This window comes from Pteropus medius, unplaced genomic scaffold (assembly GCF_902729225.1).
Source record: "Pteropus medius unplaced genomic scaffold, Ma_sr-lr_union100, whole genome shotgun sequence".
Classification (NCBI taxonomy): Eukaryota; Metazoa; Chordata; class Mammalia; order Chiroptera; family Pteropodidae; genus Pteropus; species Pteropus medius.
Window position 1 is genome coordinate 19,476,786 of NW_024342467.1, and position 72,089 is coordinate 19,548,874.

At 40.7% G+C, this 72,089-nt stretch overlaps 1 protein-coding gene and 2 pseudogenes across 1 annotated transcript; 2 read left to right on the plus strand and 1 right to left on the minus strand.

Annotated features, from left to right (window-relative positions):
- Window positions 1-4,957: 4,957 nt before the first annotated feature.
- LOC120602602 (uncharacterized) lies at window positions 4,958-5,077 on the plus strand (annotated as a pseudogene).
- A 3,469-nt stretch (window positions 5,078-8,546) lies between these two features.
- On the minus strand, window positions 8,547-53,282 carry TBX20 (T-box transcription factor 20). Its single transcript, XM_039862737.1, has 8 exons — window positions 52,593-53,282; window positions 48,942-49,197; window positions 48,040-48,204; window positions 44,562-44,670; window positions 40,539-40,697; window positions 33,976-34,052; window positions 11,421-11,530; window positions 8,547-10,194 (listed from the first exon to the last, which is right to left on the minus strand). Exons 1-8 carry the CDS (start codon window positions 52,717-52,719, stop codon window positions 9,854-9,856), a joined length of 1,344 nt encoding a protein of 447 aa, XP_039718671.1. The 5' UTR covers window positions 52,720-53,282; the 3' UTR covers window positions 8,547-9,853.
- LOC120602644 (uncharacterized) lies at window positions 24,905-25,023 on the plus strand (annotated as a pseudogene).
- Window positions 53,283-72,089: the final 18,807 nt, after the last annotated feature.

Genomic DNA, 72,089 nt, shown 5'->3' on the forward strand with positions numbered 1-72,089 from the left:
TCTTTTTTACCATTTAAAAATAACTTTCATAAGAATGTTTATTGTACTATTAGTTATGTCAGTTAAAATTAGAAATAACATATATTCTCATAGTATCACCCTCCTTAATGCTTTGTGACTTAGTCGATTATTTCTCTTACAGAGAGATTTTGAATGCTGTCATCTATATCTAAAACTCACCTGTTTTCCTTTTTGTCTTTTAGTAAAGCGATTGGTAATTTCTGCAAAAAATGTAATGAAACTATATAACCAGCAGATGGCAATAATGACTTGTAAATCAGAATTTAAAATTTTAGGTAGTTTTTAAATTCACTTTTCAAAAGAAAAATCACTGTTGTATTAAGTCAATTACTAAAAATGAAATTTAGGGAAATTCCAAGTGTAACTCTGCATAAAAGTAATTACATTGCATGTTTCATATATCAAAATGATTAAAATATTTATTACGGCTGATGTTTGGTTTTTCATTTACTACTGTTATGACTTTGTTTAGCTGATTCAGATTACATTTTATCAAATTTAAATGTTTTAACTTTGTGCAAATACATAGATATAAATTTAAATGGATTGCTCTGTTACATCTGCATTTAGTTTGAGTATATATACCAGGAAAGATAGAAGTAGTTCAATGAACATCATTTTGAATATTTCAAATTTCCCACCTATCATGTGATAACTTAAAATACTCATTTCACTTTAATCGATACTCTTCTACATGAAAATGAGTTTTTATTTGTGCCGTTTCACAATTTCTTATACATTAAAGTACTTCTTTCTCTGGTAAGGTGCAAGGAAGGGGTGTAACTGACATCAAAGTGTTTATCTCTGGTCTATCATCACGAATTAGTCCCAAAGAGGGTAACGAAATTCTTAGGGTCTCATAATTATGTCGGCTATTACCGAACCACATATCCAAGATTCCTTAAGACCAATTCGATTTCGTAATTTTATTCATTTCAATTAAGAAGTTTTAAAAAGGTAAACCAAGTGGGATTCATTTCTTAGATTTTTGCAAGACTTTCTATAAATTCGCAAAGATCAAAAAAAGTCTTGTCAAATCACGTATCTCTACAAACTCCAACATATTGAGATTATTTTTATTTACCATTCAAGTGGCTAATACAAGAATGGCTATATTCATTCCTAATAAGCAGAAGTCTTAGAATATATTAAAGAAGGAATTATTAAATATATATAGGCAGATTAAGTACAAAACATAGTAAAAACAGCGATGATACATAAGGCACCTGTGTGCTATGGTTTAAATCGCAGCCCCGACCTGGCTTCCACTGTACCCCTTGGCACCCATCATCTGGGTCCTCCCTGGCTCCTCCTGCTGTGCAGTCTCTAAGTAGAGCGGGCTTCATTGTTCCTATTTTCAAATCACTTCTATCCTCTAGAAGCCCAAATGGCAACTAGAGTACAAGGGAAGAAGGAGAAAATCTTCCTAAATAAGTCATAAGTGTTGACATTGAGGCCACCGACTTCTGCTTGGGCAGCTGAGTCTTGCTTCCACAAGGATATTGACCCATCCCCAAAAGATAATTGTGGAACTTTAAAATTCCATTCTTGTCTACAAATCTGTTGAAACTCATCTTGAGACACTTAACCAGTGACAATGTATAATCCTTTAGGAGAAAAATTGTTGAGTTATGCAGTTATTAGTAAGTTTCTCAATTAACCCAGGCCATGTACCTGGATTCAGAAAAAGACACAATAGACTTTTTTTTTTTAATTCTAAGAATTTAGAAATATTTGTTTAAGGAGTTAATGCAGCATCTTAGTTATGACTAGAGACAGGATTTGAATCCTGATTTTCTCACTTAGTGTAAGTCACTCTCAGGCTGTTTTCTCATACTTCAGGTGGGAATAATAAGAGTTCCTACTTCACAGAGTTGTAGCAAAGATTAAGTAACACACTATATTTAAAGTGTACATATATAGTAAATGTTTTATGAAAGGTAGCAATTATTACCACATCAAGGCTCGGGATAGAGGAAGATTATTTATATTATCTTTTTCTATCGCAAGAAGTCTAAAGAACCAGCTACAATTCTTCTGAGGTAGGGCAATGGAAGGGATAAAAAAATAAACTAATGTAAATTGAGACCGTAGGGCCACACAATGCTATCAATTAGGCAGTATTATCTTCTTTATTTTTATTTTATTTTATTTTATTCAAGTATACAGTACATTGGTTAGACATTTACATAGTTTATATAACGATCCCCCTGATTGCTCCTTCTCTTCTTTTTACAGCGTGAAAAAAATGAAGTGGGGAGAAGATTGTAGACGGCTCACTTTTAACTCACAAGGACAAAGATTTGCCCTCAAATCTTTTGGGAGTCCTCAAAGTTGACAAGTTGGGCTCTAAAGAATAGAAATAAAATATTTTCTAGATAGCTTTTTTCTTTTGCTGTAAAATAACAGCTTTAGTGAGATATAATTCACATATCATAACATACATTCTTCTGCATGTAGGATTCAGTGACTTTAATATATTCATGAGGTTGTGCGACCGTCACCACTGTCTACTTCTTCTAAAAGATGTGCCGCGGTCTCTCGTTGCTTTTTAAATTTTATTTCCCAAATGACATATGATGTTAAGCATCTTTTCATGTTTATCTGCCATCTGTTTAGCTGTTTAGATAGAGCTTTTGCTCCTTTGTCAGCGATCGGTTGACTGTATTCATGTGGTTTTATTTTCTGGGCTCTCCGTTGATCTACTTATCTCTTCTTTCATCAATATACTGCCTTTTTTCCTGTAGCTTTATAGTAAGTTTGGAAGTTTGTTCTTCAGTATTGTGTTGGCTATTCTCGGTCTTTTGCCTTTCCATAGAAACTTTAGAATCAGTTTGTTAATAGCCACAAAACTTGCTGGGCTTTCAGTGAGGTTGCGTTGAATTTCTAGGGCAAGTAGAGAAGAACTGACATCTTGACAATGTTGAGTCTACCTATCCACAAAAATTGAACCTCTCTCCATTTATTTAGATCTTCTTTGATTTCTTTCATCAGAGTTTTTCAATTTTCATCTTATAGATTCTCGTGCATATTTTATTATATTTATACCTAAGTATTTCTTTCCCCTTTTTTTGGTGCTGATGTAAATAAATGGTGTTATATTTTTAATTTCAGATTCCAATTGTTCATTGCTTATATATAGAAAAGCAACTGACTTATTTATTTTAACTTTGTACCCTACACTTAGTTATAGTTGCTTATGAGTTCTGAGTTTTTTTGTTGGAAGCATATAATGTTCTGGGTTTTGTTTTTTTTTTAATCAGTAAGAATGAGAAGGGGGAAAAAAGCACTTTAAAACTAAGCAATCTGAACAAATGAACCCAGTTGTATTGCCATGAATAACTGCACCACATAGAAGAACGAAAAACGAGCCAACCCAAGTCACTGCAAAATGCATCCTTTAACAACGTACCCTTGGTGGAGAAGAGGGTAAGACAACTGCGGACAGGTCTTGAACTCTTTGTAAAAGGTGTGTTTTTGTAGTTGTATAAGTGAAGCAATGTGAAATTAGTTGAAGTGTATGGTAGAAATGAGTAAATTTGTTGATGCTCTTGGGAACCAGGATTCTCAATGCGGAAGAAGGTGGATACAGATGTGGAATGGGGCAAAGCGAGGAAAAAAAGGACTCTATGGGGGGGGAGGGGGAGTGTGTTAGAATTGGAGATATCAGCATAAACTTATGATTTCTAACACAGTTTATACACACGCACATATATTTGAATGTGTGTGTTTATATACATATGTGTATTCCTGTCGGCTGAAATGACCTAGGTGCAAACATACCCCATGAGCACATCTGGCACCCAGATCTTAGTTTCTAATACAGTTTTCCAACTAAAAGGAATCTGAGCTCCTTGTAGAAATGGCTGGCTCCAGGACTGGGAGCAGGAAAGATACAAGATGAGCCTGGAATGACGTGTTATGCCCAAAATCGAAGAAATGCTGGAAAATAAAAAAGACAGAGAAGCCAGCTTAAGGAGCTCTCCCATTAACCGAATCTGGGATGACTTGTGCATTAAGATAACTAAGGATAGAAATTATACACTACTGAAACATAGGAATTCTTTTGCCATAAAAGACGAAGAAAGGCTGAGGGACTGCATCAGATTAAAAGAGACTAAAGAAACATTACAACTAAATGCAATATGTACTCTGAACTGGATCTATACTGAAGGAAAAATTATGCTGCAGAGGACATCATTGAGTCATTTGACAAAAGTGGAGTACAGAGATTAGATCACAGTATTGTGCTATTGTTCAATTTCCTGAAGTTGCTAACTCTGCTGTGGCTATTTCATAGAATTTTCTTGATTTTAGGAAACATACTGGGATAATAGGGCATGATATATGAAACTGTCAAATGGCTCAGAAAAACAATTTGTATAATGTGTGCGTGTGTTTTTGCATGCTCTACTCAGTGTGAATGAAAATAACTCAAATGGGACAAAACGCTAACAATTGGTGAATCTGGATAAAGGGTATACAGGGTTTCTTTATAATATTTTTACAACTTTTCCGTAAGCTTAGATTCACTCCAAATAAAAGATTTTTTAAAGGTTGGTGTTTGGCATGCACAAAAAATTAAGGATGATGGAGCAGGCTCCTGAAAGCAGAAGGTCTGATAACGTCACATACTCTGAAGAACTGTCACGTGGAAGAAGGATTAAGACTTCGACTTTGGCTGATCTTATTTTGTGGCAGTCCGCTCTGTGTGATATCGGTACCGCACATTCAAGAGCTCATGACTAGAGTGAGAAGCAGGAGATCGTTAAGCTTTATGGAGTCTTCAGTATCACTCAGTACAGGGAGGTGCAAAGTCCTACCATCCCAAGGGTTCATCGGGGAGAGTGAGTGAGGGAAGGGAAAATGGGAACTAGTGGGGCCTAGAGACGTGTCTTCTCCACGGGCTCTCAAATGCAATTAAAGACAAAGCTAAGTCTATGAGCATTCCACCCTGAACAAGCCCAATCTCATCTGATCTTGCAAGCTAAGCAGGGTCGGGCCTGGTTAGTACTTGGATGGGAGACCACCTAGGAAGACCAGGTAGGTGTTAAAAAGTTAAAAAAAAAAAAAAGCCAAGCCCTATGCAGTAATCCATGGGCTGTGTCTGGTCCAGGAGTGGCCATTTGTGGCCCCTGATCTCACCTAATTCCCCCCATCATTTTTTTTCAGGTGAGGAAACAGGTAGCAAAAGTCACGAAGCAAAGTGTGTCAGATAATGAAAGGTGTAAATGTGTGTATATATATATATATCAAAAACACACCATTTTTAATGAAAGAAGTTAATATCCACACATTCGTACTTCTGTACAATTTTGGGTAATATATAATTTTAAGCTGTTTACAAATAACATGTAATGCTTCAAATATTACATAATGTTGATAATACATTTCTAGCAGAAATAAATATATTGCACTTAAAAAGAACTTCGTTAGATGTTACTTCATAATATTAGGCTTCTAACTTCTTCTCCCATAAAGCATTTCCCACGCCCTTCCCCCAGCCCCCAGCACACCGCACTTCATAACAACGACTGTTCCCACGCGATTCATTAAGCAGATGAACACAGCAAACAATAGAACCGTGATAGAGTCTACTAAAAAGGCTAATTTGATTTTTTCCTTTAGGGAATTCAAAGACCTTCTTTCAGGTTTCTGAAACTAAGGAAAACACAACCACTAAATACAGTATATTAATGTACCAGAAGTAAAACACGATAAATTGTAGTTTTTGTTCAGATGTATTATTTCGCCAAAATGTTTTTACTTCCTTATTATCAGGGGAGAGGATCGGAATTATTTAAGGGATGGACAGAGACAAAGGGGCCAGAAAATACTTACGGATTAAATCATCTGTCAAACGTATATAAATGAACCTGTGCATATTTAAGCATGCTAAAGAAAGATAAATATTGGAATATTTGATACCTGGCATGGAATGAATAGTAGTGAAGAAAGGATGTTTAGTTTCATAAAGTTTTAACCTCCTCTTTGCTTGTTTACATAAAATCCTTGCACTCTGAAATAATATGCATATAAAATCCATCCTCCACCCATCTCTAAAGGGGCCAGCTGAAAATCTTTTCCGTCTAGCGCTTTATTTCTGTCTACACAGTCTAGATTTAGGGTATAATATTGCTTTACTTGTAATAATTATCAAGTCCATGCATGTTTAATAATGAAAAGTTTTCCTTATGTAGTTAATGGAAGATTGTGTAATAAGACTGTTTTTCTTACAATCTATGACCCTGTTCATTACGTAATTGAATCTTTGAATTTTAGTACCTGAGTCATCGCTAAGCTTGACTATGTATTTAATGGGGTGGTAAAGTCACTTTATCCACTTTATTTGAGGCTTATTTTTCTCAATATAATTCAGCTTAAACATAAGCAGAGCATCCTGAAAAGCTAATGTGAAATTCAGCATTGGAATAACTATCCTAACACCTCGCCAAAAAATTCGTAGGCAACATGGGATGAGGATACTTTATAAGAATACTTATTTGGGGGGCTTTTAGAGGGTTTCCTTTTTCTTTTTTGTGGGGGGATGGATGTCATGGCTGGAGAATTGCAACGATAGAGATGTGGTTAACGGTGGGGGAGGGGAGAACTTGGAATACCCCTGAAATCAGTATGACTCCTACGTCATAGCCCTTACACAGGGGTTTTGCTAGATGATGATGAATCATCAGGGAGCTTCTCAATTCCTCCTTTGTCCACCTACTGGGAAGGTGGTAGACCTTCCAGACAACATACCACTGTTATAAATTCAAAGGACCAGCAATGAAAGCTGGATGTGTTTATCTTTATACTGCTAAGGGGCAGGTGGAGAAGGATGGAGGAGTTACTAAGTGAAAGAAATAATTGAACTGACTCAGAATTATCAATAAATATTTTAAAAACAAATCATATATTAATTATGTGATTAATATTAGTTAATTGTGTGAGTTAATTTCTTTGGGTTAGATAAAGAGCTGCTGACAGGGCCTCTTTTTAGCAGCCGTGCTTTTTGATAGTGTAATATACCTGGAGGAGAAACCCCGAATTTATTCTAAATGTACTATACCTCATGCTCTTTATTATTCAGTTGGCTTTCCCGCTAATTATCTAGTTCTTGCGATTCCTTTTGGCAAAATAGACTTTAGAGTTTTAAATCTTACTTGCCCGAGGGGTGAAGCAAGAATCAACAACCAGAATAGCTCGTAAAGACCCCAGTGGAGCAAATTTCTACCCCTGGCTCTCACGGCTAGACTGACTCGCATCAGGCTGAGCTCCATGTCACTTGTGCTTTTTATTTCTGGTTCAAATAAGACCAAATACTTACACACTATATCCAGTTTAGAATTCCAGGTGTGGCTTTTCAATAGCATGCTTTGCGATATTAGTCTTTTCTCTAAGCACTCTTATCTTATTCTTATATTGCTTAATCACAAAGTTATGAAGTCAGGAAATACTGGTGTAAAACCATATTTAACAAAAACATACAACTGTCCTTTGAGACACACCAGTTGGGAAAAATATCGAAATAGTATTAAAATCATCCTTTCATTCTCATTGAAAAGAAGATTCAGATATGATTTACTTTAGCAGACCAGTAATTTACCAGAATATTGACTAGCATCATGGAAAATAGCATCTACCTTTGCTGTTCCTGCTTTAAGCAGCAGTACTCTATATTAAAAGGAGCACTGGTGAGAGGCCAAGTATTAAATATTAAACCCCTACCCTAATCTCTATGGATATTTAAACATTGCTCATAACTGTATTTTTAAGGAAATGCACATCTGTGCTGTGTTTGAAAACAAACTACCTGTGTATACTATAGCATAACATGCCAGAAGCTATAAATTAGCCAACAGTGCCTTCCGCGGGACTCTGAGATGCTTGGTTAACACAGTCCACGCTTCTCCATACAGAAACTTAGGGATACAGTGGAGAAGGACAATTGCAAAGTCCAGCAATGGCCTCACATGGACAGGCTATGCCATTTTGCCATGTTTCATGAGCTGGAAATGCCCCAGAAAGGCATTTGATGTGGAAAAGCCTAACACTAAAATGACCAAATAAAATCCCAACGGAGTCTGATCTGATAAGTATATTGCATTTACTCCCAAATACACCTCTGCTCACAGCAGCAATATTTCCCATCTCTTTTCCCATCAACCATGTAGTAAACAAATTTAATACTTTTGTAGTCAGACAGAGTAAAAGGAATATTGCATACAAAATTATTCAGTTAAAATCGAGTTTCGGGGAGCTTTGTGAAGAAGACAGATTACATCCTGTAGCTAGAATGCATTATACCTAAAGTTGAAGGAGTATAAACTTCATTAAATTTTGTTATAAGTAAACGAACTGTTGCAAAATACCAAATATACTACCCAAATATACTACCCTGACCATAATTGTTTAGTTATATGTTGCCCAAAATAATATAGAGATTATATATAACTAAAATATAATTAATTACTGTACAACACTTAAAGAAGGCTTCAAAACACAGCAAGAGCGGAAAATGAAGTGGATAAATGTTTTAGATTTACTCGTAAGCACTGCCAATGTTTCAATCAGGGAGTCCTCGAGTTAACATGTAATTTCACATAATAGGCTAGAAAAATGGTAAAGGAGTCACTGAATGTAACGGTAAGAGAAAAGGACAAATCGGACACATAGGCACATAGCCCCTCGTGAGCACAGGTTAGATGGTGGCTGGTGACACAGGCACTTAGAATGGCCACCCACAAATCCTTGTCAGTTAGCAGTAGCGGCTAATCTATCATCAAAGCAGATTTACCAAAAATGAGGATTTGGCCTGGCGCATTTTAACATCCATAAGGTCTCCCAAAGCTGAAGAAAACTGAAGGGGCCATCGGCACCCGTGGTGGAGAAGCTTCTTTCAGAATAGGAAAATCAGCTTTTTATTGCAGCTTAAGTGAAAGAAAGCTTCGCACGTCATCATGTAGAGGCTTTAGTGTTCCTTGGTGAATAGATCAGTAGTGTATTTAGAACGCAGCCCAGAAAATTCAAACCTCAGCTTTACCATGTAACACAAAGAGCCTCTTGCTTCAAAATTGTATATAGAAGATTTTCCCTACATAGATGGCAAGTGATTGCAAGAAAGAGAATTAGGAAGAAAGAAGACAAGACTGGAAAAGAGCTCGTTTGGTACTGGTCCTCCAGTATTACAAAAAGAACTTTGTAAAGTCATTACCAAGTAAGTATTCATCCACAAAATGGGATGCATCGGCATTCTCAGCTCCTCGCCCAGCAAACTAACGAAGGAAAACTAATCATGCTTAAGCTACAGCACTACGAATCTCTCTCTAAGGGCTCTCATTTTCTACAGGGAGAAATGGACTTAAGTTAGTCATTACACATTATGGTCGGTATGTAATACAGTATTGCCTCTTTGAAGATTCTTTTAACCTGTGGAAAGCAGAAAGAAAACCTATACTCGTTGATTCTATACATTACTGCATCGACACAGCATTTTCAACCACTAGGATGAATGCACTTTAGGATTCATCTGCCTCGTAGTATTAATCTTCCTGGGTCAATCGATGTCCTGTTAGCTGCAGGACTTAGGCTGGCTGAGAACTTGACACTGATTCTTTCTCAAACCCAAGAGCTACCCGACAACTACAGATGAATCCTGGCCCGCGATGCATTCCCGTGGCAGTACGTGTTGTGGTGTCCAGCTCTCCTCTCAGTAGGTCCCATGTCTCCCGGAGAGCCCCGGGTCCAGCACCCCACATCCCGCCCACCCAGCCTGCCCTGTATCTCCATACCCATTTGCACGCCGCAGATCTGGATTCTCCCACTCTTAGAGGAGTCATACGAACGGCGTCATGACCGCGGAGGAATGGCGCAGTCCCTGGAGGGCAGCGTAGGGCCCCTGCTGGAAGTAGTGGTGGTAGCGCGGCATGTGGAAGGACGGGAAGGCGGGGCCGCTGCTCTGCATGGAGCCGGCGATGGCCGAAGGGGCCAGGGGCACCCCGAGCCGGCCGTACGGCGGCAGAGAGCCCTGGATGGCGTGCGGAATGGGGGTCGCTATGGATGCTGTGCTGGTGCCCAGGGCAGTCAGGGGCTGTGGGTGCTGAAATCCAGGAAAGCTGGGGGAAGACGAGACCCAGGAGCTGAGAGACAGGTTATCGGACGTTGTGAAGGCTGACCCTGGAAGGCGAAAGGACTCGTTAGACTGGGAACTCTATTCCGACGTGCGAGTCGAGAATTATATGATCTGTAAGGATCGATTTAAGAAATGTGATAGTAGATCTGCAGTCCAAAAAGACAGACATGTCAACCAGGAGGCAGCTCGACCTTTCCAGATAAGGAGATATCATTTACACCACGTATGGAAGAGAGGATTTACTAAATAGGAAAAGACTTAACCCATTAGATGGCCTACAGACTCCCAGGGAGTAGCCAAAACACGGGTTCACTACCTGAAGGTCTTACCTGATTCCTGATTCCCCTTAAAGGAGCTCCAGGGAGCTGATACTGTCTTAACCTCTGCAGATCCCCAAAGGAGGGCTGGACATACGAGCCCCAAAAGCCACCGTGAGAACACACAAGTGTGTTCCTTTTTTTTTTTTTAGCTTCCATAACTCCTTATAAAAATATTTGACAAGTTACAAAGTTACTTTTTCTTACATCATAGCATCCAGATGTTTCAACAAGAGTTGACATTGATTTTTCCGATTGTATAATTACCAGGAGCTCACTTGGATTTAGCTATAAGAGATGTCCTCTGTTTTGACCGATTATGCTGTTCCATGTTACGGACATAGCAATATGACAGGGGCTTGCTCCCCATATGAACATCCCTGTGCCTGGTCACCCTCTGGTCGTTCTTCTCTGGACTCCAGGTGCAGAGGGCTCCTCCTCGAGCTTTTCTGACAGAGGGACTTCCAGTCCTCCATCTCACCACTGGGGCTGCCGCCTCTAAGTAGTGCCCTTCACTAGGAGAATCTCCTTTTTAAAAGTGTTTTCAGTTTTAGCCATTATCCTGTAAGATATTCCTGACCTAGGTGGAACAGATATAGTCCTTGATTTTTCCAATTATAAATTCGAGGTTCAGAAAGACTGAGGGACCACCCCCGACATCCTACAGCTCCTTGGTAAGTAACTCCTTAGCCCTGAATCAGGGGCTCGTGTCCTTTTACCAGAAAAGGAAACCACAGGAAACCTTCAGGCATCATAAATCACTTACGACTCAGAGGCAGAATTATGAACTATGTGAAAATCGGCCTCAGGGGCTATTACTTCTTGAAGAAGCTCTTGAAATATTTGGGGGCAGCGTGTGCCCTGAGGACAAGAAGCCTCATGCGCTACCTGCCTTCATTCTCCTTTGCGTGCTGGTGCTCCCGGCAGCTGCAGAGCTGGGGAAGCTGTCTTACCTCGGCCCTGTGTCGTCTGAACTTCATCTCCCAGGACATCCTCTTCTCCATAGGTACGGATGGGTGAGCGGGCATAGGAATGCTTTTGAATCAGGCTCTCCACACTTTCCCTAGGTTAGAAAGCAATGCATCCCGAGTAAGCCAAAGAGGACTCCGAGGTGGAGAGGGGGGTCTTAAAGGTAATTTACGAGTCAGTGGAAACATTTTCTCAGCCAAAAGACCACCACTTCTGGGAAAGACCGCATTCAAAACATGTATATTTATTCCACTGTAGACTTCTCAGAAACATGACCTTAGGCATACAAATACAAGCAAGCATAACTGAATAGGGTAGGGACAATCCCCTGAAATCCTACAAAGTGAGGAACAAAGAGGTGAACAGGGAGCTCTGAAACCCGACCACGGGCATACGGAGTTTAATTATGTGAAAGGCGAGTGAGCAAATTTAGTGGAAGGAGCTGCAAAGAATCATCTCACCGACTTCATCAGCTAATGAATACAAAACAAATGCTCAGCTGGTATGAACTGCACTGATCCAACATGCAATGAACTGTTTGCAAAATGTTCAAAATATCATTAATCATAAAAAGACTTAGTGCTCAACTAACAAAACTAGTAAATCCGTAGAGCATATGACAATATGGGTAGTTTCGAATAATGAATCCTGATTTTCTTTTGCTTTAAGATTGAAAATTACAGAGACACTGTGAGGGACACATACACAGCCATTAGTAAATTGAGGTCCCCAAATAAATTGGTCCATTGTCTTTAAAGATCATCTTTCTCATGCAGCAGTCTATAAACTAGAGTACATTAACTTAAAAAAGAAAAAAGAAAGTATGAGGTTAGCCAAATAATTTTTTGCCAAAAGTGCAAATTGGTAACACGTTAGCTTACACAGCATACGACTCTGGAATAGCTGTGGCCTCGAGACCAACACCAAAGGACAAAGAAAGGAGCAAAAGAAAGTCGTGTTGAGTGAAAAAGGACAAACCAAACACCAGATTTCATATTGAAGGGACAAGGAAAGCAAATAAAATGTCATCATAACTTTTCAAAATGTAACGCTTGTCCATAATTCACATACATATATATATATATGTGTGTGTGTGTGTATATATATATATATATATATATACAGACTTTATCTGTGAAAAATACTAATTTATAGTGAATATGGTGTTCTAGAAAGCTTGTATATTCAACATATATGCAAAAGCATTTTGCCATAATAGTGTGCAAAAGAAGACTTAAGGGTATGCCTAAAAGAAAAATTAATTCTAGCAACTATTTGAGTTACATCTCTGTTCCCAAAAGGTTTTTAAAATAAGCATACAGTACAACTTCCGATAGTCTAAATAACTGGGATCAGGCAAAATCCAGACCTGATGGCTTAACAGAGCTGTTTTTTTAAAAACGAGGCCATTCCATGTTTATCGATATGAAATGATCTCCAAGATGGAGGAAGTGAAAAATGCAAAGAAGCATCTTTGTTCCTCTTACGGAATATGTCTTTAATTCCTTGGCTTCTTCCAATATTTTTCTTCATCACAGCTTTTGAGCAACTTGATTGTCATGTTATTTCTTCCTTCTTGAATTTGGGGGTGTCGGGCCTCTAAGCATTATGTGTTTTTAGTTGACATTAAATTTGGCAAATTTCTGGACATTATTTCTTCAAATGTAATTCTTCTCCTATACCCCTTCCACCTTTCAGGTGTTCCAATTACACATACACTAGACTGCTTAAAGTTTTCCCGGAAGTCACGAACACTATTCATTTTTTTAAAAAAAATTTCTCCATGCTCTCTGTATTTCACTTCGGATAGTTTCTATTGCTATATCTTCAAGTTTGCTAATCTTTTCACCTGAAATGTCTCATCTGCCATTAATCCCATCCAGTGTATCTTTCCTTATACATAGCCAGTCCCTGATTTACAGTGGTTCAATTTAGGATTTTTTGACTTTACAATGGTATGACGGTGATATACATTCAATAGAAACTGTACTTCAAACTTTGAATTTTGATCTTTTTCCAGACTAGTGATAAGTGGTACAACACTCTTCTGTTGCTGGCAGTGAGCTACCCGTCCCGGTCAGGCACATGATCACAAGAGTAAAGAACTGAAACTCGACAGTGCCCTGTGTAGCCAGCAGCTTTTGGTTATTGTGTTCTGAGCACGTTTCAGGTAGACTAGGCTAAGCTATAGTGTTTGGTAAGTTGGGTGTATTCGATGCATTTTCAACTTACAATAGGTTTATCGGGACATAACTCCATTGTAGGTTGAGGAGCATCTGTATATTGCAGTTTTCATATTTAGAATTTTGAATTGGATCTTTTGGACATCTTCCATATCTCTATTTAATTTTTTGAATATGTAGAATACAGTTATAATAACTGTTTTAATGTCCTTATCTGCTAATTATAATATTTATGTCAGTTAGGGGTTATTTTCAATTAACTTATTGCCTCATTATAGATCTTAGTTTTCTACTTCTTTGCATTTTTGATCATTTGTAATTGGATACCAGACATTGTGAATTTTACCTTGTTAGGTGCTATGTATCTTTGTATTGCTAAACTTTATTCTAGGATATAGTTGTTACTTGGAAATAATTTGACCTTTTTGGTCTTGCTTTCAAGATGTTAGATAGGACATACTACTGAAGCAAAACCCTTCTGAATATTCCATCAAATGCCCTGAAAGTCACAAAGTTTCCCGGTCCATCTTGCTGGAACAGGCACAATTCCCTTCCATGAATGAACACTAGGCACTGTTTCTTCTAATCCTTTCACGAGCTTTACCCCCAGCCTCTGGCAGTTTCCTGACATGCATGTGCTGATCGGGTCTCAGCTGAATACTCAGACATCCCTGTAAACCTCCAGAGTCCTCCTCTGCTGTAGTCTGTCCTATGGATTCTCACTGATTTGGTCTCATCAAACCCTCAGCTCTGATAGCTCTACTCAGGGAGACCATCAAGCTCTGCCTGAATTCTTTCTCTCTGTGGCATGGCCAGTATATGCTCTCAGACTATAAACTGGGGCCATCACAGGGCTCATGACATTTGTTTTCCATCCCTTGGGGATTATTGTTTTTTCTTACCTGGTATCCAGTGTCACACAAAAAAAAAAAGAAAAGAAAAGAAAAGAAAAAAAAGCACTGTTTCATATTTTTTCTGTGTGTCTTAGTTACTCATGGCAACAGGGTAGACTTGATCCTTGTTGCTTTACCTTCACCTGAAGTAAAGTCTCTCCTGGGGATCTTCTAAAAATACCAAGACCCAGACCACATCCACAGACCCAGTAAAATTGTCACAACCTCTGGGGGTGAGACACAGGCTTCAGTAACTGCTAAAGCTCACCAGGTGCTTCCGGCAGGCAGGCAAGTTAAGGAATGAATGGAGGAGAGGTGTGTGACAGGTACTTTTCACCATACACGCCTCTGTACCATTTGGACTTTGGACATAAGGATTGTTCATTCAAAATTAATTACAGATTGTTAAATATCATGAGAAATGACAACGTACCAATGAATAAAAAGAAAAGAACTTCTGGTCTAACACTGATACTTGGGGAACTTATAACGAATCGATAAAAATAGTCATTATCGTGCCGATTTTTTATGTTAATGTAGTAAACATATTGGAGGCAGTCTGGTATAATGGAAATATCATCGGCTTTAAAATCATTCATTGAATGGATGAATAGATAGAAGAGTAGGTGGACCACCTGGAGCCATTTTTACATTCTAATTTTGTTACTTCCTTAACCTCTCATCTGTAAATTGGAGAGCAAAATACCTGCCTGCCTCTCGGGGCCATTTATTCAAAAAAATATATGGATCGAGAACCTATTATGAACAAGGCACTATTCTAAGAATTGTCGAGATAGCAGTAAATCAAACATAATGATCCCTGCCTAATGAGGGGGAGGGGGCTACAGGGAAAAAAGAGAGAGAAGACAATAGAATCATATGTAGTATATTAGATGACGACGATAATAGTGCTATGAGAAAATAAAGGAAAAGCAGAGAATAGTGATAAAACCTGTACTATGAGGATTAAATGAGATAAGTCATCTGAATTGCCCCAAATAGTGCCTGGAACATAGGAGATACTCAGTAAATATAATGCACTATAAACGTATATCTATACCAAGTAAAAATATTATATCTTATTAGATTATATTTTTCTACAATTTACTCTACCTATCTGAATAATCCTAATTCAGAACAATGTGATCCAAACAGAGAATTCTTCTCAGTGATTGAATGATAAACTCAACAGAGAATTTGACCATGTTAATGGCAGTCCTGATATAAAATTACATCTATCATAAAGATAAAATGTTAAGTGAGTCCATATCACTTGTTTAAAAGTGTAACCTATTTAAAAACAAATAAATTAAACAAACAAACAAACAAACAAATAAATAAATAAAAGTGTAACCTATTTTTAAAATTCCTTGAATGGATTTGTTGAATCCCTACAGTTAGACTTGTTGAAATGAAAATATTTTATCATTTACTAAGAGGCATCAGTAAATATAGTAAATGCAGAAGTTAATGAAAAGGATAATTTGGCATGACATGAATCTTAATTAATCAACTGGCCAACTGTCATATATTTTAAACTTTATGTGCCCACATTCTGATAATGTTGGACTCCCACAGCCTTAACAGCTTACTGTCACTTACTCAAGGACGTAACTCACTGCAATATTAGAGAGTGACTATCTTTGTGGGTAATTAATCTGGGTCATGAAGAAAAAGTCAAGTGAGCTGTTTGTCATTAATAAAATGACAAACCTTAATAATATGACATACATTCAAGCTGATGTCCTTTTAGTCTGAGCCACGTGTTGTACTGTTAATATTTAAGATTAACTTAGAAAAGAATTAGGTGGTTATTTTTACATGAGGAAGGAACTTGCCTCAACTACCCAATACCCTAGAAGATATTTTCTCTTTGTATAGTCATAAAGGAATGTCCATCAGTGGCCCAAATTCTGAATTGCCAAGTGTATTCCTCTTCCCATCTTAGGCACATAAACTGCTCAATCCAAGCATTTAAATTCAAAAGCAGAGTGTAGTATTCACCATAAAAGTGCCCTTATATGAAATCATTTAAACATCTTTCACAGACACACACAAGGAAAACCGTTTCCAAACAATACAGCGCATCATTGCTTTGTGAAATATTTTGTCGTTTTACAAAAAGTATGTTATACTCATTGTGTCCTTGGTAGATCACTGGTATCATTACTTATTCTCGTCTCTAGGAGGGAGAAGAAAAAGGGGATTCTGTTGAAGCGATTTCCTTGTCTCAGGTCTGGGAGTGAAATGAAGCAATGGCAGTTCTGATATAAAGGATAATTGAATTATTGCCTTTTAAGTGATTGAAAACAGTGGTGCATATCAGGGCCATCTCTTCAAAGATGTGACAGAGTAGAGAGCCCGTGCTGTTTACTTTATGTCTAATCCCTGTTTCCAGCAAAATGAAAAGTGCAAAGAATTTGTTTAGCCTGGAAGCCTGTTGGGAGGATTTATAAAATACCATACCCTGAAAAATAAGGGTTGAAACCCCTAATGAGTTAAGTGATTTACGTAATACAAGCTTTGGTAGGGCCTTGTAATGCTCAGTGCTGTTACCTCCCAGAGTTAGAGACGGTAGTCTTAGTCGACTTACTCTGAATTTAATAGATAAATAAAATGGGTACCATTATTGAAGGGCAGCCTTTCTAATATCTAAGGCTAAATTATTTTTCTAGGCAAGAGCACATCATTACCGTAGGTATCTTTAAAAGATTTCTTCTGACTACATCAATTCCAAGAATAACACATTACATGTGAGAGGCACAGTCACAGCCAGAAGGCGGGTAAGATAGAGGGTAGCTGCAGTACGTGGATCCTGCCAAAATGTTCAGAACCATTTGAAGTCGTTTGAACTATTTGTTCAAACTCTGGATAAGCAAAACCAACAGACTCTATCCGTTTTGGAGCTGATTGGCCTTGCTCTGTCTTTGAAACTAGAGGGCAAATTTCTCAATGTTCAGAAAGCAAAACCTTCCTTTTCTCTCCCGTTCTCCTCTACAGGGCCACTGTACCTAACATGCTCCTCTCATTGCACTCACTAGGTTGATGGAAATAGTTTGCGTGATTGTCTGTACTACTACACTGCCGACTTCTGAACGACGGAGAGAACAACGCTTTATCTAGGCATCAATTCTCAAACTTTGTTGTGTGTTATGGATGGAATATTTGTGTCCCCCCCCCCAAATTTACATGTTGAAATATTAACCCCCGGTGTGATATTAGGAGGTGGGGCCTTTTGTAGACAATTAGGTCTTGAGGGTAAAACCCTCATAAATGAGATTTATGTCCTTATAAGGAGAGACAGGGGAGCTTGCTTTGGTGCTCTGCTTTTCAGCAAATTGAGGACACAGTGGAAAGATGGCAGGTGGCCGGTCCTCAACAAATACTGAATCTGCCAGCACCTTGATTTTGGACTTCCTGGATTCTAGAACTGTGAGAAATAAATGTCTGTTGTGTAAGCCACTCAGTCGATGGCATTTTTGTTATGGTGGTCCAAACGGACTAAGACAGTGTGCATCGGAACTACCAGGAAGGCTTGTCAAAACACAAATTGTCAGGCCCTAGAATTTCTGACTCTGTAGGTCTGAGGTGCAGCCTAAGAATGTGATTTCCAGAGTGTTCCAGAGGGTGCTGAAGCTGCTGACCTGGACGGCCATACTGGGAGAACCACTGGCCGAGCTCAGCAGGTAGGACAGTGTTTGCTGGAACCTGCTTAGCACAACCCAACTCTGTCACTTGCCAGTTATGTGCTTGTGGGCAAATTACTTCACTTCTTCATGCCTCGGTATATTCATCTGTAAAATGAGGATATTACTATGACCTAGCTCTTAGGGTTATTATTCAGATTTAACGAATCAATATACAAAGTGCTTATATTGACACCTGGAAAATAATAAGTGCTCAATAAATGTTTATAGGTAACAAAATTAAATTCTTGTTATTATTCAGTATCAAGATCATGTGTTCCTAAAGCTGGTTACATAATCATAATCATTTTAGGTGAAATTGAGACTTCCAGTAGCTATGTATACGCTGTGCTCCATTCAAACCATTCTATAATATACATGTAAGAAAGGAAATTAAGTAAAAGTTACATGTTATTTCAATTTACATTTTTAATTTTCTCTCCTAAATGTAGACCTGGAAAAAAAACTGTTCAGGGAGAAAAATGTCAAATCCATTAAAATCAAATCTAATTTATTAGAAGCAAAATATTTAAAGTTGTTCTTGCTCATCAATTTGCTCGTGTTTATATCATGTTTTACTGGGCCTTTGTAAATAACTCCTTGTCACAATATTTTTCCACAGATTGATGCAGAAAATGTTATAAATTACTGGAAGACAATATATCAATATTTGTAGCTTCCACAAAGTACTTAATAAATGAAAACTTTAGATAATATCATTTGAAATGTATTATAAATCATTAATTTTAATTTGAGAACTGAAATTTATTATGCAGTCCAATTTGGGAAAACAAAATAACTTTAATCTTTTAAAGAGCTTTTAGACTTTAGTTTGCTGTCATTTATTTAACTTAGTCCTACTGATTTTTCTTTTTAGTAGTAATGTCCATTAGGATTTTAGCAACTTAGATAAACAAAATAGCAACTGAATAAAACCAAAGCTAATAGTTTAATTTCCTAGGTTCTTAACGGCTATGACAACTAGGAGAAAGGTCTCAAAGTACAGATTACTCAGCCTCTAAGTAAACTTTAGTAAATCTTGAGGCAGAGAACAAATATCCTTTATACACAGAAAGACAAACACAAGCAAGAAAAAAAAGGGAGGCAATTTACAACTTTAAGTTAAATGAAACTGCTACTCTGTCAGACTCACTGGTTTGTTCGACACTGTTTTGTAACGTAAGTGCTTCCTTTCAGAAGCTGCTGATAAATGACCAGCATTTGATTATTTTAATTTATTATATTAATAGATTTTATGTGAAAGCAGACTTTAATCTGGTTACCAAACAAAGTTGCTTTTATTTTATGCATGTAGGCTCTTAGACTAAGTCTGTCTTCCTTGGAGATGATTTAAAAAAAAAAAAAAATTCTTGCCTAAGAAGCTGTGTGATCAGATTCTTCATCTGTACCTGGGCTTTGATTTCTTCTAAGGAATGAGGCTGTGGTGGAGAACTGGTGGGCTGGATTAGATGACCTCCAAGATTCATTAGAGCTCTAATAATTAATGAATCTACAAGCATATAAAAATTAAAAATAGCTATTTTGGAAAAGGCCAGTACTAGTTGCAAAGAATCCTGGGTGGTAATTCTGAACCATCTATTAAACTAGTTGTGTAACTTGGGTAAATCACTTCCATTCTCTGGGCCCTAGTTGCCTCATTGGTATAACGACAGAAGTAAACTGGATGGCCCCCCAGATCATTTCAGCCTCAAAATAAATACTTCTTAGAAAGCTAAGTTTAAATTTCTTTTGAAAGTTTAAACATAAAATATCAGGGAGCACTTTAGTATGCACAATATAATTTAAAATACTCTTCTTATGTGTTAATCTATATTTAAGATAGAATAAACTATATACCAATAATTTAAAATAAAGTTAATTTATTTATACAAGGTTGGGATATTATATGTTGCTCAATAATCCCAGAAACAAAATTCGGTTTTAAACTCTTTGATTTCTGTCTCTTCTTTCCGAGTAAAGGGGAATTTCTGAGGCTTGTCCCCCCAGGCAGAGGTAATGCAGATATCCCCTGCCTGTGCCTGTCTCAGAAGCTGTGGCCTGCTCTGTGGCTCCTGTTACAACATGTGAGTCCCAGGGGAACGCTGTGGGTCACTGGGAGCAGGGGCCCATCCGAAGGGCAGAGACTATTGTTATTAGTTGTTGCTATTTGTTATCTTTAGTACTTTTACTTTTGAGGAGTTTGCCTCTCCTATAGTAATTGCCCTTAATATCCAGGGTTTTTGCTTTTTTTTTTAATATATATATATATATATAGTAGATTTCATTGAAAGAATATTTCACTTTGCTTTATTACAGACATTACATAACCTACTTTGAAAGAGTCTCCATAAAGCTCAAATATAGCTGTATATTTGAAAGATTAAAGAAATTAGCATACTAAATTACGAGCTATTACCATTTCACTGTTTACTAGGCTAAAGTTTCATCTATTTTCTCAGCCAATACAATTTCCCCAACCCGTTTGCCTAAATCTATTATGCCAGTTTTCTCCTAAAGATGGAAGATAAGAATGATATAAGAACTTATGTTGTTGGCTAATTACTAGTAGTTGGGCAACTACTCTTAGGCTGAACTAATTGGTTCTCAACCAACATGACTTCTTCTGGAGCCTTGAACGTCAGTTTCTATGACGCACTCCCCCCCACCCCCAAAGTTAGCCGGAATGCTTAGAAGAACGTAGCCTGATGCCAGTAGGATCCTAAGTGAGGAAGGTGAGGACATAGAGAAGAGATGAACTAAGTACACAAAAGTGCAGAAAATCTCATTCTGGAACAAACGTTATGAAAAAAAAAACTGACTAACATGTCCAAAATTCAGAGGTAGAGGAGGATTTTTAAAGAAATGCTTCTCCTATAGGACATCTGGAGAAAGTACTGAGCGTGACATCTGTTCTGCTCTCCTGCTGAGTCCACGAAACGGTGCAAGTGCCAGCTGTCTGGATGGGACCCACGATGGAGAAGGGAAATCCACATAATCCTCATTTCGTTTCACCCATGAATTCCCTCCTCTCTGACTCTAAAGTTGCCAGCAGAGCTTTTCACAGTTTAAAAATGATTCCATTGGGAAGCTAACTAGAATTTACTGTAGGGGAAATCTTGAATTGTACCACGTGGGTTGTACCAAGTGGACTGTACTGCTCATTAAAAAGAAGCATGTGGGAGAAGAGGAGCAGACGAATAATGTTTCAGAGAACTGATGCCACCTCCTTTCTGCCTCTTACATCATCTGTGAGTGAAAGAAACAGGGAAGCAACAAGTCCAGATAAACATCCTCTGGGAACTGGGGTTCCCCCTCTACCCTTTGATCAGGGCCAATAAGAACAAAAGAAATAGAAGGAAATCTTTTGGTCCTTCCAGGAAAAAGACTAAGTCACTTACACGAGAAGGAATATTAATTGTCATCAGAGTTTGACAGCCACACTTTATTCCAGAAGACAATGAAGTAACAATATAGTTAAAATATGGCAGGAAAGAAAATATGAGGCAAGAACTGTATACCAAGTCAAACTGACTTTTGCAAATAAAGGCCACAAAAAAATTGTCATGTTCATGCAAAATACAAGAAACATTGGTCCCACAAGGCTTTCTTGAGGAATCTAGTAGGGAATGAGCTTCAGACACCCAAAAGAGACATTCATATAAGGCAATGTTAGTAGGCATTAAATATGCATTTTACTTGTAGAACTACGACTAAACCATGGTTCTAAGAAAGAATAGAGTATAGAATGATTATATACTCCGACGAGGTAGATGAAGTACAAATATGAAAAATTAGGGTAGGAGGGAGAGAGAAGATGGTGAGTAAAACAAGGTTGTTGATTATACTTATTAAATGGGATTAAAGGGAAATGACTTCAAGTCAGATGCTGAACAAGAGGGAAAGGAGGGGAAGGAAAAAGAAGTCCCTCGTTAATTTCAATATTGCTCATAGTGGGGGACCTACAGAAAATCAGAAATGGGGGGAATAGGCGTTTTTAGAAGGTATTAGGGTAAAAAACATTTCGACAAGAGTAAGAACCTTGCTAGCTTACCAAATAGTAGCCAAAAAAAAAAAGGTTGCTAATAAAATAAACCAGATAGTATATCTATGAAAATACAACAAAATACTATGACACAACTGAACCCAAACATATTTATATATGTATTATATACTCACATAGCACATATGTATAATATTAATGTATACTGTTATGTGAATAAAAGGTGAACCGTGTGTAGAGTATGTTAAAATTGACCTAAGAAAATGGCAAAGAAGAATATATAACATGTATCTTCTTATATTAGAAAACCCAATGGAATAATAAACAATACTTTTTTTAAATAGTTATCTATAGAAGAGGGAAGAATTAGGGTGCGAGGGATAGAATCTTTGATAAAGCCATGTTCTGTAGGTTTGTCTTAAAACCAAATAAATCATTTATTAAATAATCATATAAGAAAACCCAATGGAATAATAAACAATACTTTTTTTAAATAGTTATCTATAGAAGAGGGAAGAATTAGGGTGCGAGGGATAGAATCTTTGATAAAGCCATGTTCTGTAGGTTTGTCTTAAAACCAAATAAATCATTTATTAAATAATCATATAAGAAATTTGTATTATTTTGAAATTCCAGAATATAGAAAATACAATGAAACAAATGAACCTAAGTGTGTATCACTGGGTTAGTTCATAACTACACAGAAGAATGATTCCAAGTGACTTTAAAACACTCTAGCAGTAAAATAAGGGGGAAAAAAAACTAAAATACTCTTGTAGAGTGTCTAGTAGAAGCCACATCGAAGACAAGGAGAACCACAAAAAGATTTCAAACTATTTTTAGTTGCCACATTTTTGGAGGTTTTTTGGTAAGCATATTCTGAGATTATTCTGTGCATCTCTATACTGTGAGATATGGCAAATGAATAATGATGGAATATCCTGTCATTTCAAGCGTTATTGAGAATCAGACTCTCAGCATGAGAGGACAGAGATACAGGTTTAAGGTCAAACGAGTTAAGTAAAAATCTTATCATCCTTGATTTAAATGGAAAGTAATAGTATGGAATCTTGTTGGATTTAATCTTGAAGTGCACTGTGCGTGTGCACACACTCTTCAAACAGAGCAGAGACCATCACTAGAGAGGGGGATTCTGGGAGGTGGAGGCTCACACTACTTAAAATTTGAGTAATCACTTCTTACACATTTCATATGTTATTTGCCATTTTAAAACGCAAATCTGGGAAATATTGGAAAAAGTATTTTCTAATTCCTTAGCAATAAACTGGACGCTGTTTTAGGAGTCTTCCTCAAATGTCTTTTATACTGCTCCCTAAAGGCCTTACAAGTTTAGTACTCTGAAAGAAAAAAAATTCACCTATTTTTCAATTATTCGTAATAGTTGAGGCATGAGATTAGAGATGGACAAAAATAACACAGATAATTAAAATCTAAAGGGGATCTTTAACAAGTATGCATCTCCAAGTTGTTACTTTTGTTGTCCTACTCTGTCACCTGTCTCCTGGCTGGAACTACAGGTGTTAAAATGACCCTCAGAGCATGTCCCAACTACCACTGTAAAGACAGGAAGGATAGGTATTGGCAGAGATCAGTTCTCACCAGCTTTTTCAACTAGCATCACCATGTGGGCCTCAAAATGCAACTTTGAGTTTCTTCATCTTAACCCAGAAACAGGAAAAATCATCCTAAAGAGGTAAAATTTCTGGGTAGTTTTCCTTGCTGCCAGCATTTCCACAGCCCCTTAAAGCCCTAAGCCAGGGATCAGCAAAGTTTTTCTGTAAAAACCAGCTAGTAAATGTTTTAAGCTTTGCAGGCCTTACGGTCTCTGTCAGATATACTCAGCTCTGTCATTGTAACATGAAGACCACTTATGATATGTAAATCGAAAAACATGACTGTGCTCTAATAAAACTTTATTTGTAGACAATAAAATTTAATTTCATATTTTTGCATGCCATAAAATATTTTTATAAATTTTTAACCCTTTAAAAATGTAAAGACATGCTTAGCTTGTGGGCTGTATCGAACAGGTGGCAGATAGTAATTTGCCAACCCCTAATCTAAGCCATTTACCTGCTTAGAGATGGGCTGCACTGACCCCACACTGCTCCTAAAACCTTATTGCCTCAGAAACTTGACAAGCCAGCTTAGAGCTGTGTCAGAATCAAACACTACTTTTTTCTTAGCAATATAATCATTACGAAAGACCTAGAAATTATCCATAAACTGTGAACCTCTTTAGAAAATCTGCCAAAACACTTGCTGCTCTGTGGCTTGATATAAATAAAACTTCTATAAATTCCCAGAATGTTAGATTTGCACCTTTCTTTCTTAAAGTTTCCTTCCTCATGTAAACTAATAGAGTATTTTTGAGCTCTGAGCAAAACAGGCTTGATTCACCCTGGGCGTGTATCCAAATTTCATTTGTTTGAAAGTTTTATTCGATGCCAGGCATTTTAAACATATTTTATAGAGACTCGGTATGAATCCTGAACCAGTAAGATGAGATAAGCCTGTGTATTTAATTCTCTGCCTCACTGATACGACTGAGAAAACAAGGAGAACTCAAGAAATTACAGAGTCTGCCAACTACTTCTTGGGAGATTTTAGCCACAAATAGGAAAGGAGTGACGGAAGCATCAGCCAGCATGCCACTCATCAGTGTACCAAGAGGAAAGCTACCGGGGCTACGGCCGTGCCACCCTGAACGAGCCGGATCCCGTCTGATCTTGGAAGCTAAGCAGGGTCGGGCTTGATTAGAACTTGGATGGGAGACCACCTAGGAAGGCTGGGTGCTGCAGGCATACAAAGAAAAAAAAAAGCTACCTAGGGAGGGAACAGATGAAAAGGCCTCTGTCAGAGCTTCACTTAAACCCACCTAGAAGCCACAGAGGTCAATGACAAAGGCAGATCTTGGAGCAGTTGACAGGCAGCAGATGCATACACTGCTAGAGACTAGGAGGAAAGAAGCCCACAGCAGTGCCCTCCACTAGCACAGGGCATTTCTGGTACACTGGAGGGTATGAGGCCATGACCCTGACTGGCTCTGGGGGAAGGCTGTGAAGCTGCTTTGCTGGGTATGGGGAAGAAGCAACTAATTTCCAGCTGCTGAGCAGTCAGAGAAGGTAGCTTAGTGCAAAGTGAAAAACTCCCTTCTCCAGGCCATCTCCATCCACATGTGACAATTCCCTAACCCAAACAGAATAATGATCCTTCCGCATTGGCAAAATCACAATAAATTTAAACGATTACCCCTTCTTTGGTCTGCACCTGAGAGATTTAACAAAAATCCACACACTTTTACTAACAATTGACCTTAGCTCCTAACATTATATAAACAGACATCCCATTCCATAGACGAGCTAGAAAAAAATAATGGGACATTATAAAACATTCAGTAATTCGCAAGAAGAAAACAAATTTTAAAAAGCTGAACAAATGGTCTCTTTTGAAACAGAATTCTTCCAAGAAACAGGAAGAAATATTTTAAGTCTCTAATTTACATTTTCAATTTTTCAGTGAGACTTAAGAAGACCCTGTGTTGTCGACACAGGCACTAGGAAGCATGAAATGGAAATGACCTGGAAATGCAAATGTGTAGTCGGAAATGACAAAATAATAATGACCACATTTTGAAAGAACTCAGTAAAGGCATTAAACAGAATACCAAATGCTTCAGAAAACAAAATAAAAAATTAGAAGACATATTAGAAATTCTCCCCATATCAGTAAAAAGTTAAAGAGATGAAAATTATTAAACAATAAATGAGAGAAATAGGGAATAGATTTAGGAGATATAATATATGCACAACAGGAGTTTTAGAAGGTCTGAATAGAATGGACCACTTAGAAGCAAAATGAAGGAGGAGGAGGAGGAGAATAAGAACAAGAATACTTCCTGAGCCAATAAGGACTTTTCAATTCGAAGGGTTTGATTATATTGTAAATACTAATGAAAAGAATCTACAACTAAATAAATACAGGTATAACTTCTGAATTCCAAAAAACACTTTCTGAAAGCATTTTATCCAGTCGCAGAGAGAGAGAAAACAAAGTAAGTTTCCAACAAAGGAAAGATGTCAGCTTTCATTCCACGATATTTAAAAGCTAGATGACAAAGAAAGGTTGAAAGAGTCTAAGGAAAAAGATTGTGACCTAGTCAGGTTCATACATAACGGCAACAAATTCTCCCAAATATGCGAGAACTCATAAAGATGACCCGCTTACCTTCCTCAACCAATTACTCAACATTGATCAACAATTGGGAATCATATAATTCCCAGAATACAATTCCAAAAGTTGGGGAGTATACAGAAGAAATGAGTGGTAAACAATAAAATGAGTCTCACCAGAATTAAATTTAAATAATTATTGTGCTCGATGTAGTGTGATCCTTATGTTAACATTAAGAAAAAGATAAAGATACATTAATAAAAATCTGGATTTAAACTCCCAAATTATTTAAACCAAAACTATGCGTTGGAGGAGGATTAGTACAAGGAACAAACTAAATATCTCCTATTTTACAAAAGGAAATGTATAGTTTTATTCCTGACAGTAACAGAAATATCAATTTTATAATTATGTCTTTTAAAAGAAGTTAAAGACATAATTATTAAAAAGAAATAATGAACATTACTGAAAGGACTTTGGTGAGAGGTTCAGCTGTTACAATCATGTGAATTTGAATAAAATATTAATTTCTCTAAGCTTCAGCTATGTCATCTACAAAATAGGGTTGATAATGTTTCTTTATTATAGGATTATTTTGAAGAGTAACTGAAATAAAGTATGTAAAGTATATAACACACTGCATGACACATGGTAACTGTGGAATGTTAGCCATAATAAAAGAAGGGGAACATTTTGATAAATATAACAAAATACAGGAAGAGAAAATAAAAGGTAAAACCAATAGCTGAATTAAACAGAAAACAGAAACAGTTAAAAAGAAACAATACCAAACATATCAGTTATCACGACACTTGGAAATCGATAAAATTTTTCTATTAAAACACAAAGACAAATTTTTTAAAAAATATGGATACTTTTTAAAAGACACATCATTATCCACTCTATAAATATTTGAGTGCTTCCTATGTACCAGGCACTAGTTTAGGTTCTGGGCATATAGTAGGAAACAAGACAAAACCTTAGACCATTCCGATATTGGGGGCAGCACATTCCAGGCAGAGGGTAAGTACGTATAAAGGCCCTAAGGCCTAGATAGGCCTGGGCATGTTCAAAGAAAAGTGAGCAAGAGAAAGGTAAATGAGTTCAGAAAGGTAAAGGGGGTTGGGGTCAGATTCTGTAGGACCTTGCAGGCCTTGTCTGGACTTTGGATTTTATTGTAAATAAGAAGGTGACTCATTAGAGAGTTCTGAGCAAAACTGATGTTGTCCAACTTCCTTTCTTTAGCAAGATCATTCTGATTAGTGTACTGAAAATGGACTTAAGAACAGCAAGAGTGGAGGTAGAAGGACCAATTAGAAAATTAATGTCATAATCTAGGAAAGAGACGATAGTATCCTAGATCGGGGGGTAGCAGTGGAGATGGTAAGACGATGGTAAGTCTCCTCTGGATATAGTTTGAAAGATTAGCTAACTGTTTGGATGTGGGCAGCAAGAGAAAAAGAGGGGCCAAGGCTGCCTCCAGTCTTTTGGTCAAAGCAATGGGAAGGATGCCATGGTCAGCAGCTGAGATGGGAACATTCAGGGAAGAGGTGTAGAAGAATGTGATTGGGTTTTAGACGTGTAAAATGTGGACCGCCCTTAGGGAAAAAGTAAAAGAAATAGCCAGTCAGAACTTTGACTCTAAAGGGGCCAGAACCAGAGATGCAAACGTGATAGAAGTCAGCATATAAGGGTATTTAAAGGCATGAAACTGGGTATCAGATCACCCAGGGAGGAGGGGCAGACTGAGAAGTAGTCTAAAGACCAAGGCCTGGGACACGTCACTGTTTATAGATGGAGGACAAGAGGAAGAACTAACAAGGGGGATGGAGAAAGAATGGCCAATGAAATAGAATGAAAACCGGAACAGTGAGGGGTCTTGGAAGCCAAGATGAAAAGGGAGGAAATGAAAAACCATGTTGAACTCAGTGGATAAGTCAAGTAAAATGAAGACTAAAAATTGACCACTGGATTTAGCAATGGATGACCACTGCTGATCTGGACAAGGGCGGACTCGTGGAGTAGCCAGGGTGAAAGTTTAAACAGAAAGGTAAAACCAATAGCTGAATTAAACAGAAAACAGAAACAGTTAAAAAGAAACAATACCAAACATATCAGTTATCACAACACTTGGAAATCGATAAAATTTTTCTATTAGAACACAAACACAGTTGAAGAAACAAAGAGAACGTGCACACTTTTTAAGGAGCTTTACTATAAAAAGGAGCAAAAGCTGGGAGAGATGGTAACTCAAGAGACAAATGAGATCAAGGGAAGATTGTTTTTTTCCTTAATGAAAGAAATATCGGGATATTTGATGATGCAAGAGAGAAGGATGTATATTGCTATAATGACAAAAATTTTAAAAAATTAAAAGACAAATAAAAGAAAGCAAAAAATTAAAAAGTGTAGCAATATAAAATTAGACAAATTAGAATTAAGATGAAGAGCATTAAGTGACATAGAAGTTAATATATATTTGATAAACTCTGGAACAAACTTTAAAAAGTAATTAAAGAAGTATTCCCCAAAAGAATACAGCACCCAAATGAATTTATAGGCAAGACTGTAAAATCTTCAGGTAAAGAATGACTTCTTTACTATTTAAACTGACCCTGACAATAAAAATGAGGAAAATGTTTCATTTCATCTGAACAAACTAACAGAAACCTGATGCCAAAAACTGACAGAGAAGGAAAAAAGAAACAATATCAAATCTTTATTATGAAGATTGATACAATAAGTCTTAAGTAAAATGAGTAAATTAAATCTAGCAATATATTACAAGAAAAATAGATACAATCTGGACAGGATTTATTCCAGGAATACAAGGATGGTTCAACATAGACAATATGACTAACTAATCATATTGTTATTTAAAAGTAGAAAAGTAATTAAAATTGTCTCATTAGATATTAAAAGAGCACTTAATATAAACTCAAGTAGCATTCAGGGTAACAAAAAATGATTAGTTTAGGCATAGAAGGGTATTACCTCAAATTATAAAGAATATCCATCTGAAACCAACAGCTAATGAAAACCAAATATTATGATAAAATATAGAGGCATGACTAAGTCAAGAACAAAAGAAAATGCTATCATCATTACTTTTCAATAGTGTCCTGGAAATTTTAGTCGATGAAATAAAACAAGAAAAAGACATTTTTAAAAGCATAACTATCAGAAAGAAAAAGATAAAATTATCATTTTTGCAAATGATATAGCTATGTAACTGGAAAATTCAAGAGATTAAGAGGAAAAATTATTAAAAGTAATGTTTTAAGTTCAGTAAAAGAGCAGGATGCCAGACATATAGGAATCAATAGCTTTTTACAGACTAAACTAGGTGGAGTTCTAATTTGAAATTCTATTTTCAAAAGCAGGTCCTCTCTCCCCAACGAACCCTGCCCCCCAGTGCTATCCAACAGAAAGGATCGTGTGAGCCACGTATAATTTTAAATAGTCCAGTTGCCACATTTTTTGAAAAAGGTGAAATTAATTTTAACATATTTTATTTAACCTAGTATATATCCAAAATATTATTTCAACATGTAATCAATATTTTTAAACTATTATTGAGATATTTCATTTATTTTCATTCCTTTTTGTACTAGCCTTCAAAATCAATGTGTGTGTGTGTGTGTGTGTGTGTGTGTGTGTGCTGTGTGTACATCTCAATATGGAATAGCCACATTTCAAGTCCTCACTAGCCATTTATGGCCAGTGGTCATTAATTTGGACAGTGCAGCTCTAGTATAGACATGTCACAGTATATTTTTATAAGTGACTCCATAGCTCATGCTACGTGCCTAAGAAAATATGTACAGAACTTACAAGCTTGAAAGTACCAAAACTTCTAGAGAACATAGGAAGAGATTTCAGTAAAAGGACAAATATATGGCATATATCTAGAAGGAAGTCTCACTACTGTAAAGATACCAATTTTCTACACCAAATTATTTTATTAATTCAATACAAGACCAATCAAACTTCTAATGACATTCTTTTTGGAAAGACTTGACAAAATGATTTCAAAGACTAAAAGTGTAAATGTCAAAAGATTTTGAAAATGACAAGTAAAAAGGTTTGGAGTTTGGTATATCAGATCTTTAAATATCATCAAATATTTATATGTTTTATCCATTTACAAAAAGTACAATAGTACCATACTGGCAGATCAATAAAGAAACTGAAAAAATTATTATAGGCAATAATTTAGCATGTGATAATGGGGAATTATAAATACGTAGAAAAGGAATATGTTAGTAAATACACGGTATTGGGGTCACTTATAAAAATACACAGTGACACGTCTATACCGATGATTTAAAATAGTATGTGTGAACAACTTTAAAGGAAGTAAATGTTTGTACATGCACAAAAAGAACCTGGGAGAATATGTAAGTTCTTGCCAGTGGTTATCTCTGAGTGAATGGGACTTTGTTACTTTTTTTATACTCTTTTTATTATTTGTCAGTATTTTTCTGCAATGAGCATGAAAGTCTATTTGTTTAAAAAAAAAAACTGCCTAAGGAAACTTAATTTTGAAAATAACATTAAAAATCCTCCTTGTTGTGTTTCCTTTCTCATGAGTGACACAGTGCCTTCCCTTGCTATACAAAATGCCCTCCTTCTCCCTCCAAAAAAAAAAAAACAGAAAAGGCCAACTGACAAGACTGTAGGTTATTTATCATATGGGACCAGCAGATAATTCTTTCCCTGAACTAAAGAACTATAAATTAGATTATATTAAGAAATCCCTTTGGGTTTTGGTTTGCTGCTTAGCTATCCATTGTAGGTATATGTGCAAAGCGTCTAACGCAAATGCTTCCTATTTTGGCTAATGAGATGGATTTCCTTTTACAAACAAGGGAGATGCTGTCCGAGGCTACCCACGAAGTATGCGAGAAATTCAAATATGCGAACAGAGCCTAGTAAAACCAGAGCGAGAAAACAACAATGCCCCTTGGAGTATCCCAAAAGCTTGTGCAAGTGTACTTCTACTGGGTTAATACTATGAGTTTGGAGGTATAAGGCAAACAGACCCCAATCCTGAAGGCATTTTTGTTTGGGTGTCCCACAGAGTAGTTGTAAATCTGGAACAGGAAACTTGAAATCATTGAGGTCACATATTTATAACATCAAATTCAATTAGGTTAGAAAAGTACAATTTCTGTCATCATGTCATAAAAAGATGTGTTTTTCTCTCAGATCTCTTATAAAGAAAAGTCCCCTATATTATTACAGATAGGGCTGTTTTCAATCAGTTACAAGGAGCAATTCAATTACTAGATGGTTTAGTGCAGTAACTGACTCCAGACTAATTTAATTTCTTTAGGTCTCTAAAGATCAATTGATCTGATTTGTCCCATCCCCAAAGGCTGTTTAGGAAAAATTCAGACTTAAATACCTGGAAATGAAATCCAAAACCTTGGCCAATTTCACACTACTTAGGTCATCTTGCAAACTTTCAGCTAGTCGCATAAGATGCTCTCTTGGCCCTCAGACCATTGAAAGCTACTTAGCTCTGTGTACATGTGAGGGCCCTCCCCGCATCAGGATGCTTATTCGATAAGTGGAAAATGTGCTGCATGCATTATCAAATCTGTCGTTCTAAAGGGCAGTTGGTCTGGGCACTCGTGTCGCATGAGCACATGTGTAACTAAAGGGCTATTTTTACTTTAAGAGTAGTTTATTAAGACTGTTAGGAGAAGGCAAAAAAGATGCTCATCCAATAAGATGAGGAACTTACAATTATTTTAGATTAATAAACCACTTTCATAAATGTCATCTTCCTCGGTTCTCATAACAAGCCTTTAAAGTGAGTAAGGTTATTTTCTTCATTTTCTAGATGAGGAAACAGATTCGGAGGTTAGGTGACTTCTCCAGGATCACTCGGCCAGTGAAAGGCAGAGCTGGGACTCTAACCCATGTCTTTGTCTCTGAATTAAACATGTTCACCTCCTATCTGAGACAGAAGGTATGAGGTACACTATAAAAGCACATCACTGCTGCCACTCTGAGCCACTGTCTCCATTCCTGCTTGACACCTGACTAAAACTGAAAAAGTTCACTGATTATAATCCCACCTGCATCAACCCAGTCCGAATCAGTGCCTCTGGCTCTCTAGAATAGATGAAAAGGGTCATGTCTAAATAAAAGCAGCCTTTGTAAATGGACTCATTTGTTACCCACACTGCTGATACCACGTTCTCACTGATTCGGGTCTCAAGGCCCGCTATGACCCATTTGCCCGTTTCTTCACCTTTTCTGTTTTTACAATGCATCTTCAACCATAAGCTCAAGCTTCTTCCCTTGATCTCAATACTTGTCAAGCTCTCCAACTAATTAATCTTTCTTTTCTACTCAAGTCCCACAGTTTCTGCCCAACTTTCAGCCTCTCCTGCTGGCTTGTCGGTCTCCCCACCAAGCCTCCATATCTGCTCCCCAAAACTAAAACCACCTTATATGCTCTGCCATTTGGGAAGGCTTAGGAAAAGATCAGATGGATGTCGATAACACATGTAATTTGTCCCTTAGTTTGAGTTGCTAGGGCAGGTTGGGGAGAAGCACCTTGTTCAGAAAATGTGACCCATGTGGTAAGTAACAAAGAGTGTGGCACACTGTAGCATTTGGCGGGGACATCACACGGAGATCTGGAGATAAGCTGGAGGGCTGATGCTAGGGTACCCACCTGTCATAAAGACTTCAGGCCGCATAAACGAGTAAGCGCAAGAGATGAAAAGAGTCTGAGCATCTTATGTCTAATAAAATGATAACATTGAATCGTGTAATGGAAATTTGCTAAGAGAGTACAACTTAAATGTTCTTACTCGTAAAAAGAATAAGTACAGAAAGTTACATAGTATGTGTAAGAGACACAAATGATCAGGTTGAAAAGTCTTCTCTTTGAAAACGCATTTTTTTTTTCTTTACTTTCTCACCGGGTAAACTGTGAATCTCAATATAGTCATTACTCATCTCACGTGCAGTCTCACACTGTGTGAACCATTTTAAGTTAAAAGTGGGGTAAGTTGTAGGCACATGATTGTCATCTGTCTTCCTAAAGGTCCTGAGGTCTGATACCTCTCCTATTAAATACAAGCAGTCCAAACTGTAAGTAAAATATGTACCTTGAATTAAATTACATGTCCTTGTTTCAACATTCTCAGCTACCATTCCATTCCTTGCATTAGCAAATGTGTCCACTTCGTAAGGAAAGGCCATCCAGATTCCACTTCTCTGCAGATGGCCACTCGAGATCTGGAGCTTAACATCACCAAGAGGACTGAGTCTTTGATAACAAAGAAAACCTATTTTTTTCCAGTTGAATAGGTGTCCTGACCAAAGAAATCACTTCACTCAGAAACTGAGCATAGACTAGATCCAGCTGTAGCAGCTGCCAAAACTTAAGCACTTACATATCTACAGCGTTTATAACTGGAAGGAAGGGGAGTCGAGAGAACTGGAGACTATGGACAGCAAGGTTATGGTTCTCTGGTGTTGAAAGGAGTGTGTTCTTACACACTCGCTCTTCTCTTTATCTTATCTGAACAAAAAAGTAAACAGAAAATTCTCATTACCTCTCAATGTCAGTGAGCCTGGAGGAATCCCGGAACCCTTTGGCAAAAGGGTTGCTATCTATTTTCAGCTTGGTTATCTGGAAAGGGAAAAATGGGTGATGAAACAATATCATTTCTGAGGTCAAAGAAATAAAATCAGAAAGAGAGAGTTTGTTCATGTTCCCTTTAGGGCATCACCTGAGAATATCTAGTCTCCTAGTATCACAAGAAAGGCTGAAATTGCTAGAGAAGTCCACAGAAGGGATGGATTTGGTGGGATGGTCAGGAAAGGCCTCAGAGAGGAGGGGTTTGAGGACCTAGAGAACAGGCCGGGGGTCAATGAGCAGACGCAATTAGTGCTGGGGGCCTTTCCTGAGCAGTGTGGCTGCAGTGTGAAGTATTCAAGAGAGTAGCGAAAGGCTAGGGCTCCGCTGGGGAGTGGAGGGGTGTCGAGAAGGCCAGCATTGGTGGGTAACGGGGAATACAAACAAGAACGCTGCCTGATGCTGACTCGGCAACATCATTTGTTAATACCATGGGCATGTGTGCATATACATATACATATACATACACATACACATATACATACACATATATATGTGTGTGTGTATGTGTGTGTGTATGTGTATGTGTATGTATGTGTGTATATATATATATATATATATATAGAGAGAGAGAGAGAGAGAGAGAGAGAATGGCTAATAATAGCTTCATGTTCGACATTAGACTGAGACATATGTGTTTGTGTCATGTTCCCCTTTCTACCTGTTCCATCTTTCATCTACATAGAATCAAATTAGTTAGTCTTTTACTATCCCCTCATACAATGTTATTTATAGACGTATATGGAAAAAAATTTTTCCTAAGAAGAATCGTGGTCTGAAGTATTAAGAGTCTATGCTGTGCTAGTCATAATCCCACAGTATTACTATTAATGTAGAAAGAGCCATTAATTCATATGCACTGCGCCTCAAAGAAAAATGCATTAGGTTACGAAACAAAAATAAGGAAGGAAGGAAGGAAGGAAGGAAGGAAGGAAGGAAGGAGGAAGGAAGGAAGGAAGAGGAAGGAAGGAAGGAAGGAAGGAAGGAGGAGAGGAAGAGGAAAGGGAAGGAAGGAAAGAAAGACGACTTGTAAAATTTCTGAGTGTTAGAGCTGAAAGGTACCTAGGGAGACGAAGACATGATTAGTAAGTATCTGAAAGAGAACCACAGACACCTTTCAGATTTCTTTGGAATTTTCTTTCATTATAAGAATTTTCCACTTCCAATATCTTTTAAGTCCCTCTTTCATAAGCCCCAGGGCTGTCGATGGTAACTTTCTTTTCTTTACATTTTTGATACACAATTTCAAACTACAGGAAAGTTTAGAGACTAAGACAAGGTGTTTTCATAGACCTAGACACCAATTAGAAAGGCGCTCAAGACAATAATTAGGTATTTACTTTCCCTGGATCGTTTTATCTAATTCCATGGAAAATAACTGCTTTTGGAAGTTAGAGGGGAAAAGCCAACTGCCTCTCCATTTACTAAAATCGTGTGGAGGCCCTGGATTAACACCACAATCTGAGTCAGTTCAATGGAGTGCTGAGTAACAGCCCAGGGATCTAAGCTCAAATGTCCGAATGAACCTCCTGTGCTCTTTGTGATCCTACCAGACTTTGAGTCCATTGGAATGTCAACAATTAGCACCCAGAAACGTTGGCTGAGCTTGGTTTCAAGAGCAAACAGTCACTTGTATGGTTTCACCTTCTTACCAGTTACAGACGAGGTGAACCTCTTCTTGAGTATACATCAAAAGCATTTTATTTTGTTTTCTATCTTAAGATAAAATAATTTTTAAATAGAAACATTTTAACATTCTTGGTAATCACGCATTTTCAAAAGTAGGCATAGATTTTATTCCATGGATATTTAAACAAAAACCAGTAGTTATAAAGAAAGACATTCATCTCTGCAGATGGAGTTTTACATTTCTTTTTGAACTTTGGGACAGCTGAAGAGGTACGCATTTGGGAGCTGATGAGAGAAGAGACCTGAGTTCCAGACAGTGATTTCGGCTAGACATCATTTCATCTGTTCCCGCATACAAAATTCCTGCAGCTCGTAACACTGTTGGACAGTGTCAAAGGTAATACTAAAAGAAGAATCCAAAAATGGCTAATCACCAAACATAATAGATAGAGAATGTTGTACAAGCCAAACCACAGGTATGGCTCATAGTTCAAAAACAAATTTTAAAAGCAGCAACGTTTTTCATTTTGCGAGGAAAAAGCATTAAGTAAGGATAGCAGTGTGTGCTTAAGAAATCCTTTAGTATGTATCTACGTACATGTAAACTACAGACTAATTCAGGTCTAGATATACTCATTTTTTCATGTGTTATCTTAATAATGTAGAACAGAATGCATGTCCTAACACTGCCAGTCACAACAAAGAGAAGGGGACCTTTCCAGTGGTTATCATTCCATGTAACATCACGAGACTCTGAATATAGCTGGGAGTTCCTAGCCACAAGGTGAAATTGGCCCTCAGAGACCATTTCTCCAATTATCAGGAAAAGATCTGTCCAAAGGCATTTAAAAATGAAACCTGACCTACACTTCAACTCTACAGCAGTGGTCTGCCTGCTCAAAAACAACGTATGACCTTTAAATCTTAAATTATAAAACAGTTTGTTGAAAGTGTAATGTATTTAGCTTTTATCTAATAATGTAGACAAATGCAATCATTTCCTCGCCAAAACCAGAGAAAAAAACAGTAAAAAGGCCCCATTTCCATTACTTATAAATTAAACTACCAGCCACAATTAATGAGAAGCTTTTTCACAAATTCTATTGGAAACTTTGATTTGACTTTTACTAGATATAAAAATAACAGTCCTATCTAAAGTTTAAGAGATGTGACGGTGATCCCGAATGCGAACTTGTAATTTTTTTCCTCTCTTCTCTGTACATAGAAAAATTCTAATATTATATTATACTTGGTACATACTTATTTCCTAAATATTTTATTACATGTTTGCTATAGGAAAGTCAGTGCACAAAGATGATATAATAATGAAAAAGCGGGTTGTGGGGAGACCTAGAAAGAATCAAAGATAACTTTCAAAACTTGTGTAAAGACTAATGAAAATACTAACTCTCAAATTGACTTATTCACCCCATATATGTTACTGAACATGAATTTTGATTAGTCATCTAAGGTTTATAAACCATGTCAAACATGGCGTATTAATATAACAAATCAAATGTTTGACTATTACTTGAATTTAAAATACATATGGCATTGTGCTAGGGAATCTGGTGTTAAGGATGGCTCTATAGAAATAAATTATTTTAATTGGGCAACATTTTTAAATTCAGTTTCCAAAACTTGACACTGAAATCTAGCATGGTGCCACCAGAAAGGAGGAATTAAGACCCAGGAGATGGTTCTGTCACTTAGCAGATTTGTGTTTTCAGGCAAATATATGAACTACTCTGAACCTCAGCTTCTTCATCTATGAAATGGGGCTCATGGGGCCTTCTGAAGGGTGTTAGCATCGGAATTAAGGGAGACATTGAGAAAAACTATAGAGAGATTTTTCTAAATTAAAAGTCATAAATCCAAACCATGAACTTCAGCTGGATCCTAGTTCAGAGGAGAAAAAATGGTTGTAAAAGACATTTGTTGGTCTATCCTGAAATTTTTAATATGAACTGAATGTTAGGTGATATTAAGGAATAATGTTTATTAATTTTCTTAGCTTCGATAAAGATATTATAGTTACAAAAATAATGTTCTTATTGTCAGTATATATTTGTAGACGTATTTACAGGCATGCAACTTAGTTTCAGATGATTACAGGAAGGGGGAAAGTATGGATACATAGAGAGATAGAGAAATAGGGTGGGGAAGGTACAAATATGTCAAAATATTAATTTTTGAATCTGGGTAGAGAGTATGGGTTCATTTTACCATTTGTTTAACTTTTAGATATCTAGATTTTTTTCTGAATAAAAAATCGAGAAAAAAGAAGAATTAAATGAGATAATGCCTTTAAAACAGATGGCTCCTATAAATGCAGCTGTTGCTAGCAGACATTTCGACCTTCGGTTTAGGACGATTGCTATCTCGTTACACTGGCTGTTGTGCACGCAGCAGGTAAGCGGCGAGCACTTGTTGAAAAGATAAAAAGATGAACAGGAAGAGTTGAAACTCTCTAAAAAGGATGCCTCAGAGTCCATCGGGGTCACAAGCTGAGAGGACACCAGGTACCTAAAGCTTAGGAGTTAAGGACACTGACTTTTGAACCTAACCACCTGGATTCAAATCTGTGATGGGAGAGGCAAAGTCATCTTGGATGAGCTATTTAACTCTGTGCCTCAATTTTCCCAGCTGTAAAATGTGACATAGAAATACTGTTGCTCCTATCACATATCATGGTGAAGATTAAATAAGACAATGCACTTTAAATGGTGCCTTGCATATCATAAGTACCCAAATATTAACTGTTATTATAATTACGTAGATAATCACCTCCTATTCCAAGGTACCATGATTTGAGAGGTCCCACCCCCATTTTTTCAGGATTGCTCCTTCACCTATTAAACCAAATCGAAGGTGTCATACTTAGAAATTTCCTTTAATTTTGTTCTGTCTGTAATTTTCACCAAAAAAAAAAATAATAATAATAATCTAATTTATCTATTCTTGCTTTGGATCTCTTTACAGAGGATTCTGATAAAAGCAATGAAGTTTCCCCACGTGACAAGTTTTTATTTCATTCTCTAACATCAACAGGGTTTCTTATATTAGTATATTATAGTATAAAGAGATACTATGTATTTATGTATTATAAAAAATATAGTAATTATAGTATAAATTTAATGTTTTATAATGTAAATGTTACAAATTCATTTCATGTAAAATGAATGTTTCGAAAATCTTTCCTGAATCCATGATATCTGAATTGCATGTGTCTTCAAATAAATTAAAAATGGGATAGTTTTTGTCAGTGTTCCAGATACTCGGAGAAATAGCATTAGTGTTTTACGCCTTTGTGGGCTTCAATCTGGACCCAAATTTTCAGCTTGGGCATTCTCTGAACGTTTCCCCTCTAGTGTTAATCTTAAGATAATTCCAAATGTATGATACTTTGCTTTTCTACTTTCAGATGATAATTATAATAGCATTTTTGCATTTATTTATCTCATTAAAAATATCTCACTAACATTTTACAATCCAAATGGTGACAGATCCTCTCTGGACAATCGAGACACTGTCCAATCATAACCACATGCCGTTTTGATAGCGTTTGGACAGTTTTCTAAAGTCAGTTTACTCACAGCATCTCATTTGATCCGCCCAGAAATTCTCTGACACGGCCTAGGCAATCCTTAGCCCCCATTTACGGGTAAGGAAAATGGCAGCCCCAGTGGTGGAGTGAAATCTACTCAAGTCACACAGAAATTACAGGTGCTGACACCTTGCAGACACACAGCCACTCCGGCCACTTGCCCTCATCCCTTCTCTGGGCTCCCATTTCTTTATTAGTGTGGGGCTACTTGGGCTTTCGGCTTCATCTTCTGGTTTTTCCTGAGAGACTCAACACCTTCTCTGCTCAGGATGACCATGCCACCCTGAGACGGGCAGCTCCTAACAATTATTCACTCAGAACCCAAAATACGACAGCAACACAAGAGGAGAGCAGTGCTCCTGAGTGCCCATAACTGATCAAATAAAAGCAAGAGGCAAAGACCCAGGGAGGGTGCAAACGACTGAATCCGTCAAGGAAACGACCATGTGCGTTCCTTTTACTGACGCAGAAGGAATTCTACTTCTGGTCTTTCCTGACTGTGGAAGAGTGACATATCCCCTCGCAGCTTCAGCGTCCTCACTGTGGAACCCTACTGTCATCCCCAGGGTTCAAGGTTGTGCTGGCCATGAAAAAAAAAAGGGGGGGAGGGTGGGGGGAAGGACCTAACAGCACCTAGTCCTTAGTAAGACTTCGACAGATGTTTGTCAAATTGGACTAAATCTTATGAAGAAATGCATAAATCAAAAACGTTATGTGAATGAAATACACACTGCTTACATACTAGATGTTAAAAATAATTCTACTATAATTATCAGACCCTAAATTACACCTGAATACACTTCACAAACTATCTACAGTATCAGTCCTCGGGGAAGTTGGCTAGATAGAATATGTGTGCTAATTTAGCAGAAAAACTGAACTTCTAAATTTTATGGAGCAGTGAGAGTATGGCTATGCACATTGTCAGGCTCTAACAGGAGGAGGAAAGGAAACGGGTAATTTTCTCGAGAAGAAAATTCGAGAAGCCAGAGAGGGGCAGGTTTGGGTGGGAGAGAGGGCAGTGAACAACCTGACCAGAGAACAGATTCTAGAAAAGACGATGTAATACAGACCCTCACAACCTTCCTAACTCAGCACGCAGAGGTCCCGGGCTGATATTCAATTGCTGTTGCCAAAGGAAACTTCTATTTTAAGTACTGGGGTAGCCCTTCTCGCCAAGAAAATGAAAGAACCTCCTAAATCTTTATCTTATTTAAGAAATACATTGTGAGCGGTGCACTTACCAGTTGATTCTGATAGGCAGTGACAGCCGTAAAAACTGTCTCTGGGAAGATGAACGTTCTGAATTCTTCAGACTTCAGATTAAGCAAAGAGGCCGTGTGGTCTTTCTTCTTAATGATGTGTACCCGTGGCTGGTACTTATGCATTGAGTTCAAAATTATCTACAACGAGGAGACAGGGAGTACTGAGTTTTAAGTATTTGTATGACTAAACAGGCCAAATTACAATGAAGCAAAGAGAGAACCATAAAATCTACAGTTTCAAATCGAGTTTCAAGATCAGGACCTACCCTGCCCATTCTCAAAGCAAATCACTTTCACAAGATAACTGCAGAGTCATCCTCATGAATCACGCTTTACCACAACTGCAAATAACACTGGCTGTTTCAAGTATCCTTTCTAAAATGATGAGGGGAAAGTCATCTGGAGAATACGTTTATTTTTAAATCAAGTCTTTGAATTATTTTTTGTTTGTTAGTTTGGTTAAACCAAAGGATGTATGTCTAAATTTTCTAATGTAGAAATTATATTTGCTAGGAGGATAGATTTTTATGTATGGAAGGGAAAATAAAACAGTTTAGAGAGGCAGTGTGGCATCAGACCTTGGTCGGAATACTGAATCTGGTACTGTCAAGCTCATCAGTCTTGGGGCACGTGATCTCACCTCCCCAATGGCATTCTCTCAAATGCAAAAAGAATATTAAACTCCTAGGGTTTTGGTGAGGATTAGATGATGTAACCTTTGTGAATCACGTAGCAAATAGGACATGCTCAGTAAACATAAAATTATTATTTTCATTTTATTTTATTTTTTCTGACAGCTTCATGGATTCTTCACTTCCAATTATAAACTAAACATGAATGAAAGTGATGGCCACCTTCTATTCCATAGCTAATAACGACAAACAAACCCCAGTTAACAAGGCAGTATTCTTCATGTATATTTTAAATAAAATGTAATAATTTGCCATTATGAAATCTGAGCAACAAATTGACTTTCAGATATAAAATGTTTTCCATATCCTCCCCACACCTCCCATCCAGACAGCTACCTAAATCTGTCATATGGCATTTATCCCAAGGGCCTGGCAGAGAGCTTGGCTCCTGGGGGAGATGTGTTATAAATACTGTGGCGGGACCAGGTTCAGTTGCAGACGGTGTTATCGCAACTAACGGCTTCCTTGTTTTCTTGACTAACATGGGTGCGGTGGAGGAGTGTTCCTGACAGTTGATTGACTTTTGCAGAGTCAAATACTAGTCACTGTGGGACAATCAATATAGAATCGATCTCTCTCTGTGCTGAGAGGTAAGCCATCTTGAAAATACAGGGCATTAACTGGTACTGAATTTTGTACATGCCATTGTCTTTATGATCCCAAACCCGAATAGGGATAACTGAAACAAATGAGAGCTTTCGATGAACTGAAATAAACTTTAAAAAGTCATCTCTTTGTATAGTTAGTATAAGTTCAGGATATCTATGCTTAGTCATAAAGCTGGAATAAACTCAAAAGACAAAAGCAAACATTTGCCTCCTAATACTGATATATATATATAGAAACTTGAGCATTCACTGTATGTTTTACTAAGAAGATAGAAATAAGGTCTCCTCTCCCCACCCCAAGGTCAATTTCCTTTGGGAAAGGGTGCCAGACAGACTCAGAGCCCAGACCAGTCTCAGAGCCCAGGGCTCCTTGACTCTCTCCTGAAGCCCTATGGCAGCCCCAGGGACACCAACAGAAATGTGGACTCTGCTTCATTTTACTTCAAAATTAATTCCTGGAAGTAAGCATTTTTCGCATTTTAAAACTAAAAATGCATCAGTGAGACAAGCTTCCTCAAGACTAATTTAAAGGATTTGGCCAAACAACGTAGGATCTAAAAATCTTTCCTTGTAATTTTCAGAACACACTATTTCTGGTGACAAAGGGTCATATTAAATAATAAAAATGTAAGTCTATGGCCATGCCACTCTGAACACGCCCGATCCCGTCTGATCTTGGAAGCTACACAGGGTCAGGAAGACCGGGGGTAAAAAAAAAAAATAACTAAATAAATAAATAATAAGTAAAAATTTAAAGCTAAAATGGATATTAATAACCATTTAAAACTAAACAATTTATCAAAATCTCATCTTGGCAAAATCAGACTAGAACCCTGAGCTCCCGACATACAGCTCGGTGCGATTCCCACTCATGAAGCCGGTGCTGAAAGAAAAACGTATCACATTCTAGGCAGCTGATCTCAGCATGAACTCTCAAGTCTTCCTGGAAAGACCCAGTTCTTCTAAAAGCTTCACAAATGGAAAATTCCAGAACCATTAAAAAATTTTATTTCTCCCTGCAAAGGTTTCAGTGGAGCCCAAGAAATTTTTCTTTCTAGATAATAGAGACTTTAATACGTATTGTAGCAGACATTGTTCTTTGTCTACCCAAGATCTGTCTCCTCCTTTTTTTTGATTATTTTCCCCAGCTTTCCTAAAGTATAATAGACAATTAGTTGCTCATTTTACATTGTACAATTCGATGAGTTTTTTTCAATTATAGATGGCACGCAATAATATATTAGTTTCAGTTGTACAGCCCAGTGATTAGAGTCCAAGGAATTTCAATATGAATGACATTAAGAATGATCATCGGCCTACAGAAAATGTCTCTCGGATACTTCATAGATTTTAACCCAAAAAACAATGTTGTCAATAGAAACATCTTTAGGAAAAAAAAGGGCAATTATGCCAACATCCTTAAAGATAAAGGTCAATTATCTTTTCTAACACACAAAATAACAGAAACCGGTTAATCTACTTCCAACATCTTGACAGTGCCACCAGTAGAGTCGTGAGTTAACCCGGTGACTTTGACTTGGTCATGATAAACAAGGTCTCCTGTGGGCAGATGGATGGCAGCAACAAATGAGAGCTTCAAACAGGAGCCTGAAGTGATTTATTTGTTTTCAGTTTCAATCCATCCATTTGAAACGATGTCTAGAACTCTCTAATTTATTATCTACTTATAATCATCTTTTTTGAAAAAAGTTTTGAAACTCTTCTTCTAAAGTGCATAGATCCCACAAAAACTAAAATCTTAAGTAAGGACAGCTTTTAAAAGGAGTATAAGTGAGAGAATAATTATATTAGAATATCTAAGCTAAGGAAAGCCACTATGAAAATACTAATGTGCTTTCTGGCAAAAAAGAAACAGTATTCTCCACATCGAAAAGAAGTATGCAAGTCTGCCTGAAGTGTTCTTAGTTTAAAATCTAAAATGGAATGTTTCTGTAAATCTTAAGAGCATAAAATAACATCACAAATAGTTCCTAAAAAAGCAGTTTTATCGTATATGCAAAAGCCTGTGTCAGCGGCTGTTTGTTCTATTAACTATTGAGAAGAGCTCAGAATTTCAGTTTCTCTCTTTTCCGCATTTGGATGAACTCCTTATGGACACAAAATCAAACTGTTCCGTTTTAATTGCAAGACTTCTCTGTACTTTAATATTCCTAAGACTCTCTACAAAGGGGATATATAATGAGTAAACAGCACTGTCCCAAATTTATCTGGATATAAAACCCCTGTGTGTTATTGCATCTCCCATGAATGTTTTCTATAGAAGACACTTAGGAAAATCATGCACAGGAGGTCTCTGCCCTAGTGCCTTATGTTCTGTCATCTGGTATACCAATGACGGAATTTAGATGTTTAACCCCAAAATGGACGGTAGTAGCCTCCGAAGTGCACATTCCCTTGGTTTAGTTGGTGCAGGTAGAAAAGCAGTTGCTGAAGTCTTAGGAACTCCATGGTGATGACTACTCCCAGCCCTCTTGCACGGAAATGGAACACAGCATCCCTGTAAATGGCCTCTAGACAATAGCGGTCGAGATTCCCCAAAGAACACATAAATATTCTTGTAGAATGATTCAGGTACAGAGGCGGGGAGGGGCAGAGCAAGAGGAGGAAGAGACTTAGAGGAAGTTTTGTGTGACTTCTCAATTTCATCCCAGGGAATCCATAGTCCAAGGTACTGTACTCACGTGGCCATGTTGATCCAGCTCGTTGTTGGTGAGTTTCACCTTTTCAAAAGACACCATCTGTTTGAGTAGCTGCTCGCCAGTAAAAGGAGAGTCTGGATGTACATACAGCCTAGGAAAATTACGAGAGATTTTATCGTTACTTTTTTTTAAAATCTGTTCTCTGTGGGCTATAAAATACTCTAATTCTAAAGGAACATAAAAAACTCATATAAATAGTGAATTTTATATACCCCATATAATCTCAAATTTAATAATTCAGCAATATCAAAATAACTCTAAACTACATAAATGTGTTTCTTCATGTACCAATGATCTAAAAGGGGTACTACTTAATAAATTTTCTATTATCTGCTGAGCAAGCCATTTTTTAAAGCTTTTTTTCTATCAATTACACTACTGGGCTACTTCTGTCAAGTATAACATCTTATTGTTATAGGTATTTTCAAAAGAAAGACAAGGTTATACTTATTACATAATGAGTTCCTCGTAGAAGCATTGCTAAAAAGCAATGAAGACAGAAAGAATTTAAAAGAGGAAATAATTCTAGAGAATCCACTCATTTGAACTTGAAGGTGACTGAGTTTAAAGTTTGTTCTTTATATATGCAAGACAGAATAATTTTAATACAGTGACCTGGGGAACTTTTAATAGTCCATGGATGATAATCTGTTGCTCCTCCCAGTACCTTAAACATTATTACCTTCATCATCCTCTAGTGAAGTGCTCACTAAATGAGAGCTGGGTAAGCTTCAAATTATTCAATGTATTTATTTGTAAACAGCCTAAGCCAAAAAAAAAAAAGAAAAAATTGATGGGAAAAAAAATGTGTTTATCAAACATTTATCTATTGATTAGCTACTACGTGCAAGGCAATCTTTTACTCACTCACAGTTAAACGCGGGCCATTTGTCCTACCTGTGAATACAACACTAAGTACAATTCTTTATAAATCACAGCCCTGGTAGCCACTTGATGTGAGCTTTTCTGAAGTTAGGGGAAACTATAGAGAGGAGCAGGAAATATCCTTGATTCAACAAGACAAGTTCCTTTATCCATGTAATAGGTTATTTATATTTAAATTTTGCATAGGATCCTTATAACTATAATTAAATATAAGTATTATGGTTAGCACGAAGGCGAGGGAAAAAGTCACAAAACTTTTCCTTGCAATACTCATGTAAACAAGAAGTCTGTGCCGTGGTTTGTCACACAGAGGACTAAGACTAGAAGAAGTGGGTGCACATGCTGAAACGAGGCCTACCAGAAGCAAAGCACAAAAAAGGCTGATAGCACGAAAGATTCCTACTTCACCCAAGCAAGAGCTTGAAAGGATTTAGATGTCTGTTTGCCTGTTTGTTTGATTTTTTTTTTTTTAGGAGTGCTCAAATGTGCCCTTCAATTGAAGTATTCCTTGATGACACAAATTATAATAGTTTTTCAAGTATCACTCCTCCAATATTCTAACTTTCTAGGTGTGCAGATGTTTCCCTGATCAGCGCCACATCCTACTCACCCTGCCAAAAAAGGTTCGAAAACATTTAAGGTCCTAGAAGCTGATGAAATGTTCTTCCTTTAAGTATCAACTCACCACATATAATCACATTAATAAAGATTACCTGACTTAAATATCAGTTACTTTCGAGGGACTGTCCACGAAAATATAGCATTATTTTAGATCATGTATAATGTCTTGCCAATTATTATGATCTATTGTTATCGTCAGGCATTATTTCTCCTGATTAGGAACGACTGACTGATGAAGTTATGTCTGAAATAAGATGCTTCAGAGAACTAGAACCACAAAGCGTTTCCACTATTCAATGATCACCTACTGAGTTCCTCACCTTTCTTTTATGGAGCTAGAAAATATAAAACTATTTCTTTTTAATAATAATAAATTATTAAATTATATAGGATATTTTTATCCTATAATGCACTAACCATGTTAATCTAATATCAATATAAATAAGCTGAACTAGGATGAATGAGAAAGAATACAGGAAGCCCCTCCTCTCTCAAGGCCCCTGGGACTTAAAATTCCAGCAATAGCTTAAACATGCTTCAGTTAAGATAGTGTATTGGTACGTGCTCTGTTCGCCAAGCAGAACAGATTAGTAACATAAACAAGGCATGTCATATTCCCAAAGTCCGGCTGGCCTGCACCAGTTCCCCATCCCTTCAGACAGTGATTGACTTCTTAGAGGAATGACTTTGAAGGGAGGGAAAAAAAAAAGAGTTTGTTTGTAAAAATGGTTAGGAATCTGCTAAAATTCTCTCTCATTTAAAAGCTCGAGAGTAATGTGAATCGGCTATTTCATAATAACGGTAGAGAATACAAATTATATTCATCGTAATATCTATTGTAAACTGGTGAATTTTGCTCAACTAAAAAAAAATAAGTAACAATTAAAAATTTTTTTTCTTAGTCCTGATTTTAATATATTTTTTAATATATCGAAGCTTAAGACTCCCTCTGAACGGTGTGTGTAAATTGTCTATGTTGATTCTGTGCCTTGACGAAGGCTCCAGATAGATATTTACAAAGAACGAGTCATAACTTCAAAGTTCCTAAATCTGTATATTTAAATAAATTCTTAGCTTTGATATGAACTTTCAATCAATTACAAAATTTAGATAGTCATAGAACAAAAAAAAAATTCTTTCTTTTGTATTAGAATATGCAGTTGGAGTCTTGTAACTTCAACTATTACTATTCACATAAGCAAATACATGTGCTTCCCCCACCCCAGCGTGCTCAATGCAGCAAAGCAGCAAAAATAATGGTTTGCATGGGATTTTGTAAACAGGGTTCTCTGGAAAAACATTATTACCAGTGAACAGCACAAAAATAAACACATACGATTTCTAATATATTAACTGAGTAATGTTTCATGTAAAAGAATATTAACCTGATGCTGAATTATATTCATCCACTGAAGTTATTATGCAGAGGAGAGAAAACGACTTTGCTTTTCTGATTTAAAGATCTCTGAGCCCTTGACCAATCAAAGACAACCACATTTTACCAAAATGATATGTATTATGTGCAAATATAACCGCATTGTTAACAATATTTACTAGAAGCAACCACTTTGCTAAAATGCATTCTTCTAAAAAGGGATCCTGAGGCAATCACTTCATCAGTGGGTTTATGCGTTCTGGTGTTAAGTAGCCAACTAGAATTGATGGATGTCATATGAGATAGGTCCAGATTTCTAATGAATATTCCAATTGAAATTTAAGGAAAACTTTGAAATGTAAGGAAAGATCAAATTAAAGGCACAAACTCCACCTTTCTCAGAGACTAGCTCATGCTTTGCATGGTCAGTCCTGGAGTGCTGGGCTTGGAATGATCTCCTACCAGAGCACAGGGGTTGAAAAACAGACCTGCTCGCAATTCAAACCACCAGGGCAGGAGACTTTCTGCCAGCAGGGTTAAAACGCATTTTGCTCAGGCGGGAAATCTGGAGGCACAGACCTGGCTGGCAGTGGAGGGTCGGCCTTGCCGGCCACCAGCCAGGAGGACCGATGGTAGGCGTAGCGGTATCTCTTGTTGTCCACGGGCACGATGTCCATCAGCACTATGTATTTGGCCTCAGGATCCACGCCCGAAAACGACACCCGGATGGTGGGAAACATCCTCCTGAGACAGGGAGACAAAGAGCATCGGCAGGAGCGCACATCTCCTGATGAGCCCGACCGATGACCAAGCCGGTCGGTCTCCCGTTGCTGCGACAAAACTCACTCCTGCCACAGAAAAAGCGAGAGCGCCTGCCGTGCTCGGGTTGGGGACGCGGAGTCCTGCGAGCCGGAGCGACCAGGCGCCACGGGCCACCGACCTCGGGAGCCTTTGCCCCGGGCCAGGGAGCGCCCGCACCCGCGGCTTCCTGCCGGCCCGGAGCCCGCCCAGCTGCACGCCAGCGCTCCGTCCTCCCCAGAGTAGGGTCGTTTCGAATTTCCTTCTTCCGCCAGGTTATCCTTTTAGTTTTAATGCGAGCTGGCGGCTTCTGTAAATTGAGGCGGATAAAAAGGAAGCTACCTGCCTCCCTGAAGACCCAGCTGCATGCCCTGCATCCTGGACTCGCGTTTCCCTACCTTCCAGATGCAGACCCTGCACCCCCAAGTGCTCTCTCGGACTGCAGCAGACAGGGCTCCCTGGTTTCTGTGCCCTTCTCATCAAGACCCGGGAGGGGCTTCCCACGGCCAGATTCTGAGAAAGCAAACGCCCGATGTCTCTCTGAGCAGCTCTTTCCCAAAGCCAGACCGTGGAAAGATGCCCTCCCAGGACGAAGCTTCCTCTCTCCGCTCAGGACCAGCAGACTCTTGGAAACCCAAGGCGCCATTCCCATCTCCCCACTCCTCGCCCGCCTCACATGCTACCTGCCAGACTTGGTGATGATCATCTCCGTGCCCAGCTCGTGGAATTTGTCCCAAAGCTCCTTGGTCTCCAGGCTGCAGGCGATTTTGGCCATTTCCTCGCTGGGGATGATGGGGGTGGTGGGGATGAGTGGCTCCGTGCACAGCGAGGAGGACGACGGGCTGCTGCCTCCTCCGCTGCCACCAAACTCCGCATGAGCATCCAGGCTGGTCAGCTCACCGAGGGGCTGGGCGCAGGATGACTTCTCCACAAATTGTTCTGTAACAGGATGGAGAATGACAGCTGAGGCCGTCAAGCAAAGATACAGGAAGGAGAACAGCACAACTAAAATAGGTACCTGGATTTGACCTTGGAAGTTAAGTTTAGAAACTCCAAGAAGGCAGCAAGAACCCAGCATTACATAAAGCAAGAGCGAGTTCCCACGGAGTGCCATGTCCATCGCTTGCTTACTGAACCAAATGAGGGAGCTCTGGAACCGTGGTTTGTCACCATCATTGAAACCCACTTTGGAGAATAAACGTGAGGAGCAGATAAAGGGAAAGGTGGTGATCATGAAGGCTCGATGGATGTCAGATGAAATGGGTCCAGATTTCTAATGAATGTTCTAATTGAAATTAAAGGAAAACTTGGAAATATGAGGAAAGATCATATTAAAGACGGCATTATCGTTACCCTACTGTCATCCCTCCCAAGTTCTAGATGTGGCAGCTCATGGGATCTGGTGCCAGTCCTGCCCCTGTCATAACCAGGAGGGACCTTCCTCTGGGAGACAGAGGTTGGGGAGAGATTAGAGCCTTCCTGGGGTTGGCAGGGCCTTTCCAAAGGTGGGAGAGAGAGGCGAGCGGTGAAAAAAAATTAATTCACTTCACTTCTCTGCCTGGTTCTCCGATTCCTAGGCCTTAAGATGTTAAATTAGGGTATTTTTACAATATCTCTCCCAGGCCGAGATCTTATGAAAGGCTCCAGCATTTAGCTTGTTAAATCACAGGAGTGTGTTCTCTGGATCATTGTGGACAAAAAAAGGTCTTAGAAGTAAGGAAAACAACCCCAAACCCAGGCTAGCAGGAGTATTAAAGTAGGAAGAAGGCTTTGCCATTCACTCACGCTGCAATACCACTGCCTATGACCACACATTCTCCTCCACAGCAGATAAGGGCCTGGGACTACACCAGTCACTTTGATGGAATACAGGGGGACTTTTGTAATTATCCCAATTATCTTGCATCCCTTAAAAAAGAAACTACTTGAAGCTGCAATGTGAAACTGATCTCCAAACAACTATTCTAAGTGCCCTCAAGGAACTGAAACAAGTTCTAAAAGTAGGTATGTATGTGTGTGTGTGTGTGTGTGTGTAACGATACACACACACACACACACACACACACACATCATATGTTTTATTTCCTGTATTTCTCCTTGACTTGGGGTAGGCACACAGGAAATAGAGAACTTTTACCTTTTCTTTTTTTAGAATAATCCAACACAGAGAAACATTTTAAATTAAGAATCATCACATTAATTATCGTTTCCTTATATTTTCAAATTCAAAGAAAGAGAACCATACTATGGCAAAATCTTAGTTTCTGCTAACATTTCTAGGAGCACATGCACTTAAGGTCTTAATAGAGAATTAACAAGCAGCCTTAGAAATTTTCCTATATTCTGACCTTTGAAAAATGCAAACTCCCTAAGCCCCAGAGGAACCAGTGTGTCCGGCTTGCAAAGTAGAAGAAGAAAATGAAAGAGAAATGCTCTAACACATGCTAAATGTCGATTATAGCTCAAAAAAATTTTTTTAAATGAAATGCTCTAGTGGTCTGAGGCAGTTCTTCTAAAAAGACTTAATGTGTTTAAATGAGTGATTATGAGACATTTTTGAGCCCCACCCTAAAGCGGCTTCCACATCTCACTAGGGTTTCGAAGTACAACATTCTCCCACGACAGAACCTTTACGTGCTTCTCTGACTGGGGAGTCCATGGCTTATAGTCACAGATCGTGCTCTGTAGAACTGGCCCCTGAAAAGGACAAGAATGCCTTCCAGTTCTTTCAGAGTCCATCTCCGAAGCTACAAGAGGGACAGTCATTTTACAGACCATGTGTGTAGCGGGGGTGGTTCTGTGAGCTGGGAACGGCTTTATCATTTAGAATTTAGATAGGTGTTTTTGTTTTTGTTTTTGTTTTTTCTCAGAAAAATAGAAAAGGAAGCAATGTTGACGCGACGGTGCAGCTGAAGCTGGCCTGGGTCCCTGTCTTCTGTCTGTACTTCTGTCAGAAATCCTCTTTTCCTGCTAGCTACCAGACTGTGATGGGGTCATCTATAAGGAACAGGAGTGGGTAGCACTAGGAAGTCCCACGAACATAACTTTGAAATCGGTGGTTAATTTTTTCTTTCTAAACAGTTGGAGTTTGTTTGGTTGTTTGCATTTCTTTGGCAGGTTAGGAATAGATGGGAGGGTGGGGGAGACAAACCAGGGAAAGGGAGTGAAAGCCGGGGAGGAGGGACTTGTTGACATGTTTTCTAGAGACTTTCCGGTTGCTTTTCCCTTGGCTCCGAGTGGATACAGGGGTTTTCATTCTCTCTTCTCTCTCGGCTCAGGCCTCCTTATTTTTGTTCTCTAATGCTTCGTCTTTCATATTATTACTGTTTTCGATTGAGATGTTGGGAAGGACAAGGAGAAGGAAGGAAACCATAAGCAGATGTCAAAAGAAATCTTACCCTGTTTGCTATGGGATGTGTTCCCCCTGGTTTAGAGCATCACATAATCAGGATATGGAATAATTATTTCCTGGGGACCCAAAAGAGGATGATGAGAACACTGCTTTCTCCCTCAATTGTAAAGGGACTTTAAAGCACATCTCCAGCAGTTTTTCTCCCACACAAGTCACTTGCGATAAGTGGAACATAATCCCTTTTCTCCCTTTACTCCGAGCCTAGTGTCTTCTATAAATGGTAAAGGTTGTTAAATAAACAGTATAGCTAAAAGTTGAGGAATTTGGGAAATGGTTACTGGGTAATGTTTTTGCCAGCCTCTACTAAAAATGACAGCGGTTATAAAATGTTGTCTTACTGATAAGTTTAGAGCTTCTGTGAAGAAAATGGGTCATGCCGGAAGAACTGCCTTATTCTGCCACACTTGACGGTGGTTTGAAGGAACTGACTCTGTTTCGTGTATGGAATCAGAGAGGAAACAAATTAAACTAGTTTCTTGTGAAGTTGCTTAGAGTGTCCTTGGTTTCAAATGCACGAGCAGATGTTGCACGCATTGTGAATCCTGTCGAGTCTAACAAGGGGTTTTGTTATTATTTATCCCTGAATGTTTTTATCCCAACAATGTTACCTACCCACCCCAACCCCATATATCCGAGTTGACAGGGGATTCTACACCATTAGGGAGAGCGATTAGCGCATATACGAGAGGCGAAACCGGTTGTATTGAACAGACTGTGGAGTTCCCGAAGAAAACTTGGGCCTAAAAGGAAAAATACTTCCCATCCTCGACGTATGGCCTCTGGCCTGAGGGTCGGAAGCTGTCGCGCGAGCCGAGAAAGGCGGCCACCCTCACGAGCCTCCCGCAGCCGGGGGACAGAGGGGCGGACGGATGCGCAGCGCTCCGCCTCTGTCCACCGCGGACAGCCGGGCAGGCAGACTTACCCAGGGGTTTGATGGTGTTCTCCGCGGCCTCCTTCTCCTTGGAGCCGCCGCTGGACATGAGCGCGGCGATGGAGAAGGCGTTGGCCCGGGAGGAGAGCTGGGGCTTGGGCGACGCCGTGAACTCCATGGCCCCCAGTACGTGGTCCTGGCCAGGGACCGGGCCTGCCGAACTGCTGTCCAGCTTCCCCAAGGGAGACAAAGATCGGGACACAGCGCAAAGTTTCCGAGTGCAATCAGCGCAGCCGGGGACTCCAGATGAGTCAGCCCCAACCTCCTGAGAGCTCCACGCTGGCCTCTCCGCTCCCCCACCGCAAAGCCCTCGAGCCGCAGACGCTTCGAACGAGCGGGAGAGGGCGGGAGAAGACCAAGGGCGGGCTCCGCCGGATGCGCGAGCGCCGGGACGCGCCGTAGGACCACAGGCTGCGCGGCTGGAAGCCGGTGACGAGCATCAGCTGCGCGACGCCCAGGGGTCCCGCGGCAGCCCCTCCGCGTCCTTCCTCCCTTCTCCCGCTGGGGACAGCCGGAGTGGCCCAAGCTGCGGGGAGGTGGAGACCAGCGGAGCGCCACGCATAAGAGGTGGACGCCAGGGAGCGGGAGCGCGACACCGCGCTGCAGACACTGCGCCCGGGCGCTCGCAGCCCTGCGCCTTAATTTGCTGGCGACGGCGATCCCGGCGGCGCGCAGCCAGTCAGCGCCGCCTCACGTCACTGCTTCCTGATTCGGCCGCCGGGGGCGGGGCCGCTGGCTGGGCGGGGAGGGCGCGCCCCGCGCCCCGGGCCCAGAGCCCGCACCGCCTCGCTCCGCGGCCGCTCGCAGCCTGGCACCCGCCGGGGCAGAGCGGTGCCTCCACGAGGCAGGTGCAGCCGTCGGCGGACCCCCGGCTCCCGGCCTTGCAGTCCCGGGGCAGGAGGGAGGCGCGCGCTGTCGGGAGGGGCATTTTGGTCGCGACTTAAAATCCTAAGTCGCGGGCGTTGTGCAGTGCGTGAGCCAGAGGAACCTCCCGGAGTTCTTGCTTCTTTCATTCTTTTTCTTGCCCGTGCCCAAAGTTCCCAAAGAAAGTTGGGACGCGCCAAGTAGAGCGGAAAGGAGCGCCGCAGAGCTGGAGCCCGAGGGCCAGATCCCATTGGCCGGGCGGTCCCCAGGGCTGGATCCCAGTACTGGCCGGGCCCCCGAGTCTGTCTGCTTGACAGGGGGGTGCTGAGAAGCCAGATCTGCAGGAGAGGCGCGAAGGGAGCGCTGCGAGCGTTCGCAAAGGATGCTGCGTTCGGAACCACGGTTTCTGCGGGACTCCCGTGTGCCTCTCGCCCGTGGTTTCTATTCCCGAAAGGGGCTCTGGGAAGTGGGGCTTCGACCGCTGGGGAAGGCGAGAGGCGGGCGCGGTGCCGCGGGTGAAGCACCCTGAGGGGACACGCGACGCGCAGTGGGCGAGTGCAAGCCTTACAGCGCCCGAGCTTGATGGATCCAGAACCCTCTGCCTCCGCAGACACAGCGGCGACCAGGACTTCCCACGGCCTGGTTGGGGGGCGGAAGCGGGGGGTAGGGGGAAGGGAAGTCGTCCTGTTGGCCTTGTTCAGCTTGAATAACTCAAATTCTCCAAATTCGCAGGGTAATCCGCTTCACTCGGAGCCGTGTAAACTCAGGCTGACACACACACTCAAGCTGTACGTGTAAATATTTGCTCTCCCTTCCAGCCAGTCGGTCTGGCGATTAGAAGCCTCTTGGTGGGTCTTAAAGAATTAAAATAAAATAAAATAAATAAATAAAATAAAATAAATAAAATAAAATAAAATAAAATAATAATAATAATAAAATAAAATTAAAAACAGCCCCAATTTCCCAACAGTCTTTTGCTCCCTTCTTCCTCGGCTCCCGAAATATATGGGGGCGGGGCGGGGAGGAATCCTAAACGTCAAAAGTTGAGAACATTTGTGTAAGCAAAACGATGTCATCTGAGAGAGTCATGATTTTGAGACTGTCCTGACATCGCGTATCAATATTATCTAACTAAGTCTGCACGAAGATGACTGAGAAACTCTTTCTGTAACCGGTTTTGATGTACAAAGTGCATATACGTAAATGGGGAAATTTCGTAAAACCGTAGACTTTTGTGCTCTAAGGAGTCGGTCGTCTAGCCCGTCTTTATTTCCCTTTGAGAGAGAAAAATCGGGTCTGGATTGGCAGAGGGCGCGTCTCCCTTGCAGTCGGTCCGGCCAGAGGCAGACGGGAGCTGGGGACCCGCACTCCAGGCCGCGGTCCTGATCCCCGCCCCCGCGCCAGCCCCCGCCCCGCAGGTGTGCCTGGGCGGTTCCTGGGAAGTCGCTGGAAGAGCTCGCGCAGGCTGAGAGCAGGCTTTCCAATTAAACCGCGCTAAGGAGGCTAAAATACCGGGGCCGCCTAAGGATCCGTCTCCATCCTTGAGTCTTTGGTCCTTTGCTGTTTTTAGACAACCCAGACCCAACCAAGACCCGTCGGTGATGAAAGTCCCCTTCCCCGCATCTCACCTCAACATAACAGCGACAATTCCCTTTCGAATGTATGGCACACACACTGGTTCCTTTCCTGTCTCAAACACTAGTGTTTGGTCAGGAAGAAAAATTTACGTTGAGAGTTTTTTTGGGGGGAGAATTGGAGGGTCACGTTTACTTTCGAACTTAAAATACGTTCCGATTGGACGTCAAACACCTTGTCTTCTAGTTTTAGTTTTCGAAAACTTATTGTGGAATTATACCTCAATGAAGAAAAACTTGCTAATGCATTTCTATACGGAGGAAATACCATGTGATTTCTTTATTGTCTTAATGGTTCAGACCGGATTTTAAATAATTTCATGACAGGGGCATTCGTAGGAAATTTGGTAGAGCAAGGGGAAAGCTGACTTGCCCCCAGTCCGTTTCCACTTCCTTTTCCAATGGCCACCGCGGCCTAGCCCAGCTTTGGGTCCCTTGTGCGCAGGGAACTCTGTCCATTCATCCTGTTTAAAGTAAAGTAGAAAAGAAGCAAACAAAAAGCTAAGCGAGCACGCCAGGCCGTACTGCAAACCAGAGGAATCGAAAAGGCCACTTTAAACAAATCGGGGCGAGAGAGATGAGCCGTTTGGGGATCCCTCACACGTCATCCATCTTGGCGTTGAAACCGCGGCAGTAAAATGTATGCTATAACATAATTATCGGGGGACATACTGTCCCTTCTCTTAGATTTATTGGCTTTGCAAATCGATATGGTGCTATAAAAATGGGGAAACGGCGCTAGGCAGAGAGGTGCTGTCAAAAGGTGATTCAGAGCCCTCCCGAAGCGGAAAGCGACAAATTTTGAGGTCCCTTCACAGTCTCCGTGTTAGGGCGATTCGGTTAATAGGTAAAGCCACCAAGGGGGCTGGAACAAAGCAACCGCATTAACACTACCCTCCGGACCCTAGTCAGGCTGACGACAGGCGGTGGGCGCTGCTTTCGGATACTGGAAAGTGCCTTGGACTTGAGGAGGCTTTGAATCTTGGCTTTAGCCCGCGTTAGCCCTGAGACTTCATGGGAGCTACCTAAACCTCTCAAAGCCTCAATTTCATCATCTACATTAAAATAGGGCCAAGAATATATTCCTACTTGGAAAACGGTTCTATGGATTAATAAGGTAACATGCAGAAAGGGCCTAAACCATAAGTAACCTTAACGGTTCCCCTAATGTAAGTAAAACATAAGTACAGGATTTTAATAAATTTAATTTCTGAACTGCAGTTTCGCGATCGCAGAGATGTAACGTGCGTGACCAGCGAGGTTAACTGTGGATTCAGTTTTAGAATGGACGCAGAGGATTGGGGCCACGGGGTAGTAAGGGACCATTATTTAAATCCTGTTTAACTTTGGAGCCTAGGATTTTACATTTTTTAATTATACATCCGAGTTTTACTATACGGACTTTGATTATATGGGCGACTGGAAGGTGTCTTCTTATACACGTCGTCACCCTTTCAGTTTCTTATTTGTAACCTCTCAGGACTCAAATTTAGTCGCCCCCGAGAGCTGTCCAGCAAGCAATCAGTTTCCTGCTTTTGGCTAATGTTCCCTCGCTTAACTAACGCTAAAGCAGAACCCTCTGCCGACAGTGGCAGGGGCCGTTCTCAGGCTAGTGTCGCCTGATGCTGGGGGGAGAGCTGCGCTGGGGCCAGGTGCTAGGATGAGAGCGCCGTCCGGCACCCGAGGGGGATCGCGCAACAGAAGGTGGGAAAGGAGACCTTCTTAGCACGCGGGCAGCTACTCCCGAGATCCCGTGCCCATCCTCTCTCCAGCTCTTTCTGGTAAACGCTTTAAAAGCACAGTGATGGGGCTCGGTGCCTTCGGATTTCTAAATTCTCGAAGCAGCGTGAGGAGGAAGGCCGCGCCCGCTCGGACCCCCTGCAGCCGGTCCCGGCGGCGCTCCGAGAGCAGCGCGCGTCCGTGCGCCGGGTAGGGAGCGCGCGGCGCGGCCTCGGATTTCACCGCGCGGCGAGAGCGCGGGTCTCCGCCTTCCATCCCCGGAGCCCAGGCAGAGGCGCAGACACGTGCCCTGGCGGGGTTAAGTTTTCGTGACCCCAGGGGTCGCTGAGATGCGCACCCTCCAGCCCAGGCTGCACGCGCGGGCCCAGAACGCCCAGGCCTCAGTCCCACCGCGGAGCCCCGCCGGGCCGGGCCGCTCCAGGCGCCCGCGCCAAAGCCGGCTGTAAGGAAGGGGCAAAGATCAGCTTCTCGAAGCGCGCGGCCCGAGTTTGTCATCTGTCGGTCCTGAGTGGTGCATGTGCGCACTTTCGGCCCAGCTGTGGGACCAAGGAAAGGGGTATCGTGTGGGCCTCGGACAGGTTGCGCCGCTTTCCAGGCGGTTAGGGGGCGGTCATTCGAAGCCGGAGCCGGGGGTACGGTGATGTTACTCCGCAGGGCCTCCGCCTGTTCCCACCGTGCGCCACCCTCGGTCTGGGGGCAGAGGTCAGGCGCGGGGCCTCGAGCCTCCTCCCTGGATGCTCCCTTTGCGCTGCGACCTTCCCGCTCCACCCCGCCACCGCTCCTCATTCTTCCCGCAAGAGCTCGCGACTGCAGGGCCTCCTCGGACCCGGGAGGAGCCGCTGCGCTGGAGCTGGGTGCAAGAACTCGCAGCGTGATCCTAAGAACGGCAAAGAAAGGTCCCTCTGACCCTGCGATGGAGGAGTCCAGACCACGGTCCCCCGCCCCTCCGCCCTCCCTCCCCCTCCTTCGCGCGTGCTCTTGAGCCGTCTCCTTCTGCGACCCTCCTACTGGGACTTCGCTGCCTTCCCCCTCCCAACCGCCCAGCTGCTAAAGGATCCTGTCTTTATTTAAAGCTTAGATAGTTTGTCCATCATGAATTTGTTGCATGAATTCTGCTTTTAAAAATTACTACATTAAAATATGATTTATCGATTACTGAGTTTTTTGCGCCCCCATAAATTTCGAGTTCTCACCCTAGTCCCGTCCCCCTATGGAAGGTTAAGAATTTGATCGAAATTACGCCGATAGTATGAGGGCGGATTGCAACGCAAATCTCCAGCTTCGAAAGGGTCGCTCCTGCCATTACCGCGAGCGCGGGACTGAATAAGCGAGAACTCTCACTAGGAGGAAGAAAGCGGACCGTGGACGATCCCCTGCTTCGGGATGGATGTCCTGTTGGTGCCTGGCCCGCCGGTGCGGATGCGTGGGGCCTGCGTGGACGCGGCATGCCGCAGCCAGACTGGCGGCACGAGCGCGCTTCCTTACATGTTGAAAAACAAACTCAAACCTAAATGAGACAATTTCCGTAGGAGAGCAACCACAGCTGTCCTGCCATCGCCCTTCCTCTCAGAAAGTAGCGCGAGTCGGAGATGTTAATTCAACTTATAGCGACCGCTGCATTTCAGAAGATGGTCCAGCACTCCACCAACCAGCTGCGACCTGTCCTCTCTGTGATGGCTGGGACACGTCTGCCTTCGCGTCTTCACGAGCTGGAGTGAAGCTGTTTGGTTACAAGCTATCCATCCACGTCGGTATCCGCAGGTTTGAGAGATCAGAGTGGCGAAGACACAGGCAGAAGTAGTCCTCCAAGATCTTTGCCGCCAGCTCCCATTGTGAGTCACCCCAGAAGCCATCGATGGAAGCTCATCTTATTTCCTACCATGGGCAAAATATACCCAGTAAGGGCTTGGGTGCGTATTCTCAAATATCAGCGTGCTCCAGACGACTCGAAGCACGTATTACATAGGGTACAAAGATATATGTATACCTCCAATAAAGCGTAAAGAATGCAGAATATTTGTTCATTCGTCCAATATCACCTGATACTCTGGGCTGGGTACTGTGCTGGGTTCCAGGAATAGACCAGCAATGGAAAACCTAAAGAGTTTCTGCCTTATGCAGCTCGCAGTGTGATGGGAGACACCGACAAGCATGTAAAAGCCACAAGAGATGGATATTGTGACAGACAAGAAAACAAGGAGCAGAGATAGCACATTCAACCTATTTGTGGGCATTCATTCATTCTGGACTGGGCACTGTCTTATTGGGGTGAGGTGTTTGCTTGGATAATTTGCATATGATTCCAGTGCATCAAAGATTCAAAGCCTAGCTGCAGATGGATAAAAGAGCATGGATATGAAAAGTACACGTTTCATTTTCCTTCAGACTGAGCTAAAAGACCTCAGGATGTAGGGGCATAATGGCTTAATGTTAAATACAAATAAGGCAGAACAACTTTATCAATAACCCTTGCAGAGAGAGATGTTGGGGTCTGGCATCAGAAACACTGGTTTAAAATGAACTGCGTTGTCTCTGTTTTCATATCTGTAAAATGTGGCCACCGGTGGTAATACCTACATCAAGAATGTGTTGTGAAGATTAAATGTAGTAATGTCCATGTGAGGGCAAAGGGCTCCATAGGAATCACTATCGATCAACTCTGGGACTTGGGAAAAGGCCTCGTTTTCGATTTAAGGATGACACAAATCCGATCTGATCAAGAAGTGTGTTCAAGAGCCCTGATTGCCACCCTACACTCGAGGAATGTAAGGAATGGCTTTGTCTCTGGGGTCTATAAGAGACTCTGGGTATCACTCAGGGGTTCTGTGGAGGAAGAGAAACTCAGGTACTGCGGGAAGGGGCCAGGTTCCTGCAGATGCTCAGACACGTGGTGGTTCCTCCGCTGGGAACAAACACCTGGCTGGAAGGGATGAAGACCCACAGTCGGCCCCTCAGCTGCTTTTTCTAACTCACATAGTTTGAAGGTGTTTTGATACATTTCAAGCTCTGGATGCTAGTTTTTCAATGCATTACAAAGAGCTTCTATTGTGCCCTTAACGTGTGCCAGGCGCTGCACTCAGGCTGTCCAAGAAATATATAATGTTGATAATAATATCAATTGGGTGGCATTATTGTGTGCATTTTAAAGTTGCAGAAAATGAGTCTGGGAAGGCTAAGTAACTCGCTTCCTCCGAGGCACACGGATAGCTTCATGGTGGCACAGGAGGTGACCCTGGGCCCTGTAACAAAAGTCTCTTCGCTCCTCAGTTTTAACCTCCACCTCATATTGAATTCTATCACTGACTTGGTTGGTTTCCTGTTTTGGAAGCAGAGGCAGTTGGGAGGAGAGGGCTGAATTTTCTTGGTCTGTTTGCAAATAGCCCCAGAGCCCGGAAACAGAACGTCTGAGTTGTCTGCCTACCTGGACCGGTAACATTATTCCTCCAAACGTGGACAGGTGTGACTCGCATGCCCACAGCCCACCCTCCTGGCGCGCTAAGCAGAAAGTAAAGTCTTTCGGTGTCGCACGTGGACCGCGGGCCCAGGCGGCCATTGCATTTTTTTTTTCTTTTCTGGGTGTAATTAACGAGTAATCTGCAGGTTCCGCGGAGGCAACAGAGGCAGCAGGGCGGTTGGAGACTGGGTCGCCCAGGGAGAGAAGGGGATCACGCAGGACTGCGTGAGGCTCACCGCCCGCGTACCCCCAGGTTTTGGAGGCAGACTGTCAGGCTACCAATTCTGAAAGTTCTAAGCCAGATTTATTCTTTGGTGGCCGTGTGATCCTGGCCCGTCTGGACTGCTCTGTGCCTTAGTTTCCCTAGCTGGGAAGAGGGAGGCTCGCCCTTTGTATGACGCTAGCTGAGCGCACTGGGATCGGCGACCTCAGTTAGCGCGGTGGCACCGCAGGAAGCGGATTCTTTCCGAAACTGAGCGGCGCAGACGCGTGGAGCGCAGGGGACTGCAAGGCGCCCTCATGATTCCCCATCAGGGTTCCGCCGGTTCTCTCCCACCAACCCGCCGCATCCTCAGCGGCCGTCGGCGGTCCCAGACCTTCACCTCGGAGAGGCCAAGTCAACCTAGAGTAGAGGGGACAACAGTGCCATTCGCCCGGCTCCATTTAGTTTCCCCCCTTGGTGACTCTAGAGGGGGGCATTGACTCTTAAGGAAGACTCCTCCCAGCGCATCGCCGGCGGGGTCCCTACGAAAGACGGCGTGTTTGGAGAGGCAGATCCAAACTCGCTTCCCTGCTCCCGGCTCTCGGGCTCCTTTCGGACACACGTGACTCCCTGGGGCCGGAGAGGGTGCCCTCGGCTCCGACCGCCGCCATCCTTGGGGCTGAGACGCAGATGTCCAAGTCAGAGCCCCTGCCGGCCCTACTTAGTCGGCGCGGGGACCGGGGCGCTGGCGGCGGCGGAGGCCTTCTCTTGGCTGCACTGCCATTTAATCAGGGCTATTATCAGACTCGGCTTGAAGGATGGCGCCGTCGGAGCTTTACCCCCATTAGCGCAGGGCAGGGTGGGGGCTGGGGCCCCAGACCGCCGCCTGTCCAGGACGCAGCTGTAGCGCTTCTGGGGCGCTTTGAGAAAGGCCGAGGCGCGGGGTCTGGTGGCCGCGTGGGCCTTTTCAGCCCAGCCTTTCTCAGGCTGACAGTTTATCAGACTTTTTTTTTCCTGGCTCCCAATTCGAACTTTACTAACTCTGTGGAACTGGGGCAAATCACTGAATTTCTCTGAGCCCCAGTTTCTCATCTGTGAAATGGGTCTGGATAGATACTTAACTCAAAGTTGTGAATATGAACTAAAATGATGAGCATTAGTGTTATTTGGATGACCTGACACACACAAATGGTGCTACTACTATGCGCTAAAATTGGATCTTTTTTTAAGGCTTTTTTTTTTTTTAAATTGAAAAGGAGGTGAAGAGCGGGACCAAGGTTGAATGTTTCAAAGAAGTTCAAAAATTACTCAGGGACTTGCTGATTTTATTCACAACCTACTGAGTTCAAGTGTCACCTCTGCCACTTGCTACTTGTGAGACTTTGAGTATTTCACGTCATCTATCTGTGTACATTAAGTGAGATGATGCAGGTTGAATGCTGAGTACAGAGTAGGCTCTCCTTAAGCACAGGCTGATGGTTATTTGCTATTAACAAAAATGTTTTTTACAAACTATAGACTTCCGATTTTTAAAAAAATTTCCCTATGAGCAGGCTCATGATCCTAAGGGATATTTATGGGGTGGGGGCTTAGGGCTGAACGTGATTCACACTCCCTTTTCGGGAACTCCGGAAAAGGGAATGTGAATCACCCAACAGTGTCTTTGGGCCTCTGGAGTTTCCTGTTTGCACTTCCCATCACAATGGCCCATTGAAGTGGTCCATTTAAAGATAAAAGCTCAACAGCAAAATCAGTCACCATTCTTTTCAGATGACTGCTAAAGGATGAGCAATCTCAGCAACCCCCCATATTGTCGGCGGTAGTTTCTAATCAGTAACGTGTAATTAGCAAAGCAAGACTAATTATTAAAGTGACCTTCTAAATAGTGAATGTTTGTGAATGGTCTTTAAGTGGGGTGTGCCTGGCACACAGCCCAACCTGTAAGAGCTCTGTTCATCTTCAGCCGGCACTGGCCCCAGCTCTCCAGCTTCCCCACAAGCTCAGTCCTAGGTTTGGACCGACTTTCTTCCTCTGGTGTATAAAGCACATGGCTCATAATAATGATGAACATATTTTTTGTGTGTGTGCTTGTAATTGCCTAGTAATAGCCTAAGCACCCTACCTGTATTATCTGTTTTGATCTTACCCATTTTACAGATGAGGAAATGGGGCACAGAATAGTGATGGAACTCACTATAAATCACACAGCTAATAGGTGGTGGAGGTTAGGTTTGAATTCTTGTCTGCATTTCTCCAAGGCTCCTATGTCCCCATCTACCAGCACTTTTAGCCCCTACTCTTCTGCAGCTCTGAAAACACTTAGAAACTAATGGTAACTCAATGAGTCCAGAGGAAAACAAACAGAAAACCTCAGAAAGTTCTCTGCTTCTAAGGAGGCACCTAAGGGTAGAGGCTGAAATACCTTGGCAGGGACCTGAGAGCCTTTACTATTCAGAATGCCTTCTTGCTTCTCCTTTGTGCCAGTTTATTCTTTGTAAAATGATTGCGCAGCCTTTAGTTATATCGTAAAACTAAGAGTGAGACCTAACATATCAGAGTCTGTGTGGTAGGTGACTTTATATACATCATTTCATTGTAAAATAAATTAAATAAATTTTATTTTGTGATAAATACTGTCTGCTTCACAGGGCTTTTGTGATATTCCATGAGCCACATTATTTGGAAGTATTAAAAAAGTAAGACTTTATTAGAAATGACTATCGTTTATTTTAAACATTCTGAAAAAAGCACATTTTCTTTGGACAGTGATTTGTCAGTGTGTGGTTCGAAGGCTATCTGAATCCAAAGCAACTAAGAATTTTGTGTATGTCTTGGCTCCGCCCAGAGTGACTGGACTCAGGGCCCCTGGTGCCTCACAGGGAGGGTGACGGGGAGGAGTGTACATTACAACCAGACAACTCCCAAAGTTTTAGTTCTCCTCGTGGTACTACAGTCTTCCCGTTGGCCACATTTAGCTTTGGATTTGCCCAAAGCAAAAGTGAATGACAACACCCCACTTCTTCTGAGAAGCCATCTGTGATGAATCAAAAAGTCCCACATTGAAACTGATAACTTCCTTAATTTCTCACCACACATTTAACTGGAAAGGGTGGATTCTGGTTCCCGTATGCCTGTTGTTTCTTTCAAGGGTGAAAAGTGGAAGAGTACGACTGACTCTGCAAGATGAGAACAGAAAAGCCACCAGCATGTCCCTCCCCCACAATCCACAGGAAATCAATACAGAGATAGCACGGTTGGAGGTGAGGTCTTTAGCTTGGACCATGGCAGGGACCAAGACATTTCAAAATGTTTGAAAAGTTCAGCAGAATTGCTAAAATTCAACACTCCCCTCCCCCACACCATCTTATAGATGAGGAAATTGAAAATTGAAGGCTGTGTCTGGAAGTGACATGCCCAAACTCATGATGCTGGTCATGTCTTGGTTGAACCCAGTTTGCCTGACTTCAAATTAATGCTGACCCCTTTGACAAGACCTCTCCTTGGGGGTCAGAAAGGCTTCTCATTATCTGTCATGGTGCCCTGATTTATGCAGTGTGTGAGTCGTGACCCACACATATTGGGTATTTTGGTGATGATCATGAAGGAGGTTACACAACTACTCTAAGAATTAAATCTGAATTCTGCAACATGGCCTCATTTAGCCATGAGCAGGGAGAAAAAGTTGGAGTCCTGCCCTTGACATCAGGGATTTGACTTCCAGAGGAGTTCCTTGTCGCCTGGGTTGCATGATGGTCATCTTTGGATCTGAAGGTTAGTAGACCTGCAGGATTGATTTGCTCTTTTTCGGTGGGGGAGGGGATTTTCATATGACCCCATAAAATGCAAGTATTTGAAACAAAATTTTAAGGAAAGCGTTTTGAGATAATGTGTGCATCAATTAATAGTTGATGGTGTGAATCATGGGAAATTCTTTTCAATTTAGTTTAAACAATAAAAGTAATATGTTGGCCCATCCACTTAAATTGTTTGGTATAGTTTCAAGTGAAGCATGATCCATGATGCAAAGGAAATCTCCATTTCTCATCTCTGGCTTCTTGGTGTTGGTCCCATTTTTAGGCAGGCTTTCTCCTAGGGTCACAAGATGGCTGTCACCAGGTCCCATGGCTATATTCTTCTTTGTTAGTGCCTATTAGAAAATTGTCTCTCTTCTTCAGTAGTACCTACAGAGAAAGAAGTACAGGAAATGTCTTTATATCTTATTGGCCCCAATTTAGGATCATGCACCCTGAACCTCAAATCATGATCACAGAATTGGAGTACACTGATTGGCTTAATCAACTCAGGGCTCCACTCTGGAGTCTGGGAGTAGTGGACGTCCTCCCCAACCACACAATTGAGACCAGGAAAGGGGTGACTTCCTTTAGGAGAAATGAGATTACTATTGGCCATAATTGAGCTTGGGAAACTTTGCTTAATAAGAAGTTGTGTGTGTGTGTGTGTGTGTGTGTGTGTGTGTGTGTGTGTGTGTGTGTGTGTTCAGGTAACCTGGATTGTGTTTCCCAAATGAAGCTTTGTAGGACACAGGTTGCTCAGATGTTGTTTGTCTTTGCACATTCTAAGAGAAAAGAATGGTTTTTATATTTTTAAATGGTTGAAAAAAACCAAAAGAAAAATAGTATTTTGTGGTCTGTGAAAATTACATGAAATTCAAATTTCAGTGTCCACAAATAAAGTTTTATTGCAGAGGTTGGCAAACTTTTTCTGTAAAGGGCCAGACAATGAATATTCAGACTTGTCGGCCATATGGTCTTTGTCAAAATTATTCAGGTCTATCCCTGTAACATAATAACAGCCATGGACAATATGTAAACAAATGAACGTGGCTGAGTTCTGATAAAATTTTATTTCTTGACACTGAAATTGGGATTTCATATAATTTTCACATGTCACAAAATATTATTCTTTGATGTGTTTTTTTCAACCATTTAAAAATGTAAATATCATTCTTGGCTGACAGGCTGTGTAAAAACAGGTGACTGGCCAGATTTGGCCCACAGGCCATATTTTGCAGACTCCGGTTTTATTGGCTGCTTTTACAGTACAGAGGCAGAGCTGAGTGGCTGTGACAGAGACCATGTGACCTACAAAGCCTAAAATATGTACTAGTTGGTCCTTTACAGAAAAAAAATTTGACTGGCCTTTACCTTAGAATGGCACTTCTCAAGCTTTAATTTGCCTACAGAGCACTTGGGGATCTTGATAAAATGCAGATCCTGATTCTGTAAGCCTGAGTCAGTCCAGAGATTCTACATTTCAACAATTTCCAAGGTGGACCACATTTGGGGAATTTTTTTAAGTCATTTTCTTTGTCCATTCTTGATCATAAACCTCAGAGGAACTTTTTCTCCCCAGCCCCCACTTGTTGAATCAGGATCATGTTTGCAGGGAGATGGGAATCTGCATATTATATAAGCAGATTCTTACTCCGTGATTCTGTTTGAGATCCTTTGATGTAGACGCTCTAACAGAGATTCAATGACAAATTCATCGAGGACTGGGTGTTAGCCAAACAACTGACCTCAGAGCTGGTGGGATTTGGGTGGCTTTTTGTTCAACAAAGTATGATATTTTAAAAATGCCATCAATCATCTAATTATTGTAACATAAAGATTGTTTATTTGTTGGCTAATCTCCAGGGAGTGAATGCTGTTTACAGCATCTTTATTGCACATGGAGTCAGTGATCTAGGTATATCGTTTGCTAGCAAACTGGCACCACCCTCCATTTTCTGCATTTCAGTTATGCATTTATGACCTGCTGCATCTATTAATCTGCAGAGAGATGTAAAGAGCAAAGATTAGGTTTTTATCTGTTGTTCTTCATGCAGTAGCAAGGCAAACTTTCTATAAAACCTCATTAAACTCTTTCTTTGTTGACTTCCTCTTTCCTTCTCCCCCCGCCCCCACCATTCTTTCCTTTTCTTGATAGGCCATCCACCTTGAAATTTTTTATCTTTTTTTTTCCCCAACGTTAAACTTCCAAAAAAATGAAACTTCCAAAAGCATGTTTTTATATTAGAGCCAAGAAAGAAAAGAGAGATAAAGAACCTTTACTGGACATGAGACTTGGGGCTTTCAGAATGTGAATCAAAGCTCAGCTACTAGACAGCGAGGGGCAGCCAGCTTGAGAGCCCAGAAAGGCGGAGCTGGAGCGACTGTAGAAACACAACGGTCTTGCCCCTAATTGGCAGAGAACCTGTGGTATGATGTGTGATGTGTCAGACGCACTACTCAAACAGCCTTCGTGACACTGGGGGTCACATGAGTGGAAAAGCACAACCTGTTTTCTTCTTTTTTGTACTTGCTAATGACTCAAAGCCAGCTTTATAATTCAATCTGTGCACTTGGTCATGTAAGCCAGGCCTGCCAGTGCTGTCTGCTTCTGGGAGAGGCACAGGGCACGAGGGGAGGAAGAGGCGGGCGGAAGCTAATATTCCATGTACAGGCTACAGAGATGTCCGGGGCCTCTTGAGAAACTACTAATCTATTACTAATTTAAATTTTAGTTGCTTTCCATTGGACCCTGATGGGTATTTTTATTTTCATTTAAATTAGCAGAATTTCTGAGGAAAAAGACAAAATCAAGTCAATGAAAGTTAATAATGATGGTTTTTAGAAGGGCTAGCTTGAATAGAGAAAAGCAATATTCTCCTTGCGGGGGTGGGGGTGTGTGGGGGTGGGTGGGGAGGTGTCCACAACAACCACTCCAATAAACTGACTTGTCAGGGTTGGGGCCGTGGGTACAGACGGCCTTCCATCCTTGACTTGAGGCTTACCATAATGCAGATGATTAGCCTTCTAGCTTAAAAGGCCCCAGAGTAAAAGAGACCTGAAAATGAAAATCCCCTTAGACCTCTTAGAATAAATTATGTGGATTTGCTAAGTACACAGACTGGCCCCCTTAAAAGAGAGATAACCACTTTAACCATTGCTTTGGAAAGAGAATTCACGAGGCCAATTACGAGTCTTATTCTGCATTAGCGATTTTACACTGGTAAAAATAACCACCTTGGATCCTTCACAAGGTGTTGTTTTAAAACACAAACCAAACTAATTTGGAAGCTGTTTACATTTCAAAGATAAAGCAGCAAAGTGTAGAAAAGAGCCTGCCAGGCTGAGAGTCAAAAAACCAAATTCTCCTAACGCTTTCTGAGTAACCTCTGCAGGCCTGCTAGGTTAGTTTTCATCTGCGAAGGTAGGAAAAAAGTCTGCCCTGCATTCTTCACAGTATTTGTTTTCTTTTTAGTTAATCATGGTACTTTTGTGAGGCCCAAATGAAACAGAGGATATAAAATTCCCCTTTGAAGATTATAAATTCTAAGAAAAGGTATGTTGGAAGGTTTTAAATAGGTTTATTGAGACGGTAACATTACATGACTATTTTAACATCAAATCATGTTCCATTTTCCTCTTTCCCCTCCTAGCCTCAGCTTTCTTGAGGTAAAAATTATATTTGAAATATCAAAAAGGGAAGGAAGAGGATCTTTCTTGGTGACTGATCATGGATTCTGGGGTAACCAGCCTCCAAGACGCCCCCCAATCAACCCACCTCCTGGTATCACCCCGCAGTGTAGTCCCCTCCTATATTGTACCAGGGTTGGCCTGTGTGACCAATAGGGTATGACAGAAGTCATGGTGCATCACTTCTAAGGTTCGGTTGTAAAATACGGAAGCTTTCATGCCTGTCTGTCTCCTCTGGGAGAAGCGAGCTGCCATGTTATGAGTAGCCTTGTACGGAAGCCCACGGGCCTGAGAACTGAAGTCTCCTGCCAACAACAAAGCTAAGAAGCAGACCTTCCAATCCAAGGCAAGCTTCTAGGTGATTTTGATTTTGACCAACAGCGTGACTGCAACGCCATAAGAAATGCTGGACTAGAACTACCCAGGCAAGCTGCTCCCAAATTCTACACCCTCAGACATAGTACGAAATAATAAGTGTTTGTTATTTTAAGATGCTACGTCTGAGGTCATTTGTTATACAACAATAGATAACTTCTATAGGTGTTAACGGAGAGAGAAAATAACGGACAGATGCAGCTAATGAATTCTTTTAACTAGAAAGGATTTGACCAAGAAAGCCTGCTGGGCACGCATTTTCTTCCTCATCGGTTTGGTTTTGATAAAGATTTGAGAGGCACGATGTCATTATCTAGTAATTTCATCGAATGGACTGTGTTTTGATGTTGGTGGTGTCGCCCTTGACCAATCATAGCACCCAGTCGAGTCAGCTGTTCAGCTTGAGGAGAAGAGTTAAGGGTGAAATGACTGAGCTTATAATTTTATTTCTGTTCGTCCCCCAGCACTATTAGAAATATTCAGCCCATTCCACAGTCTTTGCTATATTTATTAATTCCATAACAGTCCGAGGCAGCAGCCATTTGATTTCTTGAAGCTTTGCCTTTGACCAGCAGTTCATCCTCAGCAACCACATACAATGATCGCAGTGACCTCAGTGGCATTGCATGCCACATGTCCTCAGTACTCCATTTCCTACCAGCAGTGGGGTCTTCCCGAGCAAGGCAAAAACTTTATAACTATTTAAAGCTCCACCTGTCCCCTTTCGACCTTTTATGCTGCTGTTGTCCTATATTTTACACTGTACATATTTTATAGACTCCATAAGACATTATGATTTTAAATAATTCATATTTTAAAAATTTACTTCTCTCTAATCTGAAGAACCTGCTTTGGCATCTTCTGTAGTTCAGGTCTACTGATAATAAATTTTCTTAGCTTGTTTGTCTGAAAATGCCTTTATTCATCTCTATTTTCTTAATAAACTTTCGTTTTTAGAATGGTATTTAGGCTTTATATTGCAAAGATAGTACAGAGTTTCCAAATACACTACACAAACTTTCTTCTATTAACAGCTTATATTAATATAGTACACTTGTTACAAATTATTATCAATATCAATACATTATCATCAGCATTATTATTGATACACTATTATAAAATGAAGTCTTATTCAGTTTTTCTTATTTTTACCTAATGAATTATTTGTGTTCAGGACCCTTTTCAAGCATACCACATTTCATTTAGTCATAATTTCATTAGTCTCTACATGGCTCTGACAGTTTCATTGTTATTTTTGGAGATTATTTTCTCTAGGTTGGCAGAGTTTTTTTTTTTATTTAACATTTTAAGATGTCATTTGATATACCTTCATATTGTAATGTGAAAATACAATAACTAACAATATTGAACAACACATTCAAAAGAACATGAAGTTAGATACAATGGATTTTGAATCCTGGTTCCATTGGAATCTTCGTAACTAAGTTATTAAACCTTTCTAAACCTTAGTTGTCTTACTTGTACAATAAGGATAAAAAGACTTATCTCACAGAACTGTAGTGATGAGTAAAATTATATAATATATAGAAAGTGCCTGAAACATCTAATAGATGCTCAATAGCTGGTAATCATTAATAACGACAATAATTATAATATCATAATTCATAAGATCAGTATGGCTTATGCTATTTTTATTATACATATAATATTTTTCCAGTATTGAAAATATGATATTCCTGTCCATTGTGGTTTTATAAATACTACCTGTAGTATCTACAGCAGTCCACCCTTATCCAAGGGGGTATGTGCCCGGACCCCCAGTGGATGTCTTATTTAATAAAATGAAACAATTATAACAATATACTATAATAAAGGTTATGTGAATGTGGCCTCTCTCTCTCTTTCTCTCTCTCACCTTCTTTTTTAAAATACCTTATTGCACTGTCCTCATCTTTTCACCTGAAGGAAGCACTTTATGGCTTCTCTTTGGCACATCCGCATTGTCCGCATCGATTGGCATACTCTTACGTTTTGGGGCCATTAATAAGTGTAATAAGGGTGACTTGAACACAAGCACTGTGCTAGCAGGACAGTCTCTGTTAACTGAGACAGCCACTAAGTGACTAACTGGTGGGTGGCGTATGCAGTGTGAAGATGCTGGGCAAAGGGATATCCTCATCCTGGGAAGGATGGAGTGGATTAATGGTAGGTGAAGGCTGTAGTCTCTTCTCTTCCCATACCCTTCTGAAAGATGGTATGGTACAATGAAAACGAAGCCCCAAACAGGCTCATGTAAAACTTATATCAAGCGGTACAAACAGTTACAGAACTTGCTTCAGGAAGCCTGTAGAAGCCCTGTTCTGTCTCAGGCCCTTAGACAAGCACCTTGCCTAAAGGATTCTTTGTGAGGTAGACTCAGTGATATTCTGATGCCAGAAGCAGCCAACCTTCTGGTCACATCAGGCAACAGAGTTACCCATTAAGTGTGTGTGTGTAGGTTGGTACAGGGTGGGCAGAGGGGTAAACTGAGGGCCAGTCAGAAAACTCGCTGTACCTCTTCCTGCAAGGGTAGTGGAGCCCAGTAGATCCCCCCTAGCCAGCTACATATCTTGTAAGCCACCCTTTCACAGATTTAAAATGATTTTTAACAGCCCTTGTGCAAAATAGCACTCTCTCTAATGTAGATTTAAATAACAATATTAGAAGTGCTTCACATACACACAGACACACACACACAGACACACACACACATACACACACACAGACACACACACTTTTCTGAGATGTGGATTCCTGATCAGGATTCTTCAACTGCTAACGAGCTAGGGTGTAGACTAAAGTTAACTCCTACACACATGCACGTGACACACGGGAGTATTTTAGAGCGAGTGACTGCACAGAGGCAGTCCCAAAAGAGACAAAAGCTGAAGTGATCTGAGTGGCCCCCTCAGGGGGAGTGGGGCACCAAAGGAAGGACACAGTCTTGGGGTGAGAGCGTTTCGAGACAGGAAAGGGGCCTCCACAGCAGCAAACACGTCAAATAAAAGGGTCGTTGGGTTCAGCAATTAGGGAGGTAATTGGTGACCTTTGGGAGAAGAGTTTGTGAGAGCCGTGAGGGGCTGAGGCCAGATCACGGGGCAGCGCGAGGCTGAGTGACTGGCGAGCAAATGGGAGCAGTGGGTGTGAAACGCCCCTTCGAGAAGTCCCGTCCCCAACGTGCATCATTCTCCTGAGGCAGGTGAGGCATTAGGGTCGGAAGGCAGAAAGCCGTGCTGATGCCCCATTTTAGTACTGTCTCATGCGGTTCCTGCAGCCCGTACGACCTGGGTAACTCGCCCCCTTGGGGCAGGTCCATGCAGCCTTTTATTAAATATTGGGTGTGACTGAGAAGCTCAGGGTATACCATTTCTGTTCCTTGGTAGCAATAATTACGTCTCATCTACGTGAAGCACGTCCCCTGGGGCGCACAGGTGAGTTGAGCATGAAAGGAAGTGGTTGTGGCAAGGTAATATGTATAAGACGCACGGAGGAAGTAGTGTGGGGACGCTGCCGGAGGTCGTGAAGAGTGAACAGGAGTTTACAGCCCAGCTTGGCAACGAAGCCAGCTAGCGTTGATAAAAGGAAAGTTTCTTTCTCGGATGGTAAAGAAGGAGCCGGGAAAGGGAAGGGCAGCCAGAGGGAGCGGTGCTCATGTCCACCTCTCAATCTCCTCTCCAGGCTGTTAGATGTACCGGACGCGTCTTTGCTTAAGCACCTAACAGAAAAGAAAAGCATGCT

Bases quoted from the DNA above. Each gene is read 5' to 3' on its own strand.
- TBX20 (XM_039862737.1), bottom strand. From the start codon at position 52,719: ATGGAGTTCACGGCGTCGCCCAAGCCCCAGCTCTCCTCCCGGGCCAAC. The intron at 34,053-40,538 runs GTAAGTGCACCG...TTCCCTTTCCAG, and splicing joins CTGCCTATCAGAATCAACTG to ATAACCAAGCTGAAAATAGA. The intron at 11,531-33,975 runs GTAATGAGAATT...TTTCTAACCTAG, and splicing joins AGGCTCACTGACATTGAGAG to GGAAAGTGTGGAGAGCCTGA.